The following is a 72,089-nucleotide window of genomic DNA, read 5'->3' on the forward strand; positions in this document are numbered from 1 at the left end:
GTGTGTGTGTGTCTCCGGTACGTGAGAAAACTGCCAAACACGTACCAGAGGCACGTACGCGTGAAAGAGGCCTTAGAGTGTGGAGAAATAAGAGATTTCAGTTTAGGTTCACGGAGTAGAATATCCCACTTTTTCTTACATGATTTGGTGAATTTAGTTCCATTGGTTATTATCGGAATTCATCAAATTGATGGCTTGTGGCACTGACTGGAGACGTGGTTTTGAAATATCCTGCCTGTCACTAATCAAGGAATGTTGAAATGCCTTGGACATAATCCTTTGAGGGTAGCCCCTTGTTTTATAACTTTCTGTGAAATTATGTGCAGAACTCCTCCATAGACCTACAATTTAATCTTAAAAGTAGAACCTGTCCCGTAGATAGACCAATATGCAAATGTGCCGAATGTAAACTGGAAACTGGTTTAATGCAAAAAGCTCTTTGCTACATTAGCTTTATGGAACAAGGTGTTCATTGTAGAGAACACATTTGGTTTGGTTGACTCCTCACATGCTCAATGAAGGCATCCCAAATTCTAGCGTTGTGGCAATTGACTTTCCTGCTGAGAAGAAAGAAAGCCTCATCACCTTGAAATTTACTCTGGAGCAGCACAATGGACATAAATACAGCCAATGTCATTAAAAGTTATCTTCATCCTGAAGAAGTACAAGGAGTCTTGTAAATGATGATATGGACCCCACAGAGCACTCTTGTGACATTCGTACCAGTGTCTGTCATCTCTTTTTTAATTTTGTAGGGTAATTATATGGTAGCCCTGCTGTACTATTTTCACCTTTCATTCTACCCATCCTGGAAACATGCAGGATAATCCCTGGCTAACTTGTATTGCTGGAGCTGCTTCTTATTTAACCTCCTTAGGGGCCCTTTGCACACTACGACATCGCAGGTGTGTAAATCGTTTTAACTACAATTACCGAGCGCAAAAGGTGTGTAAATCGTTTTAACTACAATTACCGAGCGCAAAAGCGTCGGTATCGTATGATCGGTGTAGTGTCGGTCATTTTCATTATTTTGGCTGCAGCGATGGTACGATGTTGTTCCTCATTCCTGCGGCAGCACACATCGCTGTGTATGACATCGCAGGAGCGAGGAACATCTCCTACCTGCGTCCTGCCTGCAATGCGGAAGGAAAGAGGTGGGCGGGATGTTTACGTCCCGCTCATCTCCGCCCCTCCGCTTCTATTGGCCGCCTGCCGTGTGACGCCGCTGTGATGCCAAACGACCCGCCCCCTTAGGAAGGAGGCGGGTCGCCGGCCAGAGTGACGTCGCAAGGCAGGTGAGTGCGTGTGACGCTGTTGTAGCGATAATGTTCACTACGGCAGCTATCACCATGATATCGCAGCTGCGACGGGGGCGGGGACTATCGCACTCGGCATTGCAGCATCGGCTTGCGATGTCGTAGTGTGCAAAGGGCCCCTTAAGCCTGCTTTACACCTTACGATCCAGCATACGATATCGTATGCGATCTTAACCGCCCCCATCGTATGTGCGGCACGTTCAATTTGTTGAATGTGCCGCACATACGAGTAACCCCCCGTCACACGTACTTACCCGTCCATACGACCTCGATGTGGGCGGCGAACGTCCACTTCCTGGAGTTGGAGGGACGTTCGGAGTCACAGCGACATCAGGCGGCAGCCGGCCAATAGAAGTGGAGGGGCGGAGCTGAGCGGGACGTAAAAATCCCCCCACCTCCTTCCTTCCACATTGCTGGCCGGGAGCTGCAGGACGCAGGTAAGATCTGTTCATCGTTCCCGGGGTGTCACACACTGCGATGTGTGCTACCCCGGGTACGATGAACAATCTGACGTTCAATTCATGAGGAATGAACGACGTGCGTGCGATGAACGCTTTACCGTTGAATCGCAATCGCACGTAGCAGTTACACACTGCAATGTACCTTACGATGACGGATGTGCGTCACTTACAACGTGACCCCGCCGACACATTGTAAGATACATTGCAGCGTGTAAAGCGGGCTTTAGAGTTAGCTTTCTTTGCCAGTTACGGTACGTGTACATGACGTTTTACAATGCAGGCAGAACACCTGATTTTTCCAAGGCAAAATTGCTTTGGGAAAACAACAGCAGTAATTTTCCTCAAGCATTTTTATCACAGTCATTTCAGTCTTTTATGTGCCTCAATACTTTTAATTATATAGAGTAGTCGGCTTCTAATTAAAACTGACTGAATAATGAAGATGTTTCTTCTTTTAACCACTTCAAAGTGTATGAACCCTGAAGCCATTAAAGGAAATTACATCAAAGGGAACATGTGTGTAGTGCCCCTGAGCCACTCAGGGCACTACAAGGAACTGTATCCTCTTGGGGATGCAGGACCTACCCCCTGAGACCTGGAGTACCAGTGCCAATTCCACCAAAGCACAACCAAAATCCTAGTTCTCCACTCCACATCGGGCATAGAGGGTTAACCATGTAAAGGGATGGTCGCCATGGAAGGAACGAGTCCCGGGATTAGCCAGCCTGGTGGGAGGCGTTAGCAGTCAGTCGAGAGAAGTGAGACACACAGAGAGGTGTGCGGACATGCCGGAGCTGGGTCCGTGCAGTGGTGACCCTGAGGCACGGGAGAGAGGTTGCCAGGGCAGCACTGATACTCCAAGGGACCTGCACCAGTAATCCAAGGGCCTGAGTGAGTAGAGACTGTGCAGACCATCGTTCTTTCTACTAGAGACTGTTCAAGACAACCTGGTGTGGCCTCCGTTATTACCCCGTCACATCTCCCAGGCACGGCCCTACCTGCGGAGGGCCTAACACCATTGCTGCAACCACCACCAGCTCTGGGAGTACCCACATTTAGCAGCGGCGGTTCTCCATCATTAACCGCAACTCGCAGGTGTCGTCACGAACATTAACTCTTATCTCCCCTGTAAATACCCCCCTTTTACAAAAGAAGCCTCAGGGCATGGGACCGGGCAACGGTCACTAGAGTGACATCCTCATTTGCAACCGCCCAAGACCGAGTACCCCCTTCCCTGGGCGCGACATGTACATAGCAATGTTGTTTTTACATTGCTGTGCATTATGTTCATTTTTTTGAAGTGCCCTTTCCAGCCAGATTCCAGACAATATTCCCATAAACAAAATTATTCAGTGTACATAGCCTAATAGTGAATTTTACTTTGCCTGTTTCCTGATTATCTTTCTACCTTTCAGTTTTGTCCCTTTTATGCCCTACTGGTTCTGACCCCACAACCTGACAATTACTGCCATCTGAAATAACAGCGACTTTTCTTCTCACTCCAGGGTCACTGTGTAAGTCCACAATCCTATTCAGGAGTTAATTGGTGTAGGCCAGGGCTCACCTGTCACCTGATATGTAGAGTAGCCACTGCAAAGTCTGTTCGTCATAGCCCTTTTTCAGAGCTGCCAGTTTACCACTCATAGAGACCGGTAACAGGGGCATAACGACTGTGGTTGCAGAGGTCACCATTGTAACCGGGCCCAGCAGGGTTATGGGCCCACAATGCAGATCAGCAGCTGGCTCCTCTCTATGAGAGAGGAGCAGCACTGTTCTGTTGCAGACCACGCTGCCGCTATATGTCCCGTGAGTTAGGGGGGCCGGTGTCAGTGGCAATGGCACCATGCCCCCCTCGCCAGTCATCGCACACAGCAATGATGAAGCATTGAGCAGCGTGCGCTGCTCGATACTTCATCATTCTCCCCCTGTGCCTGCGCGGTGACGTCACTCCTGTGCGACTGCTGTGCTGAGGCATGCAGAGCACCAAGCGAGAGTAAGCTGACCGGAGCAGCGAGGAAACGAGGAGATAGGTGAGGACAGAGCAGTGGTGAAACAAGGAGAGGTGAGTACTTGTTTTTTTAAAAAAATCAGTGAGTACATGGTGGCCAGAGGAACTCTTTGGCTCTGCTGTGTTCCCGCCCCTGCTGCAGCTACTTCGGGGTCGGCTGCTCCTGCACACATGAATATGCATGCAGTAATGAGCCGTCTCTGAAGCAGAGGCAGCAGAGGCTGGAGACAAGCGTCGCTGGAGAAGGTGAGTTAAAAATATTTTTTATTTTCAATGTCCATGTTTTTCTTGTACGTTTTTCACGGACCACACCGTAGTGTGGTCCGTGGGACATCAGTGATGCCGGAAAAAAATGGACATGTCTCCGTGTGGCAATCACGGACACGTGTGTACGCTGCACGGAGACACTGTTAGTGAAAAATCACTGATGTGTGCGCAGACCCATTGATTTTAATGGGTCAGCGTATGTCCGTGATTCTGGTACGTATGAAAAATAGCGCATACGTACCAGAATCACTGACATCTGAAACAGGCCTTAGGCTGTGTGCACACAGCGCATTTTTATTGCTCTTTTTGATACATTTTTAGTGCAGTTTTGTTACAAAACTGCAAGCAAATGCTTATGCAAGCAAGGTCAATGAGAATCCTAAAGTGTAGGGTACATTTTGAGTATTTTCTCCTTGCAGACATGGCGGAAAAAATAATCTGCAGCATGTCAATTCTTTCATCACAATTTCACCCATTGAATTCAATTGATATACTCATGCAAAAAGACATCTGTGACGCCCTGGCAAAACCAGGTTGTCACAGAGACTGCACAAATTTTCAAGGTGCAGGACTCCATCCTCCTTGGCATACCAACACAAACCCACACCCAGGTACACAACATCAGCCAGCAAGCCTAGTCACCCCCCATGACAATAGGGACACCCCAGTGGGCGGGGCCAAGCGGATGGTGACACCCACCTAGGGGTCCTGAGGTGTCCTGGGAGGGAACAAGACAGCTCAGTGCAGACAGAGAAAGTGAGAGGAGTGTGAAGTGACAATGTAGTCAGGGGTTGGAGCCTCTAGACTACCGGACTACTGACTAGGTGGCAGTCGGCAGACAGGGCCATAGGCGATGGAGATCCGGTGGCGGGAGACCTTAAGTGAACCGGGGCAGGGTTGTAGCCTGCCGGTATCGACAGCGGGAATCCGGTCCGGAGGCTGTGCACATTCGGGGTACCTGGACCCTAGAGCAAGGACAGCTTCAAGCACCTTTCTAATTGACCAGCCGGGGACAATATTACAGGTCTTGTCCCACAGGAGGCTCAGATAGAGTGAGACAGAAGCTCAACGAGGGGGATAGGGCCTGCTAAGATCCCACAGGTCAGTTCTCACGGGCCACAGCTCCCTACACACAAAAATCACCAGGAGTGGACTTCCCCGTTTCAAGCGGAGTAGTCAAACTGAGGACACAAACACTAAGTGCAGGAGGAAGGGACCCCTGTTTGCTGTACCAGGGTGTGGGACCCGAATACACCAGCCGGAGGTCACCAGTCACTGGCAATTTGGTTTACCATTTGTGTGAATTCCTCTAGAACTGTGAGTACACCAATACTACGCGGTCCAACCCTGCAGAATACGCTCTGCAGCATCCTTCCTCATACACCTGGGCCCCGGTACAACCCCTCCCCTACCCGTGGAGGGGATATTATCCTGCTGCCCCGCTCCATCAGCCCCGGGTATCCCATACCAAGGCATCGGCGATGTCACCAACCATCACCGCAACCCACGTGTGGCATCACTGACAAACTCTCCCTGTAAATAACACCTTATATATAGTTGTGAGGATGGACGGCTGCAAGAGCCCCGGATCCGGCTACCACTCGAACCACAGCCACGATCCCGGATCTGAGCGTTCCGAGCAGCCCCCCTGCGGTGGTCTGTCCCCTGTCCGCAACACATCAAAATGTGGGGTTTTGCGCTGAATGTTTCCTGCCAAGAGATGCAAAAATGGTGCAGAAATGTATGCAACCAAATACTCAATATCTTCACACATCCTAAGGGTAAATGCTGAAAGAATTGAAATGCTGCAGATTACTTTCTGCACCCAATTTGCAAATCACGTGACCATGATGTCACAAAAGGTCTTAACCAGTTTTAACTTCAAAATAGAAATGCTAGGGTCCTATAATAGAATGAAAGGCCTAGGTAATTCACTAGTTCACCCCCATACACACAAACACCAGTCCTGACTGCAATTAGGGCTTATTTTTGGAGTAGGGCTTATATTTTAAGCATACTCCAAAAATCTTGTGAAATCATTCTAGGGTTTATTTTTGGGTTAGGGGTAGGTATTATTTTTGGAGTTACATAGTACTAGGACAATATAGTCTGTTCAGATGAGACCAAAATTAAACCAATTTGATGCCACCCCAAAACACCATACCAACAGTGAAGATTGGAATTGGAAACATCATGGTGTGGGCCTGTTTGTCAGCATACAGCACTGGCAAACTTCACATAATTCATAGAAGGATGAATGGGCAAATATACAGAGACATTCTTGATAAAAATCTGCTGCCATCTACCAGGATGATGAAGATAAAACGAGGGTGGACCAAGACAATGATTTCAAACACACAGCCAAGGAAACTGTCAATTGATTTCAGAGAAAGTAAATAAAGCTGCTAGAATGGCCCAGGCAATCACCTGACCTGAATCCAATAGAAAGTTTATGAAAGAAACTAAAGTTAAGAGTTCATAGAAGGAGCATACAGAACATTCATGATTTGAAGAATATTTGTGTGAAGGAATGGGTCAAAATCCCACCTAAGCAATGCATGCAACTAGTTTTTCCACACTGGAGGTATCTTGAAACTGTTATCACTAACAAAGGCTTTTGTATGAAGTATTAAATACATTTCAGTAAACATGTTCCATACAGTTTCCCTGTATCATTTTTCATTATTACACATTCTTTGCCTGTGTGGATTGGATGGTTTGTTATTGACATCTGGTAAAAAGTTCATGTCAATAGCGCCTTTAGAAATATATTTACTTAGAAAATTGGTGACGTGTTGAAGACTTATTTCACCCTTAGTATGTATTTTTTTCATGTATTTATATTATTTTTTAATATATAATGCATCTATATATTGTTATTTTATGGCTTCTTACAGCGAAATTATTTAATATGAATGAAAAAAGGTAAATTACTTTTCAGAAGAAAATAAACATAATGATCTCTGTTGTTTTGGGAGATATTCATTCTACCTTGTGCTAATGAAACTTCAAACATGTTGAATGATATTGAACTGGAGAGCAGGCTAGCTGTTCTGCAGAGATTATGCATGAAAAGGATAATGTTCATCAGAGTACCTGACTGCCAAATGCTGAGCAAAACAAACATAAGCAGTGAGTAAAATACCATTGATACAATATAGTCTGTAAACTTTTAACTTGGTGTCTGCAAACCAAGCTTTGAATGTTAGAAGCAAATGCAGCTCTTTGCTCCCACTGCGATTCATTACAGAGGTTTATGTCATTTTTTTAATTAAAACTATTTCCAAATGCTGTATAACATTGTTTCCCAACATGATACTTGAGATCCAACTATGGCTCTCAGATGCCTGCGTTTTGCGCCTTTCATTGTTTCTAGAAATATGGCAAACGAAACCCCAACAACTCATAGGAGACTAACAACATACAAAACACATTTCCTGCTGATAAAGTGAATCCCATGAGTATATCATACACCCTGGCAGTTCAATCTTGAAGGAATGAAATACTTTTCTACTCTCATCTATGCTAACAATAATTTATCTTGAATGACAAAAATTAAAATGTGGACTTTGTGGCTAAAGGCCAAAGTCTTGGACATAAATCAGGGGCATAACTATAAGAGGTGCAGAGGTAGCTATTGCATTTGTGTCCTGCTGCCTAAAGGGGGCTTTACACGCTGCGACATCGCTAATGCGGAGTCGTTGGGGTCACGGAATTTGTGACGCACATCCGGCCGCATTAGCGATGTTGCTGCGTGTGACACCGATGAGCGATTTTGCATCGTTGCAAAAACGTGCAAAATCGCTCATCGGTGACATGGGGGTCCATTCTCGATTATCGTTACTGCAGCAGTAACGATGTAGTTCGTCGCTCCTGCGGCAGCACACATCGCTATGTGTGATGCCGCAGGAACGAGGAACCTCTCTTTACCTGCCTCCCGGCCGCTATGAGGAAGGAAGGAGGTGGGCGGGATGTTACGTCTCGCTCATCTCCGCCCCTCCGCTGCTATTGGGCGGCCGCTCAGTGACGTCCCTGTGACGCCGCACGGACCGCCCCCTTAGAAAGGAGGCGGTTCGCCGGTCACAGCGACGTCGCCGGGCAGGTAAGTATGTGTGACGGGTCTGGGCGATGTTGTGCGGCACGGGCAGCGATTTGCCCGTGTCGCGCAACAGATGGGGGCGGGTACCCACACTAGCGATATCGGGACCGATATCGCAGTGTGTAAAGTAGCCTTAAGGGTATGGGCACGCAGTGTCTTTTAGATGCTGATGTATCAGCATATTTTTTGAAGCAGAACACGCTTCAGGAAACCCGTGACATTATTTTTCCTGAAATGTCTTTTCTTACGTTTTCTACTTCGCTTTTGTGGCAGACTTGACGCTGACTTTTTTTTGTTTTCTTAAAGGTAACCAATCACCAGCATTTTCGTATATAACCTAAAGCCAGTGCTATACTGGCACTATGATGCTGATTCTATACATACCTTTAGTGGTCAGCTCAGATGTATAGGTTTTGAAACTCAAGAAAGTAAAGTTTATAAAATTGGCAGCTTCTTGAGTGACAGCAGCTGAGGATCACATAATATCAGGGGGGTATTTAGAGTTATCCCCTCCCCCTGTTGGAATTAGCATAAGTATTATACAAACATTTCACTTTTTCACTTTCAGGACCTGTGTGAGGTCATACCCATATGACCAGAAGGGGTGGGCCAAAGCCAACAGAAAAATGTTGCTTTGTGGTATCAGCTTTGTTGGCTGAGGCCCCACCCCTTCTGGTCACATGGGTATGACCTCACACAGGTCCTAAAAGTGAAAAAGTGAATTATTTGTATAATACTTATGTTGTAACTGTTCTGTTTTGTCACAAGTCAGCTTATGGGATCACCAGTGAGGTCCTCTGAATTAGGCCTCTTCAGACCTAATCAACATCGAGCGCTTGGAGAAAAAGACCTGCATTCATGTGGGCATGATCAATTTTCTGTTTATTCAACCAAAGTACAGTTTATTTATACCATTTACAGATCAATGTGATATTGCAAAAAAAACTTCTAGCTGGACTTTAAAAGTTGATCATATGACCTTTCAGTTTTAGCAAAACAAAAATGTAGAGTCATGCATATGAGATAAGAAGAAGATAAGAAGAACATTTAGAGACAATAATAATCCTTGAGCCTGTCTCTTATTCCGAAGGCTCCAGTATGACTATGAACTACCATCAGATATACTTACTAATAACAATAAAATATCTTTAATAAAGAAATAGAGAAACTATTAACCCTTCTATATCAATTTCCCCCTTTTGTAAATGGTATAACCTTCACTACAGGGTCAGTAGGCGTCCAAGCAGGAGCTGCTGGCTCATGGGCCTAGTACCCATGAGGGGTCTTCCTACCACTTCACCCATCCACCCTCAGTGTGGACACCTACTCCCCGTCAGTAGAGGCCATTTGGGGTCCGTAGTAAACTACAGAGGGTTCAATGCTGGGACTCTTAGCACATACATTATTCAGTAGTTTAGGTAATGCATGTATCAATGTTTTTACAGCTATATAAAGCAGTAGACAGAACAACAATATTTGCATACAGGTTTGTATAATGCCAGAAACCCAACCTGCTAGGCCCTTAAACCAATTGGCTGGATTCATAAAAGAAAATGTATTTCCCCACCAGGAGTCCTCGCTGGAATCATCCATATATATACATATATACATACACATGTATATACAGTTAGGTCCAGAAATATTTGGACAGTGACACAATTTTCGCGAGTTGCGCTCTGCATGCCACCACATTGGATTTGAAATGAAATCTCTACAACAGAATTCAAGTGCAGATTGTAACGTTTAATTTGAAGGTTTGAACAAAAATATCTGATAGAAATTGTAGGAATTGTACACATTTCTTTACAAACACTCCACATTTTAGGAGGTCAAAAGTAATTGGACAAATAAACCAAACCCAAACAAAATATTTTTATTTTCAATATTTTGTTGTGAATCCTTTGGAGGCAATCACTGCCTTAAGTCTGGAACCCATGGACATCACCAAACGCTGGTTTTCCTCCTTCTTAATGCTTTGCCAGGCCTTTACAGCCGCAGCCTTCAGGTCTTGCTTGTTTGTGGGTCTTTCCGTCTTAAGTCTGGATTAGAGCAAGTGAAATGAATGCTCAATTGGGTTAAGATCTGGTGATTGACTTGGCCATTGCAGAATGTTCCACTTTTTTGCACTCATGAACTCCTGGGTAGCTTTGGCTGTATGCTTGGGGTCATTGTCCATCTGTACTATGAAGCGCCGTCCGATCAACTTTGCGGCATTTGGCTGAATCTGGGCTGAAAGTATATCCCGGTACACTTCAGAATTCATCCGGCTACTCTTGTCTGCTGTTATGTCATCAATAAACACAAGTGACCCAGTGCCATTGAAAGCCATGCATGCCCATGCCATCACGTTGCCTCCACCATGTTTTACAGAGGATGTGGTGTGCCTTGGACCATGTGCCGTTCCCTTTCTTCTCCAAACTTTTTTCTTCCCATCATTCTAGTACAGGTTGATCTTTGTCTCATCTGTCCATAGAATACTTTTCCAGAACTGAGCTGGCTTCATGAGGTGTTTTTCAGCAAATTTAACTCTGGCCTGTCTATTTTTGGAATTGATGAATGGTTTGCATCTAGATGTGAACCCTTTGTATTTACTTTCATGGAGTCTTCTCTTTACTGTTGACTTAGAGACAGATACACCTACTTCACTGAGAGTGTTCTGGACTTCAGTTGATGTTGTGAACGGGTTCTTCTTCACCAAAGAAAGTATGCGGCGATCATCCACCACTGTTGTCATCCGTGGACGCCCAGGCCTTTTTGAGTTCCCAAGCTCACCAGTCGATTCCTTTTTTCTCCGAATGTACCCGACTGTTGATTTTGCTACTCCAAGCATGTCTGCTATCTCTCTGATGGATTTTTTCTTTTTTTTCCGCCTCAGGATGTTCTGCTTCACCTCAATTGAGAGTTCCTTAGACCGCATGTTGTCTGGTCACAGCAACAGCTTCCAAATGCAAAACCACACACCTGTAATCAACCCCAGACCTTTTAACTACTTCATTGATTACAGGTTAACGAGGGAGATGCCTTCAGAGTTAATTGCAGCCCTTAGAGTCCCTTGTCCAATTACTTTTGGTCCCTTGAAAAAGAGGAGGCTATGCATTACAGAGCTATGATTCCTAAACCCTTTCTCCGATTTGGATGTGAAAACTCTCATATTGCAGCTGGGAGTGTGCACTTTTAGCCCATATTATATCTATAATTGTATTTCTGAACATGTTTTTGTAAACAGCTAAAATAACAAAACTTGTGTCACTGTCCAAATATTTCTGGACCTAACTGTACATATAATAGGAGAACAGACAAAAACTGGTGACCATGTATGTAGATACACACATAGACACAAACACACGGAAACAATCATTGTCCTTTCCACAGATAGCAACATCATTATATTGAAGACTGAACCATAATCCATCGTAGGTAATGGGTCCTGAATGAGGGATCTTAGTCTTTACTTTGGTAACTACACCTTCAATGTTCGGATTGTATTCCATCCACCACGACTGTCCCCTAGGCTGTGTGATACTTAGCTGGAACCAGGGATTAGTGACCTTTCCAGCTATAGTCAAGGTGGCAAAAACATCTTTTCACCAGAATATCGATAGAGTCCAGGTTTCATTGTATATACAGTCTGGTACCAATACCTCCTGTGGTTCCAGAGGTAAGGCTAAATAAGGCATAGTCTTTGAAGAAATAGGACTGTGTGTGCAGATCCAACAGTCTTTTGGCTCTTCTCCTTCCATGTCCTCAGTAAGAGAAATATGGTGGCGAATGAGTTTATTATCCCAGTCCGTATTTAAAAGTTCGCTCAGCGCCTTTGTTGGTGCAGCATCCCTGCTACACCTAGCAGGATAATTAGCAAAACTGTCATTCTGCCGGTGGAGTGACCTTTTTACAGTGACTGGCGTGGATCCAGGTGGGCTTTCCCTCAAGTTTCACTGAGGTGGATGTGGTCAGCTGGACTTGGAATGGGCCATCAAAGCGTGGATCTAGGGTCCTTCTCACGTGTCTGCACACGACCACCCAATCACCTGGATTCAGCTGATGCACATCTGCACTTGCATTGGGATCTGGAATGGATGAAAAGACATGTTTATGTGTCGCGGGCGGAGGAGGGGACACTGCGCTCTCCTACTGCTCGGGTCCGGCTGCCGCTGCTGCTGCGGCCTCTGCTGCTCGGTGGCTCAAGCGATGGGCCGGATCCCGGGGACTCGAGTGGCGCTCCTCGCCCGTGAGTGAAAAGGGGATTGGTTTTGGGGATTTATTGTCCGTGACGCCACCCACGGTTGTGGTGATTGTGTGGACACCACCGCTGCTCTGTATGGGGATCCCGGGAGCGGTGACAGAGAGCAGCTTTGTTGTTATTTCTCCCCTCCGTGGGTAGAAGGTTGTTTGTCCTGGGGCCCAGTGATGGGGTAGGGATGGATGGCAGGCCGGGTGCGGGGCCTGGTGAGGTGCAGGGTCGCGGGGGCAGCGTTGTGCCGTACGGCACGGTGGTACTCACTCAGCCTGAGACGTTGACACAGTTCTCGGTAAAACACACAGCTGGAAAGACGTTTCCCACGGATGGCTGCTGTTGCTTTTCCCCGGTAGTTAACGGTGACTGTCTCTTTCCCTGCACCTAGTACTTCTGTTGGTTGCGATGGGTTCCCACCGGTAACCCGCTCCCCACTTGGATATGGGCCGGAGGAGCCCCTCTTTGCCCGCAGGCGCTGGCCCTGAGAAACTGGTGCCTTGGCGGTGGCGGTGTCTCTCTCATACGGTTGGACTGTTGCCTTCAATCGGGACTTAGTTGTTTGGAGACCCGGGGGTCCCCTTCACTGACGGATTTGGCAAATTCACGGCGACTCCTAGCCTTGCCGGGATCCGAAAGGCCCCTGCCAATGGTGCTGGCTTCTCCTTGTGTACCGGTCTGGTACCGCCGGGCCACCACCCGTCCACGGTCCTTACGGCACCTCCAATAGGCCACTCCTGCAGACGGTCACCGCCATCTGCTAACCTTGCTGTCTCAGTCCGGGGCACACACCTGGACCAACTTCAGGCTCTGTTGCTGTCACTTTTCTCTTCACAGTTGCTCCTCTACCACTCAACTCCTCTCACTTCCTCCTCCTAACTCTAACTTTTCTGACTGCCTGTGTTTTCCCTCCTCCAGGACTGTGAACTCCTTGGTGGGTGGAGACCAACCGCCTGGCTCCACCCCCTGGTGTGGACATCAGCCCCTGGGGAAGGCAACAAGGATTTTTGGGTCTAGCTTAGGTGTACCTAACCGGGGTGTAGGGTGTGGTGATGTCATTACCTGTAACCCCTGGCTTGCCCAGGGCGTCACATTCCCCCTTAGCAAAATGCAGACCATCCACGGGCTGCCCATCCAACACCGGTTTTATTTTTCTGAAAAAAGATAAGAAAACAATACAAGTAGAAGAACATCATCCCACAATGGGAGGCACTTTTCTTAAACGTTGCAAACGGTTTTAAACGGTTACGGCTTCCGCTCTCACCCACCCAAGTAACCTGGCCCTGATGCTGCCCCTAAGAAATAGGCAGCACCCCTTGACCCCAGTCCAGCACCAAGTTACCCGAGCGGGATCTGTCCTTTCCAGGGGACCCACGTCCATGGGGAGCCCCTGGAACCCCCAGAGGGTAGCCACCGGTTCCTGTGGTGGCTGGGCCCCAGCCTGCTCCACTGCGGGCCCTCCCTCCAATCTGCCTCTCCGGAGGCGGCAACGGTAAAGCCATAACAAAACATTATTTACATTCCACAAGTTTGTGGTTGCCCTGCAAGTTCTCAGGCTTGTCCGTAAGGAGTCCCTTACGCAACTTTAAATGGTCCCCTCGGGGACAACGGTGCCGGCAATGACCGGTCCAATCACGGTTCAATCAGGTGACTTCCTCAGTTGATCACTTATCATTTTCTCATAACTTCCAACTTTAAAACTTTTAACACACATGGGTGGTCCCAACGGGGACTGTGACAACGGTGCCCCGCTGACATCACTCAGAGTCCTCGACATCACCTGAGGGAGGGGGTGCGGCGCTCACCACGGGCTTCCTGGCTGCCCCTTAACTTTGCATCCAGCGCAAACCAGCCCCTCTCCCCACAGTGCCGGGTGTACTGAACCAAGTCGCCCGGCATCAGGTTACGACCGGGGTGCTCTTCTGGCAGGTGAGCATTAACATCCCGCCGGGCTATAAACACTTCGGCCTCCAGGCCCGGTTCATAGATGAATCCATAGCCCCGGCGGACATCAAACCGCCTCACCTGCCCCTCATACAGCGGGCTCCGGACACGGAAGGTCACTTGTCTCAGGCTCTCCTTCTCCCGTATCGTACGGGCCACCATCTCCGCCTTCCTTCTTTCCCTCTCCTCGATTTCCAGGCCCAACGGTACCGGCTCCCTGTCCCAGTACGGCGCTGCTGCGAGCTCCGGCGCACGGGTCGGGCCCCGCGAGACCTTTTGGACACTGCCCACTACTGGTGATCTGGGCGGCAGGTCCCGAGGTGACTTGGCCTTGGACGCCACCTTACAGCGGCAACCTGGCGCAACCTCAGCCGAGGTGTGGGGAATGGGCACAGGGGCTTTCCTCTGCTGGGCCTTCGGCACGGAGCAGGCTATCGGCTCCGGCTCGGGGAACTTCTCGGGGAACGCCTCCAGTTCAGGCTTCGGGGCTTTCCACGGCAGCACCTCCGGTTGGCTACAGGCTCCGGCTACAGGTCAGCCCGCTGGGGCGGGCATGCTGGGTATCGCTACCGGTTGCGGTGGCAGCGGGCCTAGTGGCGGGGTCACGGCTTCCGGGACGGGTGGCGAGGGAGGCAGCAGGGTGAGAGGGTTTAGACCGGGTCCCGCAGCCGCGATGACCGGCCCTTCAAGGGCATCGGGGCGTGGGTCATTCACCCTCCCTTCCACAGCTTCCTCCTCGCGTCTCCGCTCGGCCGCTATGACCTCCGCCATGTCGGTCTCCCACTCCTCCATGAGGAGCTGCATTTTGACCTGCAGCCTCTGGTAGAGCTGCGCGGTCCGGATCTCCACCCACGCCGCGGTTCCAGGCGCGGGGGTTACGGTGCTTCGGGACGGCATCCACATGTTGCTGGCGGCCTCTCCCAGGAACAAGATGGCTGCACAGTCCTGGCGTCCCTGCCTTTATATCCACGGCTACATGCGACCAGTCGCCATTTCGTCCCCCTTAGCCTCTTTCCGGCTCCTCCTCTATCGGGGCGGGATTTTGGCCTTCGCGCCTCCACTACTCGAGGAGACGCTCAAGCAGGAACTTTTTGCGCCAAAGATGGCGGCTTCTGAAATTTTCCGGCCGGACACCTCCGGCGGTAACAAGGCGCACCTCTACCCAACGGCAGAGCGGTAAGATCCTGTTCGTGATGCCAAGTTGTCGCGGGCGGAGGAGGGGACGCTGCGCTCTCCCACTGCTCGGGTCCGGCTGCCGCTGCTGCTGCGGCCTCTGCTGCTCGGTGGCTCGAGCGATGGGCCGGATCCCGGGGACTCGAGCGACGCTCCTCGCCCGTGAGTGAAAAGGGGATTGGTTTTGGGGATTTATTGTCCGTGACGCCACCCACGGTTGTGGTGATTATGTGGACACCACCGCTGCTCTGTATGGGGATCCCGGGAGCGGTGACAGGGAGCAGCTTTGTTGTTATTTCTCCCCTCCGTGGGTAGGGGGTTGTTTGTCCCGGGGCCCGGTGATGGGGTAGGGATGGATGGCAGGCCGGGTGCGGGGCCTGGTGAGGTGCAGGGTCGCGGGGGCAGCACTGTGCAGTACGGCACGGTGGTACTCACTTAGCCTGAGACGTTGACACAGTTCTCGGTAAAACACACGGCTGGAAAGACGGTTCCCACGGACGGCTGCTGTTGCTTTTCCCCGGTAGTTAACGGTGACTGTCTCTTTCCCTGCACCTAGTACTTCTGTTGGTTGCGATGGGTTCCCACCGGTAACCCGCTCCCCGAATTGGATATGGGCCGGAGGAGCCCCTCTTTGCCCGCAGGCGCTGGCCCTGAGAAACTGGTGCCTTGGCGGTGGCGGTGTCTCTCTCATACGGTTGGACTGTTGCCTTCAATCGGGACTTAGTTGTTTGGAGACCCGGGGGTCCCCTTCACTGACGGATTTGGCAAATTCACGGCGACTCCTAGCCTTGCCGGGATCCGAAAGGCCCCTGCCAATGGTGCTGGCTTCTCCTTGTGTACCGGTCCGGTACCGCCGGGCCACCACCCGTCCACGGTCCTTACGGCACCTCCGATAGGCCACTCCTGCAGACGGTCACCGCCGTCTGCTAACCTTGCTGTCTCGGTCCGGGGCACACACCAGGACCAACTTCAGGCTCTGTTGCTGTCACTTTTCTCCTCACACTTGCTCCTCTACCACTCAACTCCTCTCACTTCCTCCTCCTAACTCTAACTTTTCTGACTGCCTGTGTTTTCCCTCCTCCAGGACTGTGAACTCCTTGGTGGGTGGAGACCAACTGCCTGGCTCCACCCCCTGGTGTGGACATCAGCCCCTGGGGAAGGCAACAAGGATTTTTGGGTCTAGCTTAGGTGTACCTAACCGGGGTGTAGGGTGTGGTGATGTCATTACCTGTGACCCCTGGTTTGCCCAGGGCGTCACATATGCACCACATTAAGTCTTTCCTGTAAGGCCTGGACGTAGGCTGTCATAGTGCCGTGTTGCATCTGTAACACTTGTGGAAAGTACAGACCTGTTTTTGAGGCACTACCAAACAGGACTTCAAAAGGAGACAAGCCTGTCTTTCTATTTGGAGTGTGTCTGACTGAAAAGAGTGCCAGGGATAAGCACTCTACCCAATTCTTTCCTGTCTCTGCCATGGCCTTTTGAATTTTTAGTTTAAGTGTCCCGTTTAATCTCTCTACTTTTCCACTGCTCTGTGGATGATAAGGGGTATGGACACCTGCTCTATTCCCAGGGCCTGCATAATTTCCCTCATTATTTCTCCAGTGAAGTGTGTACCCCTGTCACTTTCTATGGCTTCTGGGATGCCATACCTCAGTTTATTTGCAGTTGTTTTAGCATTTGCACATTTTACTGGATAGGCCTCAACCCATCCTGAGAAGAGATCTACACATACCAGGACGTATTCATACACTCCTACTTTGGGTAGTTGTATGTAGTCTATTTGCAGTCGTTGACACGGTAGAGCGGTCTGGGTGTTGCTTTCTTAGGGACTTTTACTGTTTTACCTGGGTTGTGTTGTGCGCAGATAATGCAGGATTGTACGTGTTTGGAGGCTACGTAACTGAAGCCAGGAGCGATCCAGAAGGCATTCACCTAGTTACACATGTGACTTTTTGAGGCGTGAGTGGGGCCATGTGTTGCTTGGGCCATCATAGGGAACAGGGATCTTGGTAAACACAACCTATCCTTACTTTCCCATACTCCATTCGAGTTCAGCCCAGCTCCCATTTTCTCCCAGTGTTCCTTCTCTGTTTGGGCAGCCTGATGCTGGAGGGATTTCAGGACATCCAGACTCACTGTGGCTGGGACTTGCTGGCTCCCTGCCACTATCCTCTGATCCCTAGGCCTCTTTGCCGCTGCTTTCGCAGCTGCATCCGCCCTTCTATTGCCCGCTACCTCCAGTGAGTCACCTTTTGTGTGTGCTTTCACCTTAATGATGCCAACCTGGACTGGTAACATTAGTGCCTCCATTAACCGTTTTACCAATTCTGCATTTTTAATAGGATTACCAGCTGACGTAAGAAAAGCTCTACTTCTCCAGATAGGGCCAAAATTATGACAGATCCCGAATCCATAATTTGAGTCTGAATAAACATTAATTTTCCTACCTGATCCCGCTCTACACGCCTCAATGAGCGCTGTTAGCTCCGCCTCCTGCGCGGACATGTGCGGCGGGAGTGGTTCAGCTCGGATTACCTCATGTGAGGATACTACTGCATATCCAGTGTAGAATCTCCCATCCAGGTGGTATCTGGAGCCATCTACAAAAAACTCAAAATCTGCATTAGTAATAGGTGTATCATAGACATGTGGAAAACCTGCTGTCTCCTGACTCATCAGCTCTATGCAGTCATGTTCATGTGTTATGTCAAAGTATTCATCCTCACTTGCTACCATTGTCACCAATTCCCCCTTTTCTGAATCTACTGGCAAAAGGGTGTCTGCATTCAGAACATTACACCTCTTGAGGTCTGAGCTCTCTGGCCCTAGACAGGTGTTTCGGTTGGACTTGCACAAGTATAGCATGAATGTCATGCGGGGAGTAAATTCTTAAGGGAAATGTCAATGTGATCTCGCAAGCTTTCCCTAGCAGTACTGCAGCAGCCGCTACAGCACGGACACATGTGGGAGACCCTCTGACAACTGGGTCCAATCGCACTGAGTAGTAAGCTATTGGTCTTTGTTTGTCACCATGTTGCTGTGTGAGGACGGCTGTTGCATGCCCTCCCTGTTCTGTGCAAAACAAGAAAAATGGTTGATTGTAATTTGGAATACCCAGGGCCGGGGCAGATACAATGAGTAGTTTAAGGGAATGAAAGGAATCAATAGCTTCCTGAGCGAGGTCAAAGGGGTCAGATGACAGACAATCATAGAGGGGTTGCATCATTTGCGAGGCAGACCTTATCCAAGGCCTGCAGTATGACACTAAGCCCAAAAAGGTGCGCAGTTGCCGGTGGGACCTGGGTAGGGAGAGATTTTGGACTGCTTGTTTTCTCTCCTCAGTCAGGTGTCTTGTACCTTCAGAGATACAGTGACCCAAAAAGGTTACCTTTTGCTTACAGCACTGTAATTTTTCACGTGAAACTTTGCAACCATTCTCTGCCAGAAAACATAGCAAAGAAATTGTGGCTTCCTTGCAGGACGTCTGGTCTGGACAGCAGAGCAAAAGGTCATCCATATACTGCAATAGCGTAACCAGTGGATGAGGCGGTTGCCACTGTTCCAGAATTCCTGCCATAGCTGTAGAATAAATGGTAGGTGAATTCATTCCTCCTTGCGGGAGGACTGTCCACATGTACTGTTTCCCCTCATGTGTGAAGGCAAAAAGATACTGACAGTCAGGGTGTAGAGGCACAGAGAAAAATGCATTTGCCAAATCAATTACTGTAAAACATTTGGAGGTCCCTGGGATTTGTGACAGTAAGGTATGTGGGTTTGAAACAATAGATGTTACACTCTCAGTGACAGCATTGACAGCTCTCAAATCATGCACCATTCTGTACGTGTCAGGGGAACCTTTGGGCCCTTTTTTCTTGATTGGATACAAGGGAGTGTTACAGGGGGAGGACCTTTCTACTAGAGCCCCTGCTTGCACATATTCTCTTATCTCTGGTCAGGGCCATTGATTTGGCTGGGCGTAAGGGATACTGTTTTGTCAAGGGAATTTCAGACACCAATCCCTCAAGTCCCTTCATGGTCACCAATTTCCTAGGCCAGAGGCAAAGGAGGAGGGAAGGGAGGAGGAGAGTCAGTCTGCTCCCTCTCCTATTTGGGGTTTTTGCACTGTCTGGCGTAATGTCCATTCTGTCCACAATTCCAGCACTGTACGGTCACTAAGTCACCTGGAGCCCTCCCCTCTCTGCTTCCACTGTTTTCCTTGTGCTCTAGCATACATAACTGGTCGTTTGCATTTTGTCAGTTCAACCCCCTTAGCTACTTGCAGAAGGTCTGTTGGGTCCATGTTTCTCCACTCAGGTCTGGCTGTCTGTACTGCTTCTCGTAAAAGCTTATTCATACCGTTAACGAATATACTCATCAGTATTTTGTCATTATGGGAGGTTCTGACTTTGTACCCCACGTCTGCCCACTTCAGCTGTAACCTCTAAAAGTACATCTCTATACTCTCCCCTTCCTGCTGTATTACGTCAGTCAGGGAAAGAGGGAAAGGTTGGTCTTCAGGCTCAGATAACTGTTTTCTTTTCTCACCGTCAGAGTAATGTCCAGCTTCCTCCCCAAAACTCAATTCTTTCACTACCTCTGTCTCAGTGTCAGCATCCTCTGTCATCACATGTGATCTGGTTCGAACAGGATTTAGTGCAATCTGCTTAGGGCGAGTAACATTACACGTAGCACAAGTACTTCTCCAGTCTGGGTTTTTCTGACTACAATGTTTACAAGTCCATTCATCTGGTCTGGGTTTCTGCTTATGTGAAGGGGGGGCGGTAGCAGTCACAATTCCTGCTTTTGGTGCATTAAAACATTTATAATACACTTTACATAACAATAATATAATAATACATCCCACTGTTATTTCTTTACATCCAAAATGCTGCACCTCTTCCTTGAATCTGTGCCATTTCTCAACATCCAAACACCCACACTCTGGCATGTCTGCCTTTCTGAGTATTGGTCTGATATTTTTCACTGCTTCTTTGCCTTCTCTTTCTTGCACTATCTGTTTGGCTGTTTTGGATCCTGCTGGAGCCCCACGCTGCACACTGAACAAGTTGCCCATGGCTTCAACTTATTCCCACACAGCCCACCTTTCTGCAAATGCCCTCTCAGTGTCCCTGAACCTTGTTAACAGGCCACACTTCTCCTGGCAAGTCAGAATGGGCTCTCAAGTGGTATCTGGAAGGCTAAATCAGCATTCACTCTCACCTGCTACACTTGCAGGGCGTATTGGGAAGGGTTAAAAAAAACCTCTCTCACCCAATAGACCAGATGACTAAAGCAGGAAGGACCAGGTGTGATAGTCCTCTCACCTACTAAACCACCTCCATGTAAGTGGGAAGGCCACAATGCTCTCTAACCCACTTCTGATGTGCAGTTGGATACTCCATGCTGGTCCTTTACAAAGTATTCCAGCAACCAACGTAAACTAGAGTTAAACCAAAACAATCCTCAGAGCTGACTTCTCACAGAGGGCAGAAAATCGCGCAGCTGTTCACTTGCCCCCCCTCCCAACAGAATAGCAGCGCACAGTTTGTTTAGCAAGAGTCTTATCTCGTCCAAATTCAGCTTTCCAAAACACAATCCTAGCAGAAAATTGAGATTACTTATATACCTTCACAGTACTAATATTCTACTTAAAGGGAAAAACTACTTTGCTATAAAACCTTCATCCCCATTTTGAAGGGAAGAAACACACAATATCTCACTATCAGGACAGATTCCAGGACCACTTGTCCTACTCATTCATTGATTCCAGAAGCATATGTAACAATACACCTTCCAAGGATCAGTTAACCTCACATGCAAATAAAATTATCTAAACCGCTCTTGACACTGATGAGAAAAAAAATACATATGTCAGGTATCCACTCAAATACTCTATATGGCTATGCCCTGTGACATTTCACAACCGGAACATCTTGTCACAGTCCACAGTATGACCTATAACCATTAGACTTATACATACATATTATTTCACCAAGTCTCTTATCTCAATTACTTGTCACTTTGTTATTCAGAGGCTTCTCATCAATATACAACAACCTATTGCCTGCCTACTTTATCTAGGCATTAATATGAAACCACTTATGAACACATATCTCTAGACCAGTGTATTGCCCATCAAAGATGCAAAGATGGCCAAAGCAAAACACAAAACACAGCAACACAGCAAATGCAATTATACAGAGACTGTCCCAAATTCCGTGCTATGCAATCTATGCAATCAGTTAATGGACGGACAACAGATTATCTTATTACTCTATATTTCAACTCTCATTCAGACATTCATGAAAAAACAATACTCACTGGTGATGCCAGAGTTCTTGAACCGTGTGTACAGCCTTACCCAGAATATTTGGGAAATCAGAGATAGTGAAATAAAGTGTAAGAATAAAGCTTCTCACCTTGCTGCAGCTGAAATTTCACTGTCTCAAGAGTCCCCAAAACTTCTTCCGAATAGGCTGGTTGGCCACGGCTCCACGTTGGGCACCAAAAACTGTTGTAGCTGTTCTGTTTTGTCACAAGTCAGCTTATGGGATCACCAGTGAGGTCCTCTGAATTAGGCCTCTTCAGACCTAATCAAGATCGAGCGCTCGGAGAAAAAGACCTGCATTCATGTGGGCATGATCAATTTTCTGTTTATTCAACCAAAGTACAGTTTATTTATACCATTTACAGATCAATGTGATATTGCAAAAAAAACTTCTAGCTGGACTTTAAAAGTTGATCATATGACCTTTTAGTTTTAGCAAAACAAAAATGTAGAGTCATGCATATGAGATAAGAAGAAGATAAGAAGAACATTTAGAGACAATAATAATCCTTGAGCCTGTCTCTTATTCCGAAGGCTCCAGTATGACTATGAACTACCATCAGATATACTTACTAATAACAATAAAATATCTTTAATAAAGAAATAGAGAATCTATTAACCCTTCTATATCACTTATGCTAATTCTAACAGGGGGAGGGGATAAATCTGAATACCCAGCAGATATTGTGTGATGCTCAGCTGCTGTCACTCAAGAAGCTCCTGATTTTATATCTAAATATCCAAGCTGACCACTACAGATATTTAGAGAATCATCCTGATAATACCAGTATAGCACTGGCTGTAGGGTACATATGAAAATCCTGGTGATTGGTTCCCTTTAATTTCCCATATGAAATAGTAAGGGCTTTCAAACAGAAGCCACCTGAACAATGGTCAGGCCACTTCTATTAACCACTTTATGGCTTTCAAAACCTGCAAACAGAAGCCACCTGACCAATGGTCCGGGCACTTCTATTAGCCACTTTATGGCTTTCAAAACCTGAAGTGGTTAAAAGAAGTTCCAAAAGCAGGAAACATAGGTACAGCAAGTTATATTGACATTAATGTGCATATGTTTAGTATTTTTAACCCTGCTGTTCTGTTCGGGTCCATATAACCCAAAATGAAGTTTGAGACCGTGCACATTTTTATGCGGATCCGAAACTTATGATTAATTGATGTTTCCTCATTTGAGGGGTTCTTACTATGAGTATTTTTTTTTTGTTTGTTTTTTTTACTTTTTGCTACATGCTAATTGTTACACTTGTACTGGTCGGCTCAATATGACCCGATAATATTTTATACTGTTCAACAGGTCACTAATTATTTCTGCCAAAACAAATGTATTTGTTTTCCTGTGCACTTCATCTCATTATTTAAAAGGGTGGATGTTTCCCTGTTCTTATCAGTAAGCAAGTACTGATCCAGTCATTTCACTTTTAAATCTGCAAGAAAAATCACCAGTCGTTTTGTTTCACTTTCAAATCTGTGAGAGAAAACACCAGTCGTTTCACTTTCAGTTCTGTGAGGGAGGACACAAGTAGTTTCACTTTTATAATATTGGTGAAGCTGTAACTGTCTATGAATAACTGGTGGCATTCCGAGATAGGTGCCCGTTCAGACAATATATACCGAGTAAGCCAGTAAAGTACGGCATCAAGATATGGACACTTTGTGACAGCAAAAGTTCATACACTGTAAACGCTCAAGTATATACAGGAAGAAACTCTGGAGAAAGAGCTGAAAAAAATCAGGGTATACGAGTTGTTCTCAAATTGACTCATGGACTAAAAGGACAAAATGTCACGTGACAACTTTTTTACATCATAACAACTGGGCCAGATGTTGCGAAAAAGACAACTTACCATGCTGAGTACTATAAGGAAAAACAAGCCAGAACTGCTGCAAGGTATCCTTAGTAAAAGAGATGTATATAGTCCTACTTTTTATTTTACTGGAGATACAACAGTTGTGTCTTACGTTCCCCCCAAAAAAGCCAGGTCATTCTAATAAGCACAGTGCACCATGACAATGCAATAAGTAATCAAGATGACAGAAATCCGGACATGATATTAGAGCCAAGAGCCAAGCGACACTACTCTATCCTCCTCCTCCTGGACCTTTCCTCTGCCTTCGACACAGTAGACCATTCCCTCCTACTACAGATTCTCTCATCTCTGGGCATCACAGACTTGGCCCTATCTTGGATCTCCTCATACCTAACCGACCGAACTTTCAGCGTCTCCCATTCTCACACCACTTCCTCATCTCGCCCCCTATCTGTCGGTGTCCCTCAAGGCTCAGTTCTTGGACCCCTGCTGTTCTCCATCTATACCTTCGGCTTGGGACAGCTCATAGAGTCCCACGGCTTCCAGTATCATCTCTATGCCGATGACACACAGATCTACCTCTCTGGACCTGACATTACCTCTCTACTAACCAAAATACCACAATGTTTGTCTGCTATTTCATCCTTCTTCTCTGCACGATTCCTAAAACTTAACATGGACAAAACAGAGTTTATTGTCTTTCCTCCTCCTCACTCATCTCCTCCAACAAGCCTTTCCATCAAACTTGATGGTTGCTCACTCACCCCAGTCTCACAAGCTCGTTGCCTTAGAGTGACCCTCGACTCTGCTCTATCCTTCAAGCCACACATCCAAGCCCTCTTCAACTCATGCCGATTACAACTCAAAAATATCTCCCGGATCCGTGCTTTTCTTAACCAAGAATCTGCAAAAACATTAGTGCATGCCCTCATCATCTCCCGCCTCGACTACTGCAACCTCCTGCTCTCTGGCCTCCCTTCCAACACTCTTGCACCCCTCCAATCTATCCTAAACTCTGCAGCCCACTTAATCCACCTCTCCCCTCGCTACTCCCCAGCCTCGCCACTCTGCCAATCCCTTCACTGGCTTCCCATCGCCCAACGACTCCAGTTCAAAACATTAACCATGACATACAAAGCTATGCACAACCTGTCTCCTCCCTACATCTGTGACCTAGTCTCCCAGTACCTACCTGCACGCAACCTTAGATCCTCACAAGATCTCCTTCTCTGCTCCTCTCTTATCTCCTCTTCCCACAATCGTGTACAAGATTTCTCCAGTGCATCCCCCATACTCTGGAACGCTCTACCTCAGCACATCAGACTCTCCACTACCGTGGAAAGCTTCAAGAGGAACCTCAAGACCCACCTCTTCCAACAAGCCTACAACCTACAATAGCCCTCAGCCCAGTAGACCACTGCGCAACCAGCTCTGTCCTCACCTATTGTACCATCACCCATTCCCTGTAGACTGTGAGCCCTCGCGGGCAGGGTCCTCTCTCCTCCTATACCAGTCTGTCTTGTACTGTTAATGATTGTTGTACGTATACCCTCTTTCACTTGTAAAGCGCCATGGAATAAATGGCGCTATAATAATAAATAATAATAATAATAATTATAATGTCACAAAAAGGGCAGTTGATACTCTAGATCAAGCAATATCAACATACACATGCAAACGCAAAACCAATACAATGTATTTGTTTTATGGAGATAAATCAACCCCAATTGAAAGAGAAATAAGATAAGCTGCATAAAAGAAGAATTTTTCTGGAAGAATTAGGAAGCTCCCCAGTTAGGCCATATATCGAAGCCATAAAAGTAAACCCCAGAAGTGAAGGAGCAGCAGCCATTATGAATACTGTCCAGCAGCATGCTCAAGATAGAAACTCCACGGTCTCCACCAGCCCAGCTACCAGCCAAGAAGGAAGAGATGTAGCTTCCGTCCATCTTCTTGTGACAATAAAACAAATCTGACATGTGCTGTGTGTGCAAAAAATCTATGTAAAGGACGTGTTTTATTATTGTGTCCAATGTAAAAATTCATGAACCTGTTCAACCTTTTTAGAAAGAAAAAAGAAAAACTGAAGTTTTTATTATTTATCATTTGCTGTTTTATAAAATACTAGCTGTAGTACCCAAGCGTTGCCCGGGATAGTTAGGCTATGTGTCCACGCTGCGGATTTTGCGCGGATTTTGCCGCGGATTTGCCGCGGATTTACCGCGGATTTTCCGAAAATCTGCAGCAGCGGCACTTCCAAGCCATTTCAATGGCATTTTGGAAATGCTGTGTCCATGCTGCGGATTTTTCCGCGGCGGATTTGCCGCGGATTTTGATCCGGAAAAATTTGCACCATGTCAATTATTGTTGCGGATTTTGGTGCGGATTTTGGGTATAGAATGGGGAAAAAAAAAAATCCGCATCAAAATCCGCGGCAAATTCCCGGTAATCCGCGGTAAATCCTCGGCAAATCCGCGGCAAATCCGCGGCAAAAATAAGATGCGTATTTGCCATGAAAGTCGCGGATTTTCTTGCAGAAAAATCCGCAGGTACATTCTACCGTGGACACATAGCCTAAATGTCTCTCTGTCTCTCTCCCAGTCTCTGTCTGTGTGTCATTGTCTGTCTGTCTGTCTCTCTGTCTGTGTCTTTCTTTTTCTGTCTGTTTCTATGTCTCTGTCTGTCTGTTTCTATCTCTCTGTCTGTATCTGTATCAGTCTGTCTGTCTCCATCTCTGTGTCTGTCTCCATATATGTGTCTGTCTGTCTCTCTCTTTCCCCATCAGTCTCTTTCCCCATCTGTTTTTGTCTGTCTCTTTCCCTGTCTGTCTCTTTTCCCGCCTGTCTCTTTGCCAGCCTGTCTTTTTGCCCGTCTGTCTCTTTGCCCGTCTGTCTCTTTGCCCGGCTGTCTCTTTGCCTGGCTGTCTCCTTCCAGGGCTGTCTCTTTCCAGGGCTGACTCTTTGCCCGTCTGTCTTTTTGCCCATCTGTCTCTTTGCCCGGCTGTCTCTTTGCCCGGCTGTCTCTTTGCCCGTCTGTCTCTTTGCCCGTCTGTCTCTTTGCCGGGCTGTCTCTTTCCAGGGCTGTCTCTTTTCCCGCCTGTCTCTTTGCCAGCCTGTCTTTTTGCCTGTCTGTCTCTTTGCCCGTCTGTCTCTTTGCCCGGCTGTCTCTTTGCCTGGCTGTCTCTTTCCAGGGCTGTCTCTTTGCCCGTCTGTCTTTTTGCCCATCTGTCTCTTTTCCCGGCTGTCTCTTTGCCGGGCTGTCTCTTTGCCGGGCTGTCTCTTTCCAGGGATGTCTCTTTCCAGGGCTGTCTCTTTCCACGTCTGTCTCTGTCTGTCTCTGTCTGTCTGTCTTTTTCTGTCTCTATCCATCTCCCCACCGACATCATATTACCTCATACATAAGCTTCTTATACTAACAGTTTATTTTGATCCTATAGAAACCACTGACAGTTGCTATTAATAGCCTATAGCTCTCACCTCTATTCAGTTTAATGGAGGCAGGATTTTAGAGAGTAACTGTAAAGCACGGGGTTAAATTCTCCTGTCAAAACATAGGGGTACTTTGCACACTACGACATCGCAGGTGCGATGTCGGTGGGGTCAAATCGAAAGTGACGCACATCCGGCATCGCTGTCGACATCGGAGTGTGTAAATCGTTTTTGATACGATTAACGAGCACAAAAGCGTCAAAATCGTATCATCGGTGTAGCGTTGGCCATTTCCACAATTTCGGAAGGACCGATGTTACGATGTTGTTCCTCGTTCCTGCGGCAGCACACATCAGGAACATCACCTTACCTGCGTCCCGGCTGCAATGAGGAAGGAAGGAGGTGGGCGGGATGTTTACGTCCCGCTCATCTCCGCCCCTCTGCTTCTATTGGCCGCCTGCCGTGTGACGTCGCTGTGACGCCGCACGACCCGCCCCCTTAGGAAGGAGGCGGTTCGCCGGCCAGAGCGACGTCGCAGGGCAGGTAAGTGCATGTGAAGCTGCCGTAGCGATAATGTTCGCTACGGCAGCAATCACAAGATATCGCAGCTGCGACGGGGGTGGGGACTATCGCGCTCGGCATCGCAGCAATCGGCTTGCGATGTCATAGTGTGCAAAGTACCTCTTAGTCTATGATTTTTCCTGGGTCACATGAGGCGTCTATGCAAAATTTCGTGATTGCAAATGCAACGGTGCGGACTCCTTTAGTGGACATACACACATACACACACTCATCTTTATATATTAGATGTTATAACACAGTTAGATTTAGTTAGATTTCATGTTATAGTAATAGAAATCTAAAATATGTTTGTTATTTGTGTGCAGAATGCTATAAAGCGAACATAATTGCCTGTGTAACCTTTTTCTGGAAAAAAATAAATAAAAATTAAGTTTTAATTTCATTTTTCATTTGTTTATGATCAACCATGTTCACATACAGTTTAATAATGAAATAGGTATTCAAATAAAACACAGTAGCTAAAAATCAAGATTTTAATAGGTCGGGTCATATTGACCCAAAACAGTACAAGTGTATAGTAAATGCGAACAGAACAGAAGGGTTATTGTCCAGTTACCAAAACTGATTTTTTTTTCTCATAAATCTTGCTAATATGTGCCTCTCCACACATCTATTATGTTATTTCAGCAATATTACCTTTTATCATGCTCTAGCAGCACTGCCTCATTTTTGGCTCCAGCTCTGATGGGGTTAATCTCTCTCCTGACTTCCTGGGTTCAGTTCCTACAACTCCCATAGTTATTAGGACTGTATCTAATACACCCACTCAGCTCTCCACCCAAAGACTCTTCCCTGCCTTTCCACTGTGTGGAAGCACTGAGAGAAATCACAACAGAGACAGCAGCAGCTCCCAGCTCTGCACAACCAGGGGAACAAAGCGTCTATCTTCTGCTTGTTCTGATATAGTTCATAGTGTGTGTTTGTGTGTGTGTGTGTGTGTGTGTGTGTGTCTGTGTGTGTAGAAAGTCTGATTAGGCTGCTTTCCCACATCACTTTTTTGGCATCAGGCACAATCCGGTGTAAAAACTGATGCAATGGATCAGGCGCAAAAACGGAGCAGTTGCATCAGTTTTTTCCATCCGTTCCTTCAGTTTTTGGACGGATCCGTTGTGCTACTGAGCATGCTCAGTAGAAAAAAACGGAATCAGTCACTATAATGCGTTGTATGGCGCATTACGACGGATTCGGCGCCCATAGGTTTTTATTGTACATGACGCCGTATCTGGCGCAGTCCGTTTTGTTGCCACTGACAAAAAATGTTGCATGCTGCGTTGTTTCCGGCAGCTGGACACATAAATTTCGCCGCATCCGTGCATGACGGATGCAATGCAAGGGCATCAGGCACAATCCGGCGCTAGGGCACAACGGGGTATGTGGACCCTAGGCCGGGAAGTAGCTTCAAGTGTCCTGGTAATTCACACGAGGAGGACGGAGCCTTCAAGATTCGTTCTCCACCCGCTCCAAAATTGGGGTACTAGCGCAACGAGGGGGATAGGACTTTCCCAATCCACAGTCCAGAAAATTCCAAGCGTGAACCCTGAGAGCAAGCTCACCCAGTTAGCCACACTGGTGAGCGGGACCCGACTAGTTTTACACTACAGGGACCAATCAGTAGAAAGGTGCCAAGGAAAAGGTCACGGGCTAACAAGCAACACCAAATGGGATGGGACCAGGCGTGCTCCCTCCCTGCTGTGGCGGTGCTCAGAACTTTGGTTTACAAGTTGTTGGTGTCAGCGCTATTGGACTGAGTGAGTATGCAGTGACCCTTACCTCCCAGACGGTATCCCTTTGTCAGTATCACCGAGTCCCAGGGCATAACCCCTACCCACGGAGGGGTTAAACACCTGGCTGCCATCCCATCGCCACTGGGTGCTCCCAACGGCAGCAGTGGTATTCCACCTTACCACAAACCGTGGGTGGCGTCACGAACTTTAAACGTACAATCCCCCTGTAAATACCACGCTTTTTGTTTTGAGTGGCCACCCGACCCCCGGGTCCGGAGACTCCTCGAGCCACTGCGGATCCGGATCCGAGCAGTTACGGCTGCTGGCATGGGGGCGGTACACCTTAAAACTTCTGGCGTTGCGAACAGGATACGAGCAGGACCCACTTACCTGGGTAACGTGCCCCTTGAAGACCGCGAGTCAAAAGTCCTCTTCCCGCCAATTCCGGCATTTTCCGCCATCTTTTCATGCCAAAATGCTGTCTTCCCCGAGAAAGCGCGCAAAGCCTAAGCCCCACCCTTTGTCCCGCGTGTGAGGCCGGAACCGGAACGGAAGTTCCCAGAGGGCCACAGTGCGTGAAAGAGTGCTGAGTGAAAACCGAGGGGGCGTGTCGGAATGTAACAACAGCAGAAGTGGAGCAGGGATGCCAGGACTCTGCCATAACGTTCCTGGATGACGCAGAGGCAAGATGCCGGAGCGGAGCTGGTTACCGGAACCGTGCTGTTCCCGGGACCACAACTTGGATAGAGGAAGAGACAGAACAACTGTGCAGGAGAATGTGGACGCAGTTCCTGTTTATACTGAACTACTGGAGGGAAGAGATGAGGAGCCTGGCGATGGCGGTGCGAGCCCGTGAGATGGAAGTCCCACGAGAAGAGAGGTTAAGCGGTTACCCAGTCCCTGTCGATTACACTAATCTGGCCACTGCGGCTGAGGGATCCGGACCACTCCCGCTCGTGGCGAGCATTACACCGTCACCTACTCCATCCTCGGCGGACGCCGAGCTGTCTACTCCCATCCTGGTAGCAGAACCTTCAGTGCTCCAGCTGCAGAAACCCCGGTCTCGACTACCATCCCAGTCATGACAGCGGTCATCCGGAACCCGCCAAGACCAGACCCGGCCACATCACCGGGCCCATCCTCAGAGGCGGAGCACCCGGACCCTGCAACCCCGGCTGTGGAGCAGTCGGTCTTTCCATTTACAGATGCGGATGTGGAACCTATAAAACCACCCGTTCCACTGCTGCGCGGCATCCCGACGGCTGTTGGGGACGCAAGAGTCCACCTAAACCCAGAGCCAGTCAGGGAGCTGAGGCCAGATGCTGATGCCCCCAACTGGGAATGACATAATCAACAACTGCAAGCTGAGATCATCACGTGAAACCGGCGACGTCGGAAGGTTGCCATCTGCAACAGAGCAGCAAAGGAGCAGGTGAGGAGCGCTGCTTCACGAGTAAGGGGGCCACTGTGCCGTGGTCTCGTGGATTGATTTGACCCTGAGCAAGGATGGGGGTTCATTCGAGAAGCAGGCCTCACAGCTGGGGTGTTTGTGTCCCGGCGGGACGTAGCACCGCACCTCCCCTGGGGGCACCCTGAGTATAACTTCCAACCCGAAGAAATGGTCACCTATACCCGGCATTGTGGAGAGCGGGGCTGGTATGCCCTGGAGGTGACCAAGCACGCGATGCCTGAAGAAGAATTTGCACCGGCGTGGGTAGTACGTGGCCGCAAGGAGGCGTGGCTACAGGACCCGGTAGTTTGAAAATTTAGAATGCCAGTGGTTTTATGATGCCATAGAACTGTTAGGTATCAGTGTTTTCGGTTGTTATTTTCCACAGTTTGTTATTTTTCATTTAGAGAATGTTAGCAAATAAATGTTTAATTAACCAATTTCAAATGAACGAAGAAGTTACCTGATTGACAACCAGATTCGTTTACAGTGTGTACACCTGGTACATGGATTCCGTTCATTTTTATAGTTAGTAAAAATGGACCACGGTCACAGGACTGGCGTGACCAACACGAACTTGTGTATTGTATATAGTTGCACCTCCTGTGCCAACCAGAGTCATCTATCACAACACCCGGGACCTTATCTTGGTCACGCACCTGCGGATAGGTTTCCAGGGGTCAGGTTTGTTTGAGTGGCGGGTTATTGGGATCCGAGACATTGGGACTGGACTGTCGCAGGAAGGGGCTACAACAGAGTAGGTTGAGTCTCTGCTATCATTGAAACCGGTAGCGTCCCACCGTTGGGAGATGAACTCTTTCTAGTTAGTAACGTTTAAGAAAAGTGCCTCCCCTGTGAGGAATGAAAATGTTAATACAAATGTTAACCCTTTTTCCTATCTTTTCTACAGTTTTGAAAAAAAAACCTCTGGTGTCCTGTAGCTCGGGGACGAGCTACGTGTAACCAAGGGTGAATATAACGCCCTGGCCTATCAGGTCATCACTGGGTATTGTGCAATCTGCCCTTCTGCATGATATCGACCTCCTCCTGGGTACGGGTCCCTAGCCTTTGGTGTTGTTAAGATCAAGCTAATCAAAATCCTAGAAACACTCTGCACCACACCTGCCAGACACACCAATAGGTAGCCTGAAGGGAATAGGGCTGCCCACTTGAGGGTTGGTTAGGGAGGGTCAGGAGTGTCAGGAGACAGAGAGTGTTGTGTTGAAGGTGAAAGGGAGACAAGGTCAGGAGCTGGGCTCCCTGTTACTAGGTGACAGATGTTGGTCTGGGCGTGGTAGGAGCTGGAACCCCAGTTGCTGGGGATCGTGACAAGGGGCACGGAACTGCCGAGAAGGGCAGCCAGCGGACTTGTGGCATCTCCGGGCAGGGGCCAGGGCACGACGGGGTACGTGGACCCTAGCCCGGGAAGTAGCTCGAAGTGCAAAATGTTGCATGCTGCGTTGTTTCCGGCAGCTGGACACATACATTTCGCCGCATCCGTGCACGACGGATGCAACACAAGGGCATCAGGCACAATCCGGCGCTAGGGCACAACGGGGTATGTGGACCCTAGGCCGGGAAGTAGCTTCAAGTGTCCTGGTAATTCACACGAGGAGCACGGAGCCTTCAAGATTCGTTCTCCACCCGCTCCAAAATTGGGGTACTAGCACAACGAGGGGGATAGGACTTTCCCAATCCACAGTCCAGAAAATTCCAAGCGTGAACCCTGAGAGCAAGCTCACCCAGTTAGCCACACTGGTGAGCGGGATCCGACTAGTTTTACACTACAGGGACCAATCAGTAGAAAGGTGCCAAGGAACAGGTCACAGGCTAACAAGCAACACCAAATGGGACGGGACCAGGCGTTCTCCCTCCCTGCTGCTGCGGTGCTCAGAACTTTGGTTTACAAGTCGTCGGTGTCAGTGTTATTGGACTGAGTAAGTATGCAGTGACCCTTACCTCCCCAACAGTATCCCTTCACCAGCATCATCAGGTCCCGGGGCATTCCCCCTACCCACAGAGGGGTTAAACACTTGGCTATCATCCCACTGCCACCGGGTGCTCCCAACGGCAGCGGTGGTATTCCACCTTACCACAAACCGTGGGTGGCGTCATGAACTTTAAACGTACAGTCCCCCTCTAAATACCCCCCCTTTTTGTTTTGAGTGGCCGCACGACCCCTGGTCCTTATACCCCTCGAGCCACTGCGCGGATCCGGATCCGAGCATTTCCGGCTGCTGACACGGGGGCGGTACACATGCATTTTGCAGGCTACTTTCACAACAGCGTTTTTTGCCTATAGGCAAAAAACTGCAAACCGCAAATGACCGGATCCTGTGGATTAAATGTGCAATGCATGCAACCGCAATTGTTATTTTACTGGATCCTTCTGCAGCGGGACACACAACTTATTGTCCGGCACTGGAGTCAGCTGAACTCCTGATCTCACAGCCCGCACGCTGCAATGGATGCAGGTTAACAGCAGTCACTGCGCGGGCTGTGTGGTTAAGAGTTCAGCTGAGTTTAGATCAGCTGACTCCAGTGCCGGAATGAACTCCGCTGACCTCACAGCTCACACACGCTGAGATGGATGCAGGGGTACACGGAACAAGTAATCGGCCGACACTGGAGACATCTGATTACTTGTTCTGCTGGCTATGTGGTCAGAAGTAGGGATGAGTGAGCAGTAAAATGCTCTGGTGCTCGATGGGCGAAGCCTATGTCGATTTTTTTTTAAATTCATAAAAAACAAACAAAAAAAACCCAAAACACATAGCCCTTTTTTTTACACAAGGGGTAAAAAAAAAAAAAAATGTGTGGGCTCCTGCTGCATTTTCTATTGTAAGGTAACCCCCACAGCTTGGTGTTACCTTCACTGGCAATGGAAAATTCAGGGAAGCCCCTTTGATTTTTTTAAGTTTTTTGCCTAAAAACTAAAAATAAAAAAAAAAATGTGGGCTTCGCCATATTTTTTGTATGTTAGCCAGGTACAGCAGGCAGGTACGGGCTGCCCCCAACCCCCAGCTGCCTATTTGTACCTGGCTGGGAACCAAAAATATAGGGGAGTCCTTTTTTTTTTTTTTAAATTATTTCATGAATTTCATTTCACCCATTTTTTGTATCCAGCCAGGTGCAACTAGGCAGCTGGGGATTGGAATCCTCAGCGCAGGGTGGCCAAGGATTTCTGGGCCTCCCTGCTGCGAATTGCAGTCCACAGCCACCCCAGAAAATGGCGCTTTCATAGAAGTGCCATCTTCTGGCGCTGTATCCAACTCTTCCAGTGGCCCTGGTGCCAGGTCGCACACTGGGTAATAAGGGGTTAATACCAGCTTTGTTTTACCAGCTGGTATAAAGCCAGAAAATCTTAATGTCAGGCCAAATTTGACCCGGCCATTAAGAATCTCCAATAAAGGGTTAAAAAAAACACCACACAGAAAAAACAATTTATTAGAAATAAATACACAGACACACTTAGGTACTCCATATTTATTACTCCCTCTCACCCCTCCACGATAGATAGAGGTATTTCTGTACTGACCATACCAGGAGAGAGAAAGGGAAAAGAGAGAGAGGGAAGAGAGAGAGGAAAGATAGAGAGCGAGGGAAAAGAGAGAGGGAAGGGAGAAAGAGAGAGAAAGGGAAGAGAGAGAGCGAGAGAGGGAAGAGAGAGAGGGGGAGAGAGGGAAGAGAGAGAGGGGGAGAGAGGGAAGAGAGAGGGAAGGGAGAGAGAGGGAAGAGAGAGAGGGAAGTGAGAGAGAGGGAAGAAAGAGAGAGGGAAGAGAGAGGGAAGAGAGAGAGGGAAGAGAGAAGAGAGAGAGAGAGAGGCAAGAAAGAGAGAGACTGAAGAGACAGAGAGGGAGGGAAGAGAGAGAAGAGAGGGAGGAAAGAGAGAGAGGGAAGAGAGAGGGAAAAGAAAGGGAAGAGAGAAGAGAGAGAAGAGAGAGCGGGAAGAGAGAGAGGGAAGTGAGAGAGGAAAGAGAGAGGGAAGAGAGAGGGAAGAGAGAGAAGGAAGAGAGACAGACGGAAGAGAGAGAGGGAAGAGAGGTGCTCTGTCACATGCTGTGCTGTATGTCACTAACTTGCTCAACTCTGTGACTTGTTGTGCAGGCGACAGAGTGGAGACAGTTGGTCCCATGCAGCGCAAGTCACAGTGTGCACTAACTTGGTGACATGCAGCAGGACAGGTGACAGAGCAGAGCAAGTTGGTGAGTGACATGCTCTGCTCTGACACATAGTGTGCTACATGTCACTAACTTGCTCCACTCTGTGACTTGTTGTGCTGCATGTCACCAAGTTACTGCACACTGTAACTTTTGCTGCATGGGACCAACTGTCTCCACTCTGTCACCTGCACAACAAGTCACAGAGTGGAGTAAATTGGTCCCATGCAGCGTCCGGTCACTTGTAGTGCTGGTGGAAGTACAGGATCACACTGCCTGACACCACACGCTCTCCTGACAGCTGAGCAGAGCGGGCGACTGGATAGTGAGATCAGATACTTGCGTGACAGGGGGGATTCAGCTGAAGAAACCCCCCCTGTACTCCACACTGGCTCCTCGTACCTCACAGATCTGCTAAGTGCTCTTCACTGCTCCACACTGGCGCCCTCCGGATCCTCCCCTCGATGCTGGGCTGTGATGTGCGGTAGTCACCGCCCACAGCCCAGTCAATCAGTGTGAGTGGCACCAGCATTCCCTGATGTAATGTCAAGTCTAAGAGCCCGGAACTTGACATGACGTAAAAGGATACTACCAGCCACAGCACCAGGGGGTCATGTGACCGGCACTGAGCATGCAGGATAGCACCGCTTAGTGCCAGAACTGCAAATAGAGGTAAATGAAGAGAATACCTAAAATTGTAAGTTACACTAATATACAAAATAAAAAAAATGGGTGAACCACACCTTTAAGGTTTTTTTAATGCATTTTTAGGTAGGTTTTAGGGGGAATCCTCATGAAAAATGAGTCATGCGCACATACCCTAAAGGGGCACAGGAGCTCCTCTCTCTCTCATGTAAGATACCAATATTATATATGTTATAACAAATTTCCAGAAAACCATACTAGAAATATGCCCGGCGTCCCCTGTATGCCCAGGAACCACACGGGTAGCACAAACTCCTGATCATATCCAGGAAAGGAGAAAATACGAGTTTTTATAGTGCAAGCAATACATAATTTATTAATGACTATGGTGACAGAGACTTGAAAGGGTTAATATGAAAATTTAAAAGACCGGATCAAACAAGGCATTAAATGCACCTGATAAAATAGGCCCAATATATCCACAATGAATGTCCCTCTGTTTACAACGTATTTATACTTTAGAAGCAATAGTGCAACCTTAGCTTACAGCCACTGTAATGTTACAGCCATTGAAAATGGCTGTAACATTGAAATCCAGCCCTGATCAGTGCAGCTGTAGCACCGATCATTGGCTGGAGCTGGGTGACCTCAGTTTCACCCGCCCCCAGCTCTAATTGGAAAGACCGGCCTTGTGACCGATCTGGCCAATCACTGTGGATCTGGGGCCGGAGACCGCCCCCTCAGCTTCACTCCAGCGTCCGTGGATGGAAGGAAGCCGAGAGCGATCGGTAAATTATAGCGCCCCCTTTAACCCTCCGCCGCCACTGCCCCCACCACCCATTACTACAGGATGAGGACATTACTTTAGAATAGGGACAAGGTGGGCACATGACTATAGGATGGGGACAAGGTGGGCACATGACTATAGAATAGGGACAAGGTGGGCACATGTCTATAGGATGGGGACAAGGTGGGCACATGTCTATAGGATGGGGACAAGGTGAGCACCTTACTATAGAATAGGGACAAGGTGGGCACATGTCTATAGGATGGGGAGGTGGGCACATGACTATAGGATGGGGACAAGGTGGGCACATGTCTATAGGATGGGGACAAGGTGGGCACATGTCTATAGGATGGGGACAAGGTGGGCACATGTCTATAGAATAGGGACAAGGTGGGCACATGTCTATAGAATGGGGACAAGGTGGGCACATTACTATAGAATAGGGACAAGGTGGGCACATGTCTATAGAATAGGGACAAGGTGGGCACATGACTATAGGATGGGGACAAGGTGGGCACATGTCTATAGAATAGGGACAAGGTGGGCACATGTCTATAGAATGAGGACAAGGTGGGCACATTACTGTAGAATAGGGACAAGGTGGGCACATTACTATAGAATAGGGACAAGGTGGGCACATTACTATAGAATAGGGACAAGGTGGGCACATGTCTATAGAATAGGGACAAGGTGGGCATATTACTATAGGATGGGGACAAGGTGGGCACATGTCTATAGAATAGGGACAAGGTGAGCACATGACTATAGAATAGGGACAAGGTGAGCACATGTCTATAGAATAGGGACAAGGTGGGCATATTACTATAGGATGGGGACAAGGTGGGCACATGTCTATAGAATAGGGACAAGGTGAGCACATGACTATAGAATAGGGACAAGGTGAGCACATGTCTATAGAATAGGGACAAGGTGGGTACATTACTATAGGATGGGGACAAGGTGGGCACATGTCTATAGAATAGGGACAAGGTGAGCACATGACTATAGAATAGGGACAAGGTGGGCACATGACTATAGGATGGGGACAAGGTGGGCACATGTCTATAGGATGGGGACAAGGTGAGCACCTTACTATAGAATAGGGACAAGGTGGGCACATGTCTATAGGATGGGGAGGTGGGCACATGTCTATAGGATGGGGAAAAGGTGGACACATGTCTATAGAATAGGGACAAGGTGGGCACATGACTATAGAATGGGGACAAGGTGGGCACATTACTATAGAATAGGGACAAGGTGGGCACATTACTATAGAATAGGGACAAGGTGGGAACATTACTATAGAATAGGGACAAGGTGGGCACATTACTATAGAATAGGGACAAGGTGGGCACATTACTATAGAATAGGGACAAGGTGGGCACATGTCTATAGGATGGGGACAAGGTGGGCATATTACTAAAAGATGGGGACATTACAAGGATGGGCATAATACTATTGGATGGGGACATTAGAATAGGGACAAGGCTGGGGTCATTACTATAGGATGGGGACAAGGTGGGTACATTACTATAGGATGGGGAACATTACTAAAAGTTGTTGGCCAAAATTTCTATATAGTGATAATTGTAACACTATTAGTTACAAGAAAGGGATAAAATGTAAAAAAACCAAAATAAGGCATGACATTTTTTTTACCATCAAATTTTTTTTTATATTTAACCAAAGAATGTGCACATTTGTTAAAATAAACAAGTGAAAAATGTTGAAAATAAGTGATCCAAAGGTGTGTAAAAAAATATATATGGTACCAATAAAAATGTCACTTTGTCCCGCAAAGAATGCGGCCCCCCAAATTATTTTTTTCCTCTGTGCGGCCCATACACCCAGCCGAGTTTGAGACCCCTGATGTAAGGGGAATATATGAAAAACAGAAACTGCTGTGTGAATACTGACATGAAAAATCCAATAGCTATATGTAAGAATGAAAATATGAAAAATGGAATCTGCATTACTGCCGTTTGTGAACCCGGCCCCACCACACCTATTGCCAGTCCACATCATACGCATATATAGCCTGGGTCTCAGCTTCCCATACACGGTAAGTTTTTTAACTGCATGAGAGGACACACACTAGCTAGGGACCCCAACGTAGAGAAATACTTTGGCGTAGTGTTGGGGCTCTGTTGCATTGATCAATTCAATAGCTAAATTTCTCTTTATTCATATGTTCATGGCAGTAATGCAGATTCCATTTTTCACATTTTCATTCTTACATATAGCTATTGGATTTTTCATGTCAGTATTCACACAGCAGTTTCTGCTTTTCATATATTCCCCATACATAGTCACTGGTGTGCATACCTTCTCTCCATATAGTGTAGATTTTTAGGTTTTTGCACCCAGTTCAGACTCAGAATGGTGTTCCAGACGTTATTTCTTGATTGATTTGTAGTCTTTCGTTTTTGTGAACCCGGCCCTACGCACACCTATTGCCAGTCCACATTATACGCATATATAGCCTGGGTCTCAGCTTCCCATACACGGTAAGTTTTTTAACTGCATGAGAGGACATACACTAGCTAGGGACCCCAACGTAGAGAAATACTTTGGCGTAGTGTTGGGGCTCTGTTGCGTTGATCAATTCAATAGCTAAATTTCTCTTTATTCATATGTTCATGGCAGTAATGCAGATTCCATTTTTCATATTTTCATTCTTACATATAGGTATTGGATTTTTCATGTCAGTATTCACACAGCAGTTTCTGCTTTTCATATCTTCCCCTTACATAGTCACTGATGTGCATACCTTCTCTCCATATATTGACACTGCGTTTTGACCAAAAGAATGCATCCAAAACGCATGTATTTTGTATGCATTTTGTATGCATTTCCCATGCGTTTTGGATGCATTTTTGTCAGTGCGGTCCCCCGGCAATTTAGCTGTGCTACATGCTTGCTGATAGCAGACACAGACAGAGCCGGGCGATGAGAATGAACTCAGATGAACTTCACCCGACTTCATTGTCATCCCACGGCTCTGTCTCTGTGTGCTGTCATAAACGCAGATGAACCTCCGAGGTCAGTGCCAGGACACAGGAGTCCACAGCAGTGACGTCAGAGCTTCACCCAAATTCACTGACATCGCGCGTCTCTCTCTCTCTGTTTCACAGCCTGATTTGCGGTCACACGTGAAGGACTCTCCTGTAGAGATGAGGCACCCCCCTAGTGTTCGAGTTCAGTTCATCGAACGGCGGATAGTTCGGCGAATGTTCGACAAACACCTTCGAACCCCATTGAAAACAATGACAGGCAAACACAAACACATACAAACACATAGAAAACACCTTCTAAGGTGTCCAAAAGGTGACAAACAACTCACAAGACACCACAAACACATGGAAAGTGACAAGTACATATACTCATGATGAAACAAAAGAGCTGGAGGAGTAAAAGGAGGAGGAGACACAGATGTAGTAGTATCTCCAAATGAAAATCGATGCCATGACTGTGCAACTAGAGCCTTGCTCATTTTGTGCTTCCAATCTGGAAAAATGGCCTGAGCTCGCCACCTACGCTTGGAGATCTTGTCGTGCCCCGCAGGAAGCGTTCTCTCTGAACGTGTCTTCAGTGCTGCTGGTTGTGTGCTGACAGATAAGCGCACCCATCTGTCCAGTGACAATGTGGACAGACTAACGTTCATCAAGATGAACAAATCATGGATCTGCAAGGACTTTTCTACCCCTGTTTCATCCTGGGGAGACGAAGGCTTGTGGATTTGGATTGTGCTTCATGCAAATCAACATGTCAAGTTGGCAAATGGGGGACAAGTGATGCCACTTAAGTGGTGTCCGGGGCCCAATTTTTGGAAAAAAGGGAGACTCTGGTTGGAGTCCCCTTGCTATGTTTTAAATGATCCAAGATGAACAAATCATGGATCTGCAAGGACTTTTCTGCCCCTGTGTCATCCTGGGGAGACGAAAGGCTTGAGGATTTTTGATAGTGCTTCATGCAAATCAACATTTTACGTTTGCATCTGTGGGACAATTGATGCTACTTAAGGCTAGGTTCACATTTCCGTTGTTTTGCATCAGTCACATGCGCTGCTTGACACTTGTGACTGATGCGTTGTACAACGGATGACAAGAATAGAATTAATTGTTGGAATCTGTTGTAAAAGAGAGAGCGATCAGCTGATCGCTCTCATTTCCCGGTCGGCTTTTGAGAGCGAACTGATGATCTCCCGGCGGCCGGCTAATGAGAGCGATCAGCTGATCTCTCACAGCAGCCGGCCGCCGGGTGATCAGCTGATCGCTCACAGCAGCCGGCCGCCAGGTGATCAGCTGATCATTCGGCCGCCGAGAATGTGAGCGTGTGGCGGAGTGCAGGCTGGGTGAAGCTTAGGGGGACCATGGTGCTGAGGACATCAGGTGAGTGAGTGTGTGTGTGAGTGTGTGAGTGTGTGTGTGTGTATACATGCCGAGTGCGGGAAGGGGCGGAGCCGAGCGGGGAAGTGTCGGGCTCCCTGCACACATAGCCAGGGTAAATATCGGGCAAAGCACTTTGCTTGGTTACCCGATATTTACCTTGGTTACCAGCGTATACCGCTTAGGACTGACTCCTTGCATACGTACCCAGGTTAAATATCGAGTAACTAAGCAAAGCGCATTGCTTAGTTACCCGATGTGTACCCTGGTTACTTGTGCAGGGAGCCAGAGAGAGCATGTGTGCTGCCCTGGCAAAACCAGGGTGTCACAGAGGTCTGCATCCATCTTTTTGGTGCAGATCTCACTCTCCCTTGGTGAGTTTCCCACACAAATACACACCAGCCAATCAGGCTCCACTCACCCCCTCCCCAGAAAAAGGAAGGGGGGCGAGAGGAGCTTAGAAAGAGCAGAGTTTGAGCAGTAGTCAGTCTGCAGGAGGAGAGAGGTCTGGAAGCAGCCCCTGTATGGGGCTAGGTGAAGTGGCAGTAAGGGCCTCAGGAATAGGCCAGCCGCTTGTGGGACCTGAAGTGGACCGGGAGAGGGTAGTGGCCCCCCGGTGCCGACTGTTGGGACCCAGTCCGGACCTGTGTACAAAACAGACACAGACATCAGGCAGGAGAACAACACCTGAATTACACGCACGGGTGTGGGACCCGCCCTCACAGCATCTGTGGGCACCAGTTACCAGCAATTTGGATTACAAAAGACTCTGAGTATTTCTTCCATCTGCGTTCCTGACCCTCCACATCAATCCAGCTTCCTCCAGCACCACGATAACCGAACTGTGAGTGTACTACTCCCTGCAATCCCTGCCACCACCACAACTCCCAGCTGGGCACAGGGACTACACCTCCCCTACCCGTGGAAGGGATCCCACCTTGCTGCCCCACACCATCAGTCCCGGGTACGGTCCCCAGAGGCAGCGGCGGTGCCACCATCTCATCACCGCAACCCACGGGTAGAGTCACGGACAATCTCCCTTACCTAATACCCTTTTTGGTGTGGAGCCTGGGATCACAGACCGGGTCACGCCACCGTGAGACTCACAGAAGTGACCCCTTGGCCCAGATCTGAGTACCCCTTATCTCTGGGTGACACACATGCGCAGTGAAATCCTACGGATTGCGCTGCTCAAAAAACGTTACAGACTGCATTCCTGCCGCCCGGCGGTCAGTCGTTCCATGACTAATCAGTCGGGCTGAGGATGCAACGCAGCCTCATCAGTCACAATCCACCGCTCATACAAGTCTATGGATACAACGGAATCCCCCAAACGAATTCCGTTGTTTACCAGAGCCGCGAATTGTGACTGATACAAATTGACGGAAATGTGAACCTAGCCTAAGTGTTGTCCGGGGCCCAATTTTTGGAAAAAAGGGAGACTCTGGTTGGAGTCCCCTTGCTATGTTTTAAATGATCCAAGATGAACAAATCATGGATCTGAAAGGACTTTTCTACCCCTGTGTCATCCTGGGGAGACGAAAAGCTTATGGATTTTTGATAGTACTTCATGCAAATCAACATTTTAAGTTTGCATCTGTGGGTCAATTGATGCCACTTAAGTGTTGTCCGGGGGCCAATTTTTGGAAAAAAGGGAGACTCTGGTTGGAGTCCCCTTGCTGTGTTTTACATGATTTTAGAAGGGCATGACATGCCTAAAGCCTGCTTTACACGGTACGATCTATCGTGCAATTTCACGATCGATCGTACCTGCCCCCGTCATTTGTGCATCACGGGCAATTAGTTGCCCGTGGCGCACAAAGTCGTTAACCCCTGTCACACGCACTTACCTGCTGTGCAACGTTGCTGTGGGTGGCGAACATCCTCTTCCTGAAGCGGGAGGGACGTTCGGCGTCACAGCGACAGCACACAGCGGCCGGCCAATAGAAGCGGAGGGGCGGAGATGAGCGGGACGTAAACATCCCGCCCACCTCCTTCCTTCCGCATAGCCGGCGGGTGCCGTGGGACGGAGGTAAGCTGCTGTCCATCGTTCCCAGGGTGTCACACAGAGCAATGTGTGCTACCCCGGGAACAATGAGCAACCGGCGCCATTTTAATTAAACGAGATTATGAAACAGAGCGACGAGTACACGACTCACGATTTGTGAGTGATACTGCGTCGCTCGCAAGCGATGCCGGATGTGCGTCACAAAAACCGTGACCCCGGCGATCGATCGCACGATAGATCGTCTCATGTAAAGCACCCTTAAGAGGTTGACTTTCAGCATCTGCAAGCTGTTGGCTACAGAAATGCTGCCTTTCCACCCGGTGGACACAGAGGATTTTCGAGAACTTATGTCCATCACAGTGCCCCAAGAGCACATGCCCAGTCGCCACTACTTCTTCAAGAAAGGCGTGCCTGCGCTACACCAGCATGTCGCAGACAACATCACCGCTTCCTTGAGAAACTCCGTGTGTGACAGGGTGCATTTCACCACAGATACTTGGCCCAGTCACCATGGACAGTGGCGTTACATGTCGCTGACTGGGCACTGGGTAACTATGGTGAGAGATGGTGAAGGGCTGTACAAGTTTTGCCATCCCCACGAGTTGTGTGTCAATCCTTCCTCTATATGTAGAAGTTCCTCCACTGCTTCTGCCTCCTCATCCTCATCTTGGTCCTCCACCTACGCTCAAATCCTGTATGGTAAGGCCACCCGCGTTGTAACTGTGCACAAGGAATCCCACACACCTCCTTACTATGCTGGCAGCAGAGCTCAACGGCATCAGGCGGTTGACTTTTTACTTTGAAATGTATGGGAAATGTGAGTCACACCGCTGAGGAATTGTGGAAGGTTAGCTCTGGAGACCGAGTTTCATCAATGGTTGTCTCCACTCAACCTGCAGCCAGGGAAGACCGTGTGTGACAATGATGCAAACCTGGGTGCGGCCATGTGACACAGGAACCAGAAGTTCAGAACTATGTCTGGCAGTGGTCAGCAGACAGGAGGGGCTTAACAAAGGGTGTGGTGTCTTCCCATAGGTTGTAGCTGAATGATGGTACTTCAGCTGTGAGACAACCACCACCTTTAGTCAGCCAGTGGTACTGCAGATCTCAAGGTAACCCAGCCCAGTGGATGAGCGTAACCTGCGGCCACCGGCACCGCTGGCATCAACTCCTCTCCCATCACCAGCACTATCTACGAAAGGAACGCGGTGTCACCTGGTGGAGTACAAGTTGCTGGAGTGGACTCCAGTGGTGATGTAACAGCCATGTGTGACAATGATGCAAACCTGGGTGCGGCCCTTCACCAGGGCAATGTGACACACGTGCCTTGTATGGCTCACGTGTTGAAACTGGTTGTCCAGCAATTTTTAAACCACTTTCCTGGCCTGCATGGGCACGCTCGCTATTTGCTCACTTCCACCGTTCACACCCCGCAGCTGAACAATTTGCATTGCTACAGAAGTCTTTCGGTCTGCCGGTTCACCGCCTGAAATATGATGTTCCGACACGCAGGAATTTGTATCTGCACATGTTGCAGCATCTGTGGCAGCACCGGCGAGCCCTGCTGCAATACGTTATGACGTATAGCCTGGGCTAATGAGATTCAGAGGTGGTGCAGATCATGCTGCTGGAGTGGTCTCAGATCAAGGACCTATGCACCCTTCTTCACAGTTTACAAATGTCGCCCAAGATGTTTAGCGCTGACGTTGCCATTACCAGCATGACAATTCCGGTCATGTACATGCTGGAGCACACTCTACACAGTATTCATAGTCAGGTGGTGGGACAAGAGAAAGGGGGGGAAGGACAGGAGGAGTCATATGCTGAAGGGATAACAAGATCTTTAAGGTCCAGACTGTCAGCAGCACCAAGGCGTCAGGCATGGGACGGTGGGGGAGAGGGATTAACAAGGGCTCATAGTAGCAGCCAAACTGTTGAGGAAGGTGCAGGAGCCCAGGAAGACATGGAGGACGAACTGGCGATGGTCATGGAAGACTCAGCAGATGAGGGAGACCTTGATCACATTTCTGTTGTGCGAGGTTGGGGGGAGAGGGCAGAGGAAGGAAGTATGATTCTCACCTTGCCGCCAACAACACAGCAAGGACTTGGTCCTCCTGGATGTGCAAGACACATCAGCGCCTTCTTGCTGCAGTAACTACAACATGACCCTCGGATTTTCAGAATTCGAAGTAATGCAGACTACTGGGTTGCCACACTGTTAGATCCCCGGTACAAGACAATATTTGGTGAAATGAGTCCTGCCATAGAAAGGGACTCATGTATGCAGGAGTATCAGCAGAAGCTAGTATGCAATCTTACATCTGCTTTTCCACCAAACACCAGTGCTGCACAGAGGGAATCTCAACGCTTTGTCATGGCTAGGAGAAAATGGTCTTTTACTTGTCCACATCTGAGGGACCGAGGGCTGGCTGCTGTGTTGAGACGGCGTTGAGTAGGGTGTCTCTGCAGAGTTGCAAATTTGGTCATATACAAAAAAAAGGGAATCTGCATTACTGCCATGAACATATGAATAAAGAGAAAGACGTTATTTCTTCATGGATTTGTAGTCTTTCGTTTGTGAACCCGGCCCCACCACACCTATTGCCAGTCCACATCATACGCATATATAGCCCGGGTCTCAGCTTCCCATACACGGTAAGTTTTTTAACTGCATGAGAGGACACACACTAGCTAGGGACCACAACATAGAGAAATACTTTGGCGTAGTGTTGGGGCTCTATTGCATTGATCAATTCAATAGCTAAATTTCTCTTTATTCATATGTTCATGGCAGTAATGCAGATTCCATTTTCATATTTTCATTCTTACATAGTCACTGGTGTGCATACCTTCTCTCCATATAGTGTAGATTTTTAGGTTTTTGCACCCAGTTCAGACTCAGAATTGGTGTTCCAGACATTATTTTTTACCTCTGTCCTAAAGCCACAATGGGTTCAACACATGGAGGTGTGCTTTGTCTGAGCATAATAGAAGACTGCACACCTCCATATTGTCTCCAGCCCCTTTTATAACCTTGATCCGCCCCAACCCAGGGTGGACGACAACGCACCTCCAGGAGCCAATAGCAGAGTACCACGTCATCAGTGACATAACCAGCGGACTATCCGGAACTGCAACTTCACTGATGACCCTATGGCAGCCACGCCCCAAACACCTCACCATTCATCATCTGACGAACAATAATGAGGTGCCAAGTCATAGGGGCGGGCCTCTGCGAGCCAGTCCGGAGTGGCCACATCATCAGGACACCTCATGCCCTCTGGCCTATCAGGGCCTGCCACCTCACGGACATAGCCAGTGAAGTCCTTACCAGACCTGGCCTCTGATGCACTAAATGCTCAGTAGGCACAGCACAGGACTTAGACATGGCACGGAGTCCAAGTACCTTTGCAAAGAGGCTTTTCGCACTAAGTGTGGGAGCATGCTCAGTAGCTCGAACTGAGGGCTTAGCCTCAGGAATAGCACAGTCAGGCTGAGCATGCTCACTAGGCGAAACACTGGACTTAGGCTGTGGCTGGGGTAAATCGGCACACGCATGCGCACTAGCCGCCTCCACTTAGACGTGGAGGAGAAAGCAGCCAGCTGGACGATTCGAGGCACAGCAAAAAATGTCAGCTGATGCTTTGGCGCAACTGGAACCGCAGAAGGCTGCTTGCGGCTATGGCAGCACCGATTCGTAACCCAAACTTCCAGTGAAAATAAGATGTCTACTTCTTCCCGTGGGTAATCTGATATGATCCCTTTGTTTATGGACACGACCATCGCTAAGAACTGTAGATGAGGCACCAAAAGAGCAGGTGCTTGAATGGATCTCAAGTGCTCCCTCAAGTGGCCTCTCCTCCACCTCAACTTCAATATCCCAAATACTCCATTCCTCTGTGGTGTCACCCCAATCGCACTTGCTTTCTACCAGCTCTCAAGTTTCCACCCGCCCTGCTGAGTATGGGGTAATAGAGATGGTTGAGTCTATAGAGCTGTTCAGTCACACTATAGCCTGGGAATCAGAGGTCTGCTCAAAAGCTGCAGTGAGTCCAGACAAAAAATGATCTGCACTGATGCCCAGAAGCTTTGTGAGTCGTATCTAGGCTGGCCCACCAGATGGCAGTAGAATCGTCAGCAAGCCGTGTCACAACATGAGGTCTTGTAAATACACAAGGGCAAAGTCTAAACGTAGTCAGAGGGAAGCAAATAGTCAGTAGCCGGGAAATCAGAGCCTAGAAGCGAGGGGGAGTGGGAAGACAAGACAGAATTAAGGTAAACAGATAAGAAATGAACAGGGAGACCGCGGGAGAGACACTGATGGAAACAGACAACAGAGGAGGTTAACAGGTCAGGTGAACACGGAGGTCAGGAGGGGGCAGGGCAGACAACAGGTCACTCAAGAGCAGAACACAGCAGAGCCAGAAATATCACTGGTGAAGTCCAAGAGAAACAGTGCCCTAATAAAGCAGCCTGACCTCCAGAACAAGGCAGGAAGGATTAACCCCTAACGTGACCTGCATCAGAAGTGAAACTAAAAAAAGGCTCAGCTTCAGCTGAGCAAGGAGTCAATCATGACACAGGCCCTGATGAAGAAGGTTCTGAGCATAATGGAGACCCTCATTCCCAAACTGTAAATCCTCTTGGTGGAAACAATGGGGAACATGCTGATGAGACTCAGATACCTGATTGGAACGACAACTTTACTATTCGGTCAGGGCAGGAAGAGGTTGGCTCTGAGGAGTCAGGACGAGGTGAGTGAAACACAGGGTGATGATGAGGTTGGAGACCCGAATTACTGTCAAACCACAGTCAGCCAGTAGATGAGGTCAGCAGAGGAGGTGGAGGAGGATGCTACTGATGACGAGGTTAGGTTGCGTCTTCATGGACAGAGACAAAGTACTGGAAGCATGTCAACAACTGAATCCTCAGCCACAACTCTGCCTCTGAGCAGAAGTCGTGGTGGCTCTGCAGGTCACAAGGGCTGTAAACCTTGCCTAGCCTGGGGCTTTTTTGACATCACAAAAGTTCACACAACTCATGTCATATGTAAGATTTGTCACCAATCTCTAAGTAGAAGTAGAGGCCAAAAAAATCACTACTTTGAGTACTTCGTCCATGAACCGTCACATGAATATGAAGTGATAGGGTGAGAGTTTATTGATGACCTTTATCCATAATGAATGCAAGATGCATATTTGCCGTTCATTGTATGCATTGTTGCTGACTACCCACAAGGGGCTGCTGGTTTGCATCTGACTTTGACTGTTTGGTCACTATAGCAATATCAAAACGGTCTTCGGCTGTGGACTTGGAGACTGGAGTAGGTGCTGTATGTGAGCTGAAGGAAAAGCTAAAGGTGTGTGGAACAGAAAGGAGCCACCGCTGAAACACTTTGGTGGATTGTGAGGAGACTCGTGTTGGAGTTTGGTGCGGAGGACACCACAGTACCCGGGTATTGTAGGTTGGGCCCAGCCAGGACTGCGTGCACCCAACACTTTGATTTGGTAACAAAACACATAGCTGTTCTGCTTAGGCCAACTATATAGACAACTAGCTGTACTACCCGGCTTCGACCGGGTTAATAACTGATGTTAACAAAATAGAATGTATTAACAAAAATGTATTCTGCACACAAAAACCACAAAACAAATAGAAATGTAATTATTAAATTATTGCCTATATTAACCAATCAGAGCTCAGATTAATTAACTGTAGCAAAATAGAAGCTAAGCTGTGATTGGTTGCTATTGGCAGCCTGATAAATCTCCAGGCAACAGAAAGCCCTCCCTCCTGACAGTATATATTAGCTCACACATACATAAAATAGACTGCCATATTTCCTATATGGTACATTTGTTGTTCTTGTAGTTTGGCTGCTTATTAATCAGATTTTTATTTTTGAAGGATAATACCAGACTTGTGTGTGTTTTAGGGCAATTAAGTGGCGAGGTTGGTGTATGTGTGGTGAAATGTGTGCGGAGGGTGGTATATGTGTTCAAGTACGTGGTAGCGTGTGGCACATTTTGTGTGTGTGTTCATATCCCCGAGTGTGCCGAGTATCCCTTGTCGGGGCCCCACCTTAGCAACTGTACGGTATATACTCTTTGGCGCCATCGCTCTCATTCTTTCAGTCCCCCTTGTTCATATCTGGCAGCTGTCAATTTGCCCCCAACACTTTTCGTTTCACTTTTTCCCCATTATGTAAATAGGGGCAAAATTGATTGGTAAATTGGAACGCGCGGGGGTTAAAATTTCGCCTCACAACATAGCACCCGGCGCTGCCCGGGATAGTAACTGTCTCTCTGTTTCTCTCCTATTCTCTGTCTGTCTCCCCCTCTGTATATATCTCTCTGTCTATCTCTTTGTCTGTCTGTCTCTTTCCCTGTCTGTCTCTATTTCTTTCTCTGTCTGTCTCAATCTCTTTCCCTATCTGTCTATCTATCTCTTTCCCTGTATGTCTATCTATCTCTGTCACTTTCCCTGTCTGTCTCTTTCCCTGTCTGTCTCTTTCCCTCTCTTTCCCTGTCTGTCTCTTTCACTCTCTTTCCCTGTCTGTCTCTTTCCTTCTCTTTCCCTGTCTGTCTCTTTCCCTCTTTCCCTCTGTCTCTTTTCCTGTGTCTGTCTCTTTGTCTGTCTCTTTACCTGTCTTTGTCTGTCTCTTACCCTGTCTGTCTCTTTCCCTCTCTTTCCCTGTCTGTCTGTTTCCCTGTGTCTGTCTCTTTGTATGTGTCTGTCTCTTTACCTGTCTGTGTCTGTCTCTTTACCTGTTTGTGTCTGTCTCTTTACCTGTCTGTGTCTGTCTCTTAACCTGTCTCTCTCTTTTCCTCTCTTTCCCTGTCTGTCTCTTTCCCTGTCAGTCTGTTTCTTTGTCTGTGTCTGTCTCTTTGTGTCTGTCTCTTACCCTGTCTATGTCTGTTTCTTACCCTGTCTGTGTCTGCCTCTTTCCCTGTCTGTGTCTGTCTCTTTCCCTGGTTGCATTGTGTCACACCAACATTCCATATAAGGACATGGCTGCGCATTCTTCTGAAGTTCTGGCTGCACTGTGGCTCCCAGCTCCATTTGCTTTAATGGAGGCAGGTTTTTTGGTGAATAACTGTAAAGCGCGGGGTTAAACTTTCCCCTCAAAACATAGCCTATGACGCTCTCGGGGTCCAGAAGTGTGAGTGTGCAAAATTTTGTGGTTGTAGCTGCGATGGTGCAGATGCCAATCCCAGACATACATACATACACACATACACACATTCAGCTTTATATATTAGATAACACTTGCTGTCTCTGCTCTGTCAGTTTGTCAGTTACAGTTAAAATTCTAGAGGGACAGTGACACATGTTTGCATTGACTGTTGCTTTCCAAGATTTCCATGACTGTGTTGCTGAGCTGTGTGGTTTGCCTTACCACTTTTATCATCTGACTTATCTGTGAGGCTTGAGCAAACAAGGGTATTCAGGGGGGGGTTAATGGGTTTTGTCTATGTTTAGGTAGATTAGTTGTAAGCTGTTGTAATGCGCCACTTGTAGGTCGTGTTCACACACACACACACACACACACACACACACACTTAGCCCTGCTATGCAGAGGTATTCCCAGGTATTAGGCAACTGTTTAGACAGTCCCTTGGGTAGGCAAAGGTTGGTGAGAAGGGGGTATAAATCGCCATTACGGGTGTTGCAGCATAGGGGTGTAGGCTTTTGGACTTGTGAATAGATTGTTCTATTCTTTCAGTTTTATGCATGGTTGTTATTGTTGTTATTGTTTGTTTTGGTAAAGTTAAACAATCATTTAACAACCCAACTGCATAGAGTCCTTTTCCTAGTGCGTGCTTTTGCTGTATACTGGGGAGCCCGCCCTGTACACTACTTTAATTGAAGCATAAGTCGGAGTGGGAAGGTCACTGTGCTACAATGCAACCACCGTCTGCCCCATCAAGTGCATCTGCGTGCTCCTTATTCTCTGTGACTGTGGGGACAGCAGTCACACATACTTTTGGACGCAGACCTTCCACCCCTTTAACCGCAACAGGCAGTGTGATTGGCAGGTTGTCAGTTATTTTGGAAGTGGAAACAGCTGCTGGTGTTGAGCTCTATCAGACATCGAGAGCACCACCTTTGGATAAAGGCAACAATATATCCATGCTTGCACCTTTCTTACAGATAGGCTGGGCTCCCTGCAGGTTAAAATTGCATACCAGAAATGGAGAGGTGGTGTAGAATGCAGAGGTGGTGTAGCTTTCTTGTCAGCAGAGGAACCCTCACTTACTATTCCAGACAATGAAAGTATGGCCCTAAATATGGCAGTACTTTTTGCAATAAAAATTGCATAGCAAAAATGGAGATATGGTGTACAATGCAGAGGTGGTATAGCAAAATTGTCAGCAGAGGAATACTAACGTAGTATCCCAGACAATGAAAGTATGGCCCTAAAAATGGCAGCACTTTTTGCAATAAAAATTACGTAGCAAAAATGGACAGGTGCTGTACAATGCAGAGGTGGTATAGCAAAATTGTCAGCAGAGGAACCCTAGCATAGTATCCCAGACAATGAAAGTATGGCTCTAAAAATGGCAGCACTTTTTACAATTAAAATTGCGTAGCAAAAATGGAGATGTGGTGTACAATGCAGAGGTGGTATAGCAAAATTGTCAGCAGAGGAACCCTAACGTAGTATCCCAGACAATGAAAGTATGGCCGTAAAAATGGCAGCACTTTTTGCAAATAAAAATGTGTAGAAAAAATGGACAGGTGCTGTACATTGCAGAGGTGGTATAGCAAAATTGTCAGCAGAGGAACCCTAACGTAGTATCCCAGACAATGAAACTAGGCCCCTAAAATTGCCTGCACTTTTTGCAGTAAAAATTGCGTAGCAAAAATGGACAGATGCTGTACACTGCACAGGTGCTGTAGATTGCTTGCCAGCAGAGGAAGCCTCACTTTCTATCCCTGACAATGAAACTATGCCCCAAGGAAGAGCCTGAGCTGATGTAGCCAGACGCTGTGCTATAAACCCCTGCACAGCGCTGGCACAGACCTGCCTAGCAACAATGGCTATGAACGGCTGTAATGTAGCCCTGAAAAGGGCTGAAATTACAAGTAGTCACTAATCCCTAAAGCGATGTGTAGATTGCGCTGTATGTCTATAGCGCACACAGCAGCAGCAGCGGGAGCAGGAGTGGTTACTGTCACCCACCCGCAGCAGAGAGATAGAGATAGTGGTGGCGATGGGGGAAATAGCGGGGTCTTATAGGGCAAAGACATGTGACATGCACAGCCTATGACACATGCCCTTGCTTGTCTGGCAAAAATCCACTTTGCTGTGTGTCTGTTATTGTATAACAGCCTGGCCTGCCCCACTGTACGCGCGGTTAGGGAGAAAAAAATGGCGATCGCCATTCTTTCAGCACTCAGCAGCAGCACTGATCTAAACCCCGTCACCTCCCACACACAATAAGCTGAATTTTGATAATATCATTATTAAAAGTGACTCACAGTATTGCAGTGAAAAGCCAGCTACTACCTAGCTACGCTTTTTGGTGATCGAGCCGTTATCAAACGGTAAGTCAAACTGAAGAACTTGAAGCAAATCGTTTGAGTTCATCGAACAACTCGAACACCAACCAAAATCACTTGAATTTGAAATTGTCCAACCGTTTGAATTGAACATCGCTCAACTCTACTCACCTGTGACCGCAAATCCCCTGAGTGACTGAAGTGAGCCGCATGATCAGCGGGGCCGTCACTCAGGTTACTTGTGTCCACAGCTGCAGTCCACCTGAGAGCGGTGGCCGCGGATAACCTCAGTGACAGCACAGCTGATCGCGCGACTCACTTCAGTTGCTGTGTGGAGCTCACAGCTAGCATTCCTTCTCTTTGGCCGCTCGCTGTCAGCTTCACATGTAGCAGAGCTGAAAGCGTCATGAGACCTTGTGTGGATTATGTCGGACCTGGAGGTGTTTTTGAGGGGTTAATAAAGTGGTGAGAGAGAGAATGTATTTTTGTCTTTTATTTCAAATAAAGGATTATTCGGTGTTTGTGTTTATTTACTTTCTCTACAGTTTAGTGATGGGGGTGTCTCAGTGACGCCTGCCACCACTAAGCTAGGACTTAGTGGCAGCTATGGGCTGCCATTAACTCCTTATTACCTCGATTGCCACCGCACCAGGGCACCGAGAAGAGCCGGGTAGAGTCCCGGAACTGTTGCATCTAATGGATGCGACTATTCCGGGCAGCTGCTCGCTGATATTTTTAGGATATCATAATGTGGCGCTCCCCATCCTAAGAATACCAGCCCACTGCTGTGTGGCTTTATCTTGGCTGGGTATCATTTGGGTGGGGACCGTACGTTGTTTTTTTTAATTATTTATTTATTTTACTGCACGATATAGACACGCCCACTGGTGGCTGGGAGTTGTTGCAGTGAGACAGCTGTCACTCAGAGTGGGAGCATGTCTGACTGCATCCAATCATAGGTGCCGGTGGGCGGGGGATGCAGGGAATACGAGATTGAAAAATGAGCATCCGGCATTTTCAAAAGAGGAGAAGCCACCACAGTGTGAACGCTGTGCAGCGCCGCGCAGGTGATCGGTGAGTATGAGAGAGGGGGTGGGAGGGAGAGACAGACATCGACAGAGAGAGAGAGAGACCGAAAGACCTGCCTTCGTTATGTCAAATAAACATGCGGATCACAACAAAAATGCAGTGAAACGCACTGCTTAGCATTTTGGTAGCGTTTTCCAACAATTCATTGATTTCAATGGGTGTAGAACGCTGCCAAAACGCTCAAAAGAAGTGACATGCTGCATTTTTAAACGCAGATATTTTGTAAAACGTGCAACGTGCACTTGGATTTTGAATGATTTTCATAGACTTTGCTGGGGAAGCAGAACGCATGAATTTTGACAATGTGACTCTGCAGCTTAAAACGCTGCGGAAACGCAAAAAAAATGCAACGTGAGCACGTGGCCTTAGGGCGGCTTTGCATGTTGCGACATCGCAAGCCGATGCTGCGATGTCGCACGCGATAGTCCCCGCCCCCGTCGCAGGTACAATATCGTGTGATAGCTGGCGTAGCGAACATTATCGCTACGCCAGCTTCACATGCACTCACCTGCCCTGCGACCGTCGCTCTGGCTGGCGACCCGCCTCCTTCCTAAGGGGGGCGGGTCGTGCGGCATCATAGCGATGTCACACTGCAGGCGGCCAATAGCAGCGGAGGGGCGGAGATGAGCAGGATGTAAACATCCCGCCCACCTCCTTCCTTCCGCATATCCTACGGAAGCCGCGGTGACGCCGGTAAGAGATGTTCCTCGCTCCTGCGACTTCACACACAGCGATGTGTGCTGCCGCAGGAGCGAGGAACAACATCGGACCGTCGCGTCAGCGTAATTATGGATTACGCCGACGCTGCACCGATGATACGATTACGACGATTTTGCGCTCGTTAATCGTATCATCTAGGCTTTACACACTACGATGTTGCATGCGATGCCGGATGTGCGTCACTTTCAAGTTGACCCCACCGACATCGCACCTGCGATGTCGTAGTGTGCAAAGCCCGCCTTAGTGCCAGTACCAATAAACTGTGGGAAAAAAATATCACAGCATGCTTGGTCCATTTTAGAGTGAAAGTATGTCAACAGTAAGCAGTTCTAACACTTTTCCATTATGAAGATGAGCGCACAAACAAACACAAGCATACAGAGCTGAAAATAAAGCCATTCATATTCACCATTTGTGGATGTGACTTGCCGGAGTTTTAGTATGGCTGTGTGAACTAGGCCTTGATAACATAAAAAAAGATTAATTTTTGACTAGAGATGAGCGAACCGGTCGCGGTTCGGCTCGAGTTCGGTTCGCCGAACGGAGGTCTCGTTCGAGTTTGGTTCAGTGAAGCGGTTCGGCGAACCACTCGAACCGCATAGGAAACAATGGGAGGCAATCACAAACACATAAAAACACCTAGAAAAAACCCTCAAAGGTGTCCAAAAGGTGACAAACAACTCACAACACAACACAAACACATGGGAAAGTGACAAAGACATATACTCATGCGAAAACAAAAGAGCTGGACAAGGAAAAAGAGGAGGAGACACAGATATAGGCATGGCATGCCCTTCTAAAATCATGTAAAACACCGCAAGGTTACTCCAAGCGGAGTCTCCCTTTTTTCCAAAAATTGGGCCCCACACACACCCACCCCTTCAGTGGCAGCACTTGTGCCCAGTTGTATACTTCACAGGTAGCTTTGCATCAAGCACATTCAAAAATACGCCATCCTTAACCGTACCCAGGATGACACCGGGGTAGGTAGCTAAGTCTTTCCTGATCCCAGCTCTGTTCATCTTGGATCATTTTTAAAAACAACGTAAGCAAGGGTTACTCCAAGCGGAGTCTCCTTTTTTTTCCAAAAATTGGGCCCCACACACACCCACCCCTTCAGTGGCAGCACTTGTGCCCCAGTTGTACACTTCACAGGTAGATTTGCATCAAGCACATTCAAAATACACAAGCATTTACTCTCCCCAGGATGACACAGGGGTAGTAAATTCCTTGTGGATCCATGACTTGTTCATTTTGATGAACGTTAGTCTGTCCACATTGTCACTGGACAGACGCGTGCGCTTATCTGTCAGCACACACCCAGCAGCACTGAAGACACGTTCAGAGACAACGCTGGCAGCTGGACACGACAAAATCTCCAAGGCGTAAGTGGAGAGCTCTGGCCATTTTTCAAGATTTGAAGCCCAAAATGAGCAAGGCTCCATTTGCAAAGTCATGGCATCGATGTTCATTTGGAGATACTCCTATATCATTCTCTCCAGCCGTTGACTATGTGTCAGACTTGTTGTCTCTGGTGGCCTTGCAAAGGATGGTCTAAAAAAATTATGAAAAGATTGCATAAAATTGCTGTTACCAGCACCAGATACGGTGCTACTGGTACGGGTAGACTGTTGAAGATGACGAGACCGTCCCATGTTTGTCAAGTTACAACTGGGAGATTCACTCCCTGCACCACGGTTGTTTGGTGGAAAAGCCGAGCTAAGATCGAGTAACAGCTTCTGCTGATACTCCTGCATATGTGCGTCCCTTTCTATGGCTGGAATTATGTCACAAAATTTGGACTTGTACCGGGGATCTAATAGTGTGGCAAGCCAGTACTCATCATCACTTCAAATTTTGACAATACGAGGGTCATGTTGGAGGTAGTGCAGCAAGAAGGCGCTCATGTGTCTGTGGCATAGAGGTGCTAACCGTTCTTTCTTCCTCTGACATCTCCCCCCAACCTCTTTCAATAGAAATTTGACCAAGGTCTCCCTCATCTGCTGAGTCTTCCATGTCCATGGACAGTTCGTCCTCCATTTCTTCATGTTCTCCTGCACCTTTCTCAACATTTCGCCTGCTACTATGCGCCCTTGTTGATCCCTGTCCCCCATGGTCCCATGCCTGCCGCGTTGGTTATGATGAACGTCTGGACCTTGGTGATGTTGTTGTGTCTTGCGCATATGAATCCTCCTGTAGTTCCTCCCCTTCCTGTTGTCCCACCCCCTGACTCCGAATAGTGTTTAGCGTGTGCTCCAGCATGTAAATGACTGTGTAAATGACCTTTTTTTTGTCCACATCTGAGGGACAGAGATCTGGCTGCTGTGTGACAGTGGTGAGTAGGGTGTCCGTGAAAAAATGCAGGTTTGTGAGGAAAGTGCAGGAGTAGACATGATGTTGATTTCATCCAACGTTGATACTATCGATGTCTGAGAGAGCTGTACACACGCACTTGTTTCCCCTTCCAAACCAAATGATGACCTACCAAGCAAACTGCCTGTTGGGGTTACAGCGGTGGAAGTTGTGCGTGGAAAACCAGGTGTGACAGCTGTCCCCACAGTCCTAGAAGATGAAGAGCGTGCGGATGCACTTGAAGGGGCAAGCGGTGGATGGTTCGCTCCGCTAGACCGCATTGCAGCACGGTGAGCTTTCCACTGGGACATATGATATTTATTCATGTGACGATTCATGGAAGAAGTTGTCAAACTCCTTAGGTTTTGCCCTCTACTAACAGAATCACGACAAATTTTACATATCACATGATTTGGGCGATCTTTTTCTATGTCAAAAAAGATCCAGGCTAGGCAAGGCTTAGAGGGCATGCGACATGCTGAGCCCCCCCCGACTAGTGCTCAGAGGCAGAGTGGTGGATGAGGATGCAGTTGCAGACGTGCTACCAGTACTACTCCTCTGTCCAGGAAGGCGCAAGGTAACTTCGTCGTCAGTTGCATCCTCCTCCACCGCCTCTGTTGACCTCCTCGAGTGCCTGACTGTGGGTTGACAGTAGGTGGGATCTAGAACTTCCTCATCAAGCGTTGTGTTTGCACTCCCCCCACCCTCAGACCGAGCTTCTTCCTGACATGAACCAATATTTAAGTTGTCATCCCAATCTGGTATCTGCGTCTCATCGTCATCAGTATGTTCCTCATTGTCTATAACAACAGGTGTTACAGTTTGTGAATAAGGGTCAACATTATGCTCAGAAACGTGGTCCTCACGGCCTGAATCAGAGTCACAAAGGTTCTGGGCATCACTGCAGACCATTTCCTGGTCTGTACTCACTGTAGCTTGGGAGCAGACCTCTGATTCCCAGGCTATAGTGTGAGTGAACAGCTCTGCAGACTCAGCCATCTCAGTTCCACCATACTGTGCAGGGCGCATGGAGACTTCAGAGCTGGGAGAAAGCAAGTGTGATTGGGATGACAACTCAGAGGACTGGTGTTTTTTGGATGCAGTAGTTGAGGTGGCGGAGAGGGTACTTGTTGAACAACTTGAGATCCATTCAAGCATTTTCTTTTTTTGGCCATCATCTACCTTTGTTCCAGTTGTTCATGTCCGTAAAAAAGGGAGCACATCGGATTGTTCACGGTAAGTAGTAGACATCTTACTTTTTCTGGAAGATGGTCTATCTTCAGCAGATGTTAATGGAGCTTTGCCACCTTCCCCAAGGACAAACCCTTTTTTTCCTTTTCCAACATGCCTCTTCCCCTTTCCACCAGCATCTGTCATTTTGCCACTCATTTTGATTGCGACAAGATTGTGCACTTAAAATGTGGTAGTAGAAATTGAGAGGTGGTGTAGATTGGAGCGGTGGTCTATCTTTATTAACAGCAGAATAAACAACAATAACTATCCCTAACAATGCAACTATAGCCCTTAAACTGGCAGCATAGTTTGCTAGTATAATGGCTTAGTAACAATGAGTTTGAGTGTGCAATGCAGAGGTGCTGCAAATAGATTTGCACTAGCGGGACACTAATGGAAGTCCAACAGCCACTTTTAGGATGCCACTAAGTTTACTCAGTGTTTGCTAGTATAATGGCTTAGTAACAATGAGTTTGAGTGTGCAATGCAGCTGCAAATAGGTTTGCACTAGTGGGACACTAATGGAAGTCCAACAGCCACTTTTAGGATGCCACTAAGTTTACTCAGTGTTTGCTAGTATAATGGCTTAGTAACAATGAGCTTGAGTGTGCAAAGGGCAGGAGGGTACAGTGGCAGGGTTGTGGGTCAGTGTACAGGAAAGGAAGCCTCACTTTCTATCCCTCCTAATGGGGAAATGCAGCGAGGAAGTCCCTGACCTTAGCTACACAGACGCTGTTATCTGTAGCTGTTAAAATCTGTTTCCACAGACCTGACTGTCACCTATGGCTCTGAGCCTGCTGTTATTAGCCCTTACAAGGGCTAATAGAAACTTCTATCCCTATTCTGTATAGCGCTGTGTGTAGAGCGTACACAGCAGTATCGGAGACAGGAGCTATGTCAGCGGTGACTGATACCCAGACGCAGAAGAGATAATGGCGTCCGGACGGGCAGATATCCGTTTTTATAATGCAGGGATTAGAGATGAGCGAACCGGTCCCGGTTCGGCTCGAGGTCGGCTCGACGAACGGGGGTCCCGTTCGAGTTCGGTTCGTCGAACGTTCGACGAACCGAACTCGAACGTATAGGCTATAATGGGAGGCAATCACAAACACATAAAAATGCATTATAAATGTACACAAACAGTTAATAAACATTGCCATAACACTTACCGGTCCTCGCGATCCCTTCTGCACTCTGTCTCCTGCCGCTATTCCATCCGATGATCGCTGAATCCTCCCGGTGACCTGCACTGCCAGCAGAGATGCAGGACCTATCGTGACGTCAAAATAGCCATGTGACCAGTCACGTGGCTATTATCTCATTGGCTACAGACTGGTCACATGACTATGACACGTCATGTAGGACCTGCGAGTACATCTCTCCGGTACACGGTGCACATATGTGTGTCGCCGTGTACCGGCGACATGCTCTAGCACACGGTCGACTCCCCGTTCCGTTAGGGACCGGCTGACACAGCCGGTCATTAACGGAGATCACCGTTGCCATAGCAACGCAGTTAGCGGTGACGTCACCGCTAACCGCGGCTCCGAGAGCACCGTTGCTATGGTAACGCGTCTGTCAGCGTTACCGCTAGCAGCCAGCAGTGATCACTCACGGAGTGAAGGCTGCACGCTGCTTCGCGATTGCAGTGAGCATTGTAGTGAGGATGGAGGTTCCCCAGCCCCAAGTGATGAGCTGGTGAATCTCATCCTTCCTCACTACAATCGTCACTACTACTACACTAGAAAGAAAGAAGACAGAAGAGCAGGATCGTGGAGGGCTGACAGGGGGTAATAAAGATGGAGTCTCTAATGTGTCTGTGTATTTATTTCTATTAAAGTATTTTTTCTCTGTGTGGTGTCTTTTTTTTAACCCTTTATTTGAGATTCTTAATGGCCGGGTCAAATGTGCCTGACATTAAGAATCTCTGGCTTAATACTGGCTGGTAAAACAAAGCCAGTATTAACTCATGATTACCCAACAAGCCGCCCGGCTCCAGGGCTGTTGGAAGAGTTGGATACAGCGCCAGATGATGGCGCTTCTATGAGAGCGCCATTTTCTGGGACGGCTGCGGACTGAAATCCGCAGCAGAGGCGCCCACAAACCTCGGGCTAACCTGTGCTGCGGATTCCAATCCCCAGCTGCCTAGTTGTACCCGGCTGGACACAAAAATAGGGCGAAGCCCACGTCATTTGTTTTTTAATTATTTCATGAAATAAGTGAAATAATTAAAAAAAACGGGCTTCCCTATATTTTTGGTTCCCAGCCGGGTACAAATAGGCAACTGGGGGTTGGAGGCAGCCCGTGGCTGCCAGCTGTACCTGGCTAGCATACAAAAATATGGCGAAGCCCACGTCATTTTTTTGGTGGGCAAAAAACTTCTGCATACAGTCCTGGATGGAGTATGCTGAGCCTTGTAGTTCTGCAGCTGCTGTCTGCTCTTCTCCATACAGACAGACAGCAGCTGCAGAACTACAAGGCTCAGCATACTCCATCCAGGACTGTATGCAGAAGTTTTTTGCCCCCTGAAAAAATTATGTGGGCTTCGCCATATTTTTGTATGCTAGCCAGGTACAGCAGGCAGGTACGGCTGCCCCCAACCCCCAGTTGCCTATTTGTACCCGTCTGGGAACCAAAAATAAAGGGAAGCCCTTTTTTTATTATTTCATGAATTTCATGAAATAATTAGAAAACAAATGACGTAGGCTTTGCCCCATTTTTGTGTCCAGCCAGGTACAACTAGGCAGCTGGGGATTGGAATCCGCACCACCGGTTGGCCTGAGCTTTCTGGGCCCCACTGCTGCGAATTGCAGTCTGCAGCCACCTCAGAAAATGGCATTTTCATAGAAGCGCCATCTTCTGGCGCTGTATCCAACTCTTCCAGCACCTGCCTGCTATACCTGGCTAGCATACAAAAATATGGCGAAGCTCACGTCCTTTTTTTGTAGTTTTTTGGCAAAAAAAATAAAAAATGCTTCCCTGGATTTTCCATTGCCAGTGAAGGTAACACCAAGCAGTGGGGGTTAGCAACCAGTAGCTGCTTGGATTACCCTTAGCTAGCAATACAAAAAATGCAGCGGGAGCCCATATATATTTTTTTTAATTATTTATTTAAATAACTAAAAATAAAATGGGCTTCCCTGTATTTTGATTGCTGGACATCACAGTGCTGTAAAAATAAATCTTTAAAAAAATGACGTAGCGCTCCGCGGTATTTTTGATTCTCAGCGCAGATAAAGCAGACAGCTATGGGTTGCCACCCCCATCTGCCTGCCGTTACCTTGGTTGTCAATCAAAATACAGGGAAGCCCATTAATTTTTTCTATTTAAAAAATAGTTAAAAAAAAAAAATTACGTTGGGTCCCCCCATTTTTGATAGCCAGCTAGGGTAAAGCAGACGGCTGTAGCCTGAAAACCACAGCTGGCAGCTTTACCGTGGTTGGGGATCCAATGTGGAGGTCCCCTCAGGCTCTTTTTTATAATTATTTTATAAATATTAATAATTACACAATAAAAGTAGGGTCCCCCCCAAATTGGATCACCAGCCAAGGTAAAGCGGACAGCTGTGGTCTGGTATTCTCAGGGTGGGAAGGTCCATAGTTATTGGGCCTTCACAGCCTAAAAATAGCAGGCCGCAGGCACCCCAGACGTGGCGCATCCACTAGATGCACCAATCCTGGCGCTTCACCCCAGCTCATCCCGTGCCCTGGTGCAGTGGCAAACGGGGTAATAAATCGGGTTGATACTAGCTGTAAAGTCACCTGAGATCAAGCCCAGCAGTTTGTGATGTCATGGCGTCTATTAGATACCCAACATCATAAACTGTCAGTACTAACAAAAACAAAAAATCGACAAAAGAAATTTATTTGAAAAAACAGTCCCCAAAACATTTCCTCTTTCACCAATTTATTGTAAGAAAAAAAATAAAGGGGTCCCACGACGACTCTGGACCGTCTAGAATATGGGGGGGAGACACTCAGGGAACGTATCCCCCATTTTCTAGGAGTGCGGACCCTTCATGTGAGGAGTGTGGGTGCAATGAATCTGCACTCACTCTCCCCGGGTCCACAGCAGCAGAGTCCATGTCGTAATGGTTGCTACCAAAGCTGCAATGCCCTGCTCATGAGGTAAGGGCATGCCTAATCAGGAGAACTACTGTAGAGGAAGCTCTGCTCACTGGTATATAGGTGCTCAGAGGTAATAATAGATAAAATTAGTGAGTAACCTCGGCACTCTATATCTCCCAGACTAAGTCAGTAAGTCACAATGGATAGTAATGCAAAATCACTCTTTATTGGTCCGTATTAAGAAATTTTTTTTTTCATAAGCATATATGTTTTTGTCCAAAACAAGTTACAAATGACGTTTCGGCCTGAGCCTTCGTCAGATTGGACTTATATGCATGTAATCATGAAAAATGACAATAATCAGTATCACATAAGAGTGAGGGAACAATAACATAAACTCGAACAATGTAGAGGTACAATTGGGATGCAGCAAAAAAATTGCAACACAGCAAGAAATGAAACACATGATACAAATGTCATAATACAGTACAAGGACAATATAGTAATGACAAATATGGGGTCAGAGTAGGCTTAGACAGCTCTGGTACGAAAGAGATGTCAATCATAAAGTAACATGTGCAGTAGGTATAGAGCTACAGTATGCATGGCATAGCTAATGGGTAGACTGACCATAGAAAAAGAACGGAGAAAAAGTGGAGAAAAGTGGAGAAAAAGTGGAGCATAAGAGGAGAAAAAGTGGAGAAAAAAGTGGAGAAAAAGTGGAGAAAAAGTGGAGAAAAAGTGGAGCATAAGAGGAGAAAAAGTGGAGAAAAAAGTGGAGAAAAAAGTGGAGAAAAAGTGGAGAAAAAGTGGAGGAGAAAAAGTGGAGAAAAAGTGGAGAAAAAGTGGAGCATAAGAGGAGAAAAAGTGGAGAAAAAGTGGAGAAAAAGTGGAGAAAAAGTGGAGAAAAAGTGGAGCATAAGAGGAGAAAAAGTGGAGAAAAAAGTGTAGAAAAAGTGGAGAAAAAGTGGAGAAAAAGTGGAGCATAAGAGGAGAAAAAGTGGAGATTAAGAGGAGAAAAAGTGGAGAAAAAGTGGAGCATAAGAGGAGAAAAAGTGGAGCATAAGAGGAGAAAAAGTGGAGAAAAAAGTGGAGAAAAAAGTGGAGAAAAAGTGGAGAAAAAGTGGAGCATAAGAGGAGAAAAAGTGGAGAAAAAAGTGGAGAAAAAGTGGAGAAAAAGTGGAGAAAAAGTGGAGCATAAGAGGAGAAAAAGTGGAGAAAAAAGTGGAGAAAAAGTGGAGAAAAAGTGGAGAAAAAGTGGAGCATAAGAGGAGAAAAAGTGGAGATTAAGAGGAGAAAAAGTGGAGAAAAAGTGGAGCATAAGAGGAGAAAAAGTGGAGATTAAGAGGAGAAAAAGTGGAGAAAAAGTGGAGCATAAGAGGAGAAAAAGTGGAGCATAAGAGGAGAAAAAGTGGAGAAAAAAGTGGAGAAAAAAGTGGAGAAAAAGTGGAGAAAAAGTGGAGCATAAGAGGAGAAAAAGTGGAGAAAAAAGTAGAGAAAAAGTGGAGAAAAAGTGGAGAAAAAGTGGAGCATAAGAGGAGAAAAAGTGGAGAAAAAAGTGGAGAAAAAGTGGAGAAAAAGTGGAGAAAAAGTGGAGCATAAGAGGAGAAAAAGTGGAGATTAAGAGGAGAAAAAGTGGAGAAAAAGTGGAGCATAAGAGGAGAAAAAGTGGAGATTAAGAGGAGAAAAAGTGGAGAAAAAGTGGAGCATAAGAGGAGAAAAAGTGGAGCATAAGAGGAGAAAAAGTGGAGAAAAAGTGGAGAAAAAAGTGGAGAAAAAAGTGGAGAAAAAGTGGAGAAAAAGTGGAGCATAAGAGGAGAAAAAGTGGAGAAAAAAGTGGAGAAAAAGTGGAGAAAAAGTGGAGCATAAGAGGAGAAAAAGTGGAGATTAAGAGGAGAAAAAGTGGAGAAAAAGTGGAGCATAAGAGGAGAAAAAGTGGAGAAAAAGTGGAGCATAAGAGGAGAAAAAGTGGAGAAAAAGTGGAGAAAAAGTGGAGAAAAAGTGGAGAAAAAGTGGAGCATAAGAGTAGAAAAAGTGGAGAAAAAAGTGGAGAAAAAGTGGAGCATAAGAGGAGAAAAAGTGGATAAAAAAGTGGAGAAAAAGTGGAGAAAAAGTGGAGAAAAAGTGGAGCATAAGAGGAGAAAAAGTGGAGAAAAAGTGGAGAAAAAGTGGAGCATAAGAGGAGAAAAAGTGGAGAAAAAAGTGGAGAAAAAGTGGAGACAAAGTGGAGAAAAAGTGGAGCATAAGAGGAGAAAAAGTGGAGATTAAGAGGAGAAAAAGTGGAGAAAAAGTGGAGCATAAGAGGAGAAAAAGTGGAGAAAAAGTGGAGAAAAAGTGGAGAAAAAGTGGAGCATAAGAGGAGAAAAAGTGGAGAAAAAAGTGGAGAAAAAGTGGAGAAAAAAGTGGAGAAAAAGTGGAGAAAAAAGTGGAGAAAAAGTGGAGCATAAGAGGAGAAAAAGTGGAGGAAAAAGTGGAGAAAAAGTGGAGCATAAGAGGAGAAAAAGTGGAGAAAAAAGTGGAGAAAAAGTGGAGAAAAAGTGGAGAAAAAGTGGAGAAAAAGTGGAGATTAAGAGGAGATTAAGAGGAGAAAAAGTGTAGAAAAAGTGGAGCATAAGAGGAGAAAAAGTGGAGAAAAAAGTGGAGAAAAAGTGGAGACAAAGTGGAGAAAAAAGTGGAGAAAAAGTGGAGAAAAAGGGGAGAAAAAGTGGAGAATAAGAGGAGAAAAAGTGGAGCATAAGAGGAGAAAAAGTGGAGAAAAAGTGGAGCATAAGAGGAGAAAAAGTGGAGAAAAAAGTGGAGAAAAAGTGGAGAAAAAGTGGAGAAAAAGTGGAGCATAAGAGGAGAAAAAGTGGAGATTAAGAGGAGAAAAAGTGGAGAAAAAGTGGAGCATAAGAGGAGAAAAAGTGGAGAAAAAGTGGAGCATAAGAGGAGAAAAAGTGGAGAAAATGTGGAGAAAAAGTGGAGAAAAAGTGGAGCATAAGAGGAGAAAAAGTGGAGAAAAAAGTGGAGAAAAAGTGGAGCATAAGAGGAGAAAAAGTGGATAAAAAAGTGGAGAAAAAGTGGAGAAAAAGTGGAGAAAAAGTGGAGCATAAGAGGAGAAAAAGTGGAGAAAAAGTGGAGAAAAAGTGGAGCATAAGAGGAGAAAAAGTGGAGAAAAAAGTGGAGAAAAAGTGGAGAAAAAGTGGAGCATAAGAGGAGAAAAAGTGGAGAAAAAGTGGAGAAAAAGTGGAGAAAAAGTGGAGCATAAGAGGAGAAAAAAGTGGAGAAAAAGTGGAGAAAAAGTGGAGAAAAAGTGGAGCATAAGAGGAGAAAAAGTGGAGAAAAAGTGGAGAAAAAGTGGAGAAAAAGCGGAGAAAAAGTGGAGCATAAGAGGAGAAAAAGTGGAGAAAAAAGTGGAGAAAAAGTGGAGAAAAAAGTGGAGAAAAAGTGGAGAAAAAGTGGAGATTAAGAGGAGAAAAAGTGGAGAAAAAGTGGAGCATAAGAGGAGAAAAAGTGGAGAAAAAGTGGAGAAAAAGTGGAGAAAAAAATGGAGAAAAAGTGGAGAAAAAGTGGAGAATAAGAGGAGAAAAAGTGGAGAAAAAGTGGAGAATTAGAGGAGAAAAGAATGGAGAAAAAGTGGAGAAAAAATGGAGAAAAAGTGGAGCACCCTTTGGTGCCTTTCATGTGGCACTAAGGGGTGCTTAGCTTTGTATTTAGCCAAAAAAATGAAAAAAAAAAATGACGTAGGGTTCCCCCTAGTTTTGTAGCCAGCTAGGGTAAAGCAGACGGCTGCAGCCTGCAGACCACAGCTGGCAACCTCACCTTGGCTGGTAATCCAAAACTGAGGGCACCCCACGCTGTTATTTTAAATTAAATAAATAATTAAAAAAAAAAACACGTAGGGGTCCCCCAAAATTGGATCACCAGCCAAGGTAAAGCAGACAGCTGGGGCCTGATATTCTCAGACTAGGGAGGTCCATGGTTATTGGAATCTCCCCAGCCTAAAAATAGCAGGCCGCAGCCGCCCCAGAAGTGGCGCATCCATTAGATGCGCCAATCCTGGTGCTTCGCCCCAGCTCATCCCGCGCCCTGGTGCGGTGGCAAACGGGGTAATATATGGGGTTAATACCAGATGTGTAATGTCACCTGGCATCAAGCCCTGGGGTTGGTGAGGTCAGGCGTCTATCAGATACCCGACATCACCAACCCAGTCAGTAATAAAAAAAACATAGACGACAAACACATTTTTATTTGAAAAAACACTCCCCAAAACATTCCCTCTTTAACCAATTTATTAGAATGAAAAACAAATCCAGGTCTGCTGTAATCCAAGGGGTTGCCATGACGATCCACACTGTCCCAGTCAATGAAGAGCAGGATGTTCCCCATTGGCTGGGAGAGCAGTGCAGTGACCTGAGCTAACATCAATGGGTCAGCCCAGGTCACTGCAGGGGATGACAAGTGCTGCTGTCAGCGAGGTACATTACCTGCGCTGATCTCCAGCACACTGACAGCCCCTGTCACTGAGGTCAATGACCGGCGCCTTCACATCAAGTATCGCGAGAGGTCCGTGACGTCTCGGGTGGGAAGCGAGAGGTGATGTGACAAGCGGCGGCCATGGAGGACAGTGACAGCGCTGAGGTCGGGATGGCGGGACTTCATCACCGCAGGTAAGCCGAGCGGGGGGCGGGGGGAGGGGGTGTGTGTGAGAGTGTGTGTGTGTATGTTTGTGTACATGCCGCGGGCAGGAGGGGGCGGAGCGAGCTGAGCGGGAAGTGTGGGCTTCCTGCACGTAACTAAGATAAACATCGGGTTACTAACCAAAGCGCTTTGCTTGGATACCCGATGTTTATCTTGGTTACCAGCTTGTGGCAGGCTGCCAGCGATGGCTCCTGCACACTGTAGCTGGGGGGGGGGGGGGTGCGTGTGTGAGAGTGTGTGTGTGTGTGTGTGTACGTGTGTACATGCTGCGGGCAGGAGGGGGCGGAGTGAGCTGAGCGGGAAGTGTGGGCTTCCTGCACGTAACTAAGATAAACATCGGGTTACTAACCAAGCGCTTTGCTTGGATACCCGATGTTTATCTTGGTTACCAGCTTGTGGCAGGCTGCCAGCGATTGCTCCTGCACACTGTAGCTGTAAAAAGCCCTGCTTTTTCCTGCTAGAACCGTTCTCGAACGTATCTAGAACTATCGAGCTTTTGCAAAAAGCTCGAGTTCTAGTTCGATCTCGAACAGCCCCAAAAATCACTCGAGCCCCGAACTGGAGAACCTCGAACCACGAACCGCGCTCAACTCTAGCAGGGATATGTGACATGGACATCCTATCACACATGCCGTTGCTTCTCTGGCTAAAAGTCCACTTAGCTGTGTGTGTGTCTGGGATTGGCTGACATGCTGGCCCGCACCACTACACGAGCGCACTTAGGGAAGGAAGACAAGAAAAAAATAAATAAAAAAAAATGGCGATCGCCATTATCCCAGCAGCAGTGATATGAATGCGCTGTTCCCGCACACTATACGCTGAAATTTCATAATAGTGTGAGTCACAGAGTGACTTACACTATTACAGCGGAAAGCCAGCTAGTAATTAGTTTGGCTTTTTGCTGCTAGAACCGTTCTCGAACGTAACTAGAACTATCGAGCTTTAGCAAGAAGCTCGAGTTCTAGTTCGATCTAGAACAGCCCCCAAAATCATTCGAACCGCGAACTGGAGAACCACGAACCGCGAACCGCGCTCAACTCTATTTTTGACTACTTGTTCTACATCTGCCAGAGCTCGGAGGGTATAGAAAAAAAAAAGGACACATGTCAGTTCTTATCTTACACATAAAAAAAATCTGTAAAAACTGCGTCACAGATAACATATTTAAATCCATCTTAAATCTATCTTTATGCTGGTTTTACACAAGTTTAATATTTGCATTTTTGTGTTCTGGTCACAAAACCTCTGCTTGGTGTGGGTGTAACTGTTAAGGTTAAAATGATGATTAAGATGAGACTCAAGCGGTCCCTCTGGATCTGAGTGCTGTTCCAAATTATATTGTCATGTGTGCACATGAGACTAAAAATAACAGACAACAAGTCAGTTATAACTATCTCCATGACGGGCGCTGACCAACTGGTCTTTATTGTTTGAAACTTTCTATAGCTCTCTGAGAAGTGAAGGGTGTAGACAAAATACAGTCCAATCAAGTATCGTAGGCTGGACTCAGGACATATAGAAATTAGCATAATCTCTTCTGGATTGGTCAGTCTAAGCTCTAGGAATTTCTTTGTTCATCATCTACTTTGGGAGCTGTCCATGATGCAGCAGCCATCTTTAAAATTAAATATGCTGGTATATTGTATTAAGGAAAATACACTGAATATGCAATATACATATATATATATATACGTGTTAGTAAGGAACAAAAGCATTCATAAATATGTGTGTTAGTTTACATCTACTAAACTATATACCTGAGTCTATGAAATGGCTGAATTAAGTATTTCTGGTTACTTAATTCTTATCCTCAACAGTCCCCCCTAAAGACTTATTTCTGCCATTTCTAAATTCTAAGGGTACTGTGTTCCCTTAGGAAGAGAGGTAGAAAGATCTGTTGAAAAAACCTGCCTAACTGAACGTTGAGGCATGAGTGGAAAGGGAAAGGAGTTTTCTTCACTGGTTTGAGACCAAGAACTCCTAGGTGAGTCCTCACCCTTTGTAGTTGGACTTTCCCATGTCCCAAGGTTCTCTAAGTCCTCTGTTCTAACTGTTCTGGCAATGATGGTCTGAGACTGTACAGGTCTTCTGAAAAGGATAAGTATGAGCAGAACGCTCAGTGCAGCTCTGGTTGGTCGACCCTTTTACAATGCGAGGCGTGGATCCATTGATTTTTCTGCGGTTGGATCGGCTCATCTAGTGTTGACTCATGGCTTTTTTTGCGCTTGTCCTTTAGGATCAATCAGTCTCCTGACTGGAGACCATATACTACTAGATCTGATTTAAGATCTGGAATTGGAGAATACACCTGATTATCACACTATTTAGTCAATCATATAAAAATTGTACATGCCTGTGCTAAACCAAAAGCATTTTACATAAAGACCTGTTTATTACAAAAAGAAAACAAAACATACATTTTGTAGACGATTTGCCAGTTTCCACTTTTCTATAAAATATACATCTTTTTTACTTCTGTAAACCCATTTTTTTTTTTTTTACATACCACCTTCATATGCTTCTCAGCAATAACGTCGTTTTCCGCACTGGAATGCCTCTGACCAAACCTGGAGAGAAATCTACACAACACGCACAGACTTGCTTACAACGTGCTCATGATATACATCTTATAATCAGTTTGCAGTCTCTAAAAATGGGTAGAGCAGGTGCAGGGTGTTTCTGCGGATTCTTTACAGTTTTTTCTAACTTCGTTTTAGGCATATGTCTTACAAGACTGGGTGAATCTGCCCACCTGGGTACTGAACCTTGGTGTCACCAAAGCACACACTCTGTGGTAGGGGAAACAAGGGCGCAATAGGGTCTTACCCGATATTTAGGGTATAAGAAAAAAGGAGAGATGCACTCACCTGGTCTGGTTGTGATAGTCACAACCCCTATGACAGCGTATGGGAGTGCTGAGCTGGTTCCAGCAGCGGCCCCGTCAGAAGTGGTTGCTGTAAAAACGGGGATGAAAGAAGACGGGTTTTTCAGCCGCGCTATGAACCACACCGTTGAAGATTCCTTAAGATACTTTTATTGAGCCAATTCCAACGCGTTTCAAAGGCATAACCGCCTTCTTCCTCAGGGAATAGAAATATATCTATTATAATACTAATATATCTATTTCTATTCCCTGAGGAAGAAGGCGGTTATGCCTTTGAAACGCGTTGGAATTGGCTCAATAAAAATATCTTAAGGAATCTTCAACGGTGTGGTTCATAGCGCGGCTGAAAAACCCGTCTTCTTTCATCCCCGTTTTTTCAAAGCACACACTGACAATTCTCTTACACAGATTTTAGTCCCTAGGTTACCTGGGCCATCATTAAGAAGAGATCTCATGGCAGAGAAAGCTTACCACCCTTTATCCACAGACCTTTCTCAGTCAGCTGGTTCCCTGCATGTCACACTCCATTCCTTGTTGATTTGCTTGTTCCTGTAGGGATTTAAGAACACAAGGAGTGACAGAAGTCACTGATGTGACAGGTGTCACCGAGGTATGGTCCTTATTGGTGAAAGACTCTCAACTCTAGGCCCGTTCACTACTTCTTGGTCAGTTGCACCTGTGCGGGAATCTCCATCCGATTCCATCATATCAGATCTAGACTTTCTCTTCAGCATACCTAGCTCATTTGACAACAGGAAAAAAACTACAACCTACATACACATCTAAAGACTCTTACCCACTCCTGCTCCACCCATCTAGAGAGGGCATTTAATACATCACTGCCTCCTGTACCGATAGGAGGGGAGGGAGTGGTTCAAATTTTGATTACCTCATGTTGTGTAAACCGTAGCATATCCAGTGCAGAATCAACCAACATCTTATTCCATCTATGAAAACAAAAACAAAAAAATATACATTAGATCATTCTTATAACTTTAACTCTGACCATAATACAGTTAGTGGTCATCTAGACTTTACATGACTAAAAATACTAAATAAACAAATAAACATATAAGACAAGACTTTCCTATTTCAATTAACAGATATGTTTACTCAATTACTATGAGGCATAACTATTGCAAGGGAAAAGCCAGCTTCAAAACCTATCTAATATGCCTGCTGCGCCCGCTACTGTTGGAGAATATAATTAATACCTTCTTCCCCCCTTTGTTTTTTAGTTTTTGTTTACCAATGTGGCAAAATTCAGAGTTTTTATGCTGGTATTCCCTAAAAGAAAAAATAAGACAGCAGGTTATAAATTAGCTACATACTAAAAACTAAAATTAGACAAACACTGAAAATAACGTATATCGTACAACAATATACATTGCTGGGGAATTTTAAAACCTTACGATAAACAACACAGTTCGTATATACTGTATCCACAAGGAAAGAAAACCTTTGACAGTAGAAATAACTGCAGCATGATTAGGTGATATAGAAAAAGGTGAGTTGTGATATATTATACATTTAGGATCACTGAGGTATATTCATAATTGATCACAATAGGAAAAAGGGCCATATAATCATAGGCAAAAATCGCATAACAACAATAGAAAAAGAGGAAAAGCGATCGAAAACCCCAAAAGACAATAAGAATCAGATATTTCAAATTCAATTTGGTTTTATTTTTACTTTTGTTTAATCATAACAAGTGTATGTATGGGCAATAAACCATACGTATCTCTATATATACAATGGAACCATATTTTTATTTGCATATATGCAACAAATATAATGTTAAGGCTGCATGTTTTACATATATTTTATCAAAATATCATTATTTACAACCTATGTGCACGCCATGTATACGCACTAATAAAAGGAGGCTCTAGGATAACATACAAAATTTCAATCTATTCATTATTTATCATTCCATCAAAGAGCCACCAGATGGCACTCATGTTGTTCCCTACCACATAGCTGCCATGACTGCAAAGAACCACAAGGTGTCACTACAGTCATATAACCATAGGTGCATATATTTATACAATTAATAGCATTTCCTTGCTAATACATAGATGTACTTTGATTGGATCCACAAGGAGATGCTAACCGCTCAATAGCGCATTACATAACATAACAGCCACAAATTCAATATAGAATAGATTACAATAAATGGTTTACCGTTGGTGATGTAAAGCACCCAAGCACCCGACACGTGTTTCGGTTCTCTTCCTTCATCAGGGGGCGTATCTAATCAACCAAACAGAGGCTTTTTATATCGCCCGCCTCCAATTACCATCAGATACCTTCGTGACGCGCGCGTCGTCATGGCAACTTGCCGACGCCAGTGAAGTCACCGCGTCACCAGTCATCTGACCTAGAACACCACGTGACCCGAGAACAGAAGGCCGGTAAAGACACAGCAGCTGAACCCGCGTCGGCAGCCAATGTATTAGGTAATAGTTTATAGAGAATACAATTCGTGCAATAATAAATACATATAATAAACTAACTATTTCATATGACTGTGAGCATGTAAATCCATGAAAAAGATACATACATATGAATATGTCATTCATTAAGGAGGATAATATATCAACCATATATATATCGCATACCCATAAACAATATAGACCAAGGAAAATGCAGCATAAATACCAACATACATGTAAAGTCTGTTTTGGGCAAGATTACTATATATATATATACATACAAATAC

The sequence above is a fragment of the Anomaloglossus baeobatrachus genome, chromosome 4, assembly GCF_048569485.1.
Source record: "Anomaloglossus baeobatrachus isolate aAnoBae1 chromosome 4, aAnoBae1.hap1, whole genome shotgun sequence".
In the NCBI taxonomy this organism is placed as follows: domain Eukaryota; kingdom Metazoa; phylum Chordata; class Amphibia; order Anura; family Aromobatidae; genus Anomaloglossus; species Anomaloglossus baeobatrachus.